The sequence below is a fragment of the Pistacia vera genome, unplaced genomic scaffold (assembly GCF_008641045.1).
Source record: "Pistacia vera cultivar Batoury unplaced genomic scaffold, PisVer_v2 Contig900, whole genome shotgun sequence".
Lineage (NCBI taxonomy): Eukaryota > Viridiplantae > Streptophyta > Magnoliopsida > Sapindales > Anacardiaceae > Pistacia > Pistacia vera.
In genome coordinates, this window is record NW_022196780.1 from 226,558 (window position 1) to 290,957 (window position 64,400).

The 64,400-nt window shown below is 36.7% G+C and overlaps 5 protein-coding genes and 1 pseudogene across 5 annotated transcripts; 3 read left to right on the forward strand and 3 right to left on the reverse strand.

Annotated features, from left to right (window-relative positions):
- The first annotated feature begins 11,802 nt into the window (after positions 1 to 11,802).
- On the forward strand, positions 11,803 to 16,678 carry LOC116119708 (probable methyltransferase PMT2). Its single transcript, XM_031405659.1, has 7 exons — positions 11,803 to 12,137; positions 12,690 to 13,344; positions 13,471 to 13,681; positions 13,842 to 14,136; positions 14,561 to 14,932; positions 15,334 to 15,411; positions 16,339 to 16,678. Exons 2-7 carry the CDS (start codon positions 12,697 to 12,699, stop codon positions 16,568 to 16,570), a joined length of 1,836 nt encoding a protein of 611 aa, XP_031261519.1. The 5' UTR covers positions 11,803 to 12,137; positions 12,690 to 12,696; the 3' UTR covers positions 16,571 to 16,678.
- Positions 16,679 to 25,952: 9,274 nt separating this feature from the next.
- Positions 25,953 to 27,642, forward strand: LOC116119721 (protein PHYTOCHROME KINASE SUBSTRATE 1-like). The gene has a single exon (XM_031405667.1). The coding sequence runs from the start codon at positions 26,046 to 26,048 to the stop codon at positions 27,531 to 27,533; it is 1,488 nt and encodes a 495-aa protein (XP_031261527.1). The 5' UTR covers positions 25,953 to 26,045; the 3' UTR covers positions 27,534 to 27,642.
- An 8,381-nt stretch (positions 27,643 to 36,023) lies between these two features.
- LOC116119720 (sphinganine C4-monooxygenase 1-like) lies at positions 36,024 to 38,398 on the reverse strand. Its single transcript, XM_031405666.1, has 2 exons — positions 37,922 to 38,398; positions 36,024 to 36,716 (listed from the first exon to the last, which is right to left on the reverse strand). The coding sequence occupies exons 1-2, from the start codon at positions 38,150 to 38,152 to the stop codon at positions 36,162 to 36,164; spliced, it is 786 nt and encodes a 261-aa protein (XP_031261526.1). The 5' UTR covers positions 38,153 to 38,398; the 3' UTR covers positions 36,024 to 36,161.
- A 1,121-nt stretch (positions 38,399 to 39,519) lies between these two features.
- Positions 39,520 to 42,307, reverse strand: LOC116119722 (origin of replication complex subunit 6-like). The gene is made up of 10 exons (XM_031405668.1): positions 42,087 to 42,307; positions 41,953 to 41,999; positions 41,763 to 41,867; positions 41,588 to 41,668; positions 41,246 to 41,357; positions 41,080 to 41,142; positions 40,907 to 40,994; positions 40,639 to 40,709; positions 39,907 to 40,000; positions 39,520 to 39,801 (listed from the first exon to the last, which is right to left on the reverse strand). The coding sequence occupies exons 1-10, from the start codon at positions 42,204 to 42,206 to the stop codon at positions 39,722 to 39,724; spliced, it is 861 nt and encodes a 286-aa protein (XP_031261528.1). The 5' UTR covers positions 42,207 to 42,307; the 3' UTR covers positions 39,520 to 39,721.
- Positions 42,308 to 44,897: 2,590 nt separating this feature from the next.
- LOC116119715 lies at positions 44,898 to 55,118 on the reverse strand (annotated as a pseudogene).
- A 4,892-nt stretch (positions 55,119 to 60,010) lies between these two features.
- On the forward strand, positions 60,011 to 60,625 carry LOC116119716 (rust resistance kinase Lr10-like). The gene has a single exon (XM_031405662.1). The coding sequence runs from the start codon at positions 60,011 to 60,013 to the stop codon at positions 60,623 to 60,625; it is 615 nt and encodes a 204-aa protein (XP_031261522.1).
- Positions 60,626 to 64,400: the final 3,775 nt, after the last annotated feature.

A 64,400-nucleotide genomic window follows, 5' to 3' on the forward strand; every position in this document is an offset into this window, starting at 1 on the left:
CCAAAGGTTCTGAATCCATGCATAACTAAATCCGATCGGTAGCGAATTGAGCGGAAGTCACATAGAGTGGTAGCACCCAGCCGTGCTCCGGTCAGATGAGGTCGTGACATTCCAATGAGTAAGAATGAGAAAGAAAAGAAATAGAAAGAACAGAGATGCGAAAAGCTAAGAAATAAGCTGTCCTATGAGTACTAGCTTGAGTATGAGTACTAGCTTGAGAAAGAGATGAGCAAACATGAGAAAAAATAAGAGAGAGATAAGAGCATAGAGTAGGTTATGCGATGGGGAACCCGTGAGTAATGGGTAGAGTATTCCCGCATGTACGCCGCATTGAGAGAGCGGCATGAGTATGAGATAGAGAAGTGGTGTAGCCTGTGAGAGTGCATGCGGATGAGGGCTATACCCGAGTACCCGAGAGAGAGATTATATACTCACATGGCCAAGGGTTCCGAATCCATGCATAACCAAGTCCGATCGGCTAGAATGAGAAGAAGTCACGTAGAGCGGGAGCGAGTCCCGGCCGTGCCTCCGGTAAGATGAGGCCGTGACTACTAAAGAGAGAGTTAACATAAAAGAGTTATGAGAAAGAGAAACAGAAATGAGAATGAGATAATAGAAAAAATTAAAGAATGAGAAAGCTTGAGAAAGAATGAGATAGAAAGAGAGAGAGAGTATGAGAAAGAATGCGAAAGTGTGAGTTAGTAAGAATAAAGAGTAGAAGAAAGAAACATGCAGTTCTTTTACATTACTTGCATGTACATCTCATATATGCATGTACCATGAGTTCTTCCATGGTTAGTGAGAGTATAACGAGAATGAGAAAGAGAACCATGACTTTCCTTCATGGTAAGTATGATGAGAATAAGAGAGAACCATGATTGTTCTTCATGGTAAATAAGAATAAGAGAAAAAGAACAGAGAGGAATAAAGAAATAAGAGCAGAGCAGAGTTAAAAGAGAAGAACAGTATTAGAAAGAAAAAGGAACAGTGAGAAATAGAAATAGAAGAACAGTAGAGTAAGGAGAGAACCAAAGAGTGAGTTGCGGGGACAGGTAGTAGAGGATTTACTTACTGAGCAATTGTTATGCTCACCCCGTTGTTCTTCTCTGTTTTGCAGGAAATAGGAGCAGCGGTCAGATGGACGTCGAGAAGCGAAGAGTATTGGCACCACTGTCCACCAGCTATGATATTTTGTATTAATTAGAAATTTTTTAATACATAGTATTTTATATTTGTAAAGAAGTATATTTTAATGAATAAAGAAAAATTTGAGCCCACTATCTTTCATATGATATACATATCTATATTTTACATAGTACGTATTATAAGAATAGTACTAAAGAGGAGTTGTTACAGCGATCACTACCAAGAAGCTCAAAGACTTTATTTTCAAAAATATAGTGTGCCGTTATGGGATTCCTCATACACTCATCTCTGATAATAGGAAACAGTTCGACAAAGAGGAATTCAAGCAGTTTTGCGATGAATTGAGGATCCATAAAAAGTTTACCTCAGTCGCAAGATCGCAAGCCAATGGTTAGGTTGAAGCTATCAACAAAACCATCAAGCACAATCTGAAGGCCAAGCTTGGCATTACCAAAGGTAATTGGGTCGATGACCTCCCAGAAGTTCTGTGGGCATATAGAACAACTCTGAGAACCTCTACTTTAGAAACACCCTTCTCGCTAGCATATGGTTGCGAGGCTATAATCCCAGTGGAAGTAGAGACTGGTTTGCTCTGGAGAGACCTATTCAATGAAATAGACAATGAAGCACTTCTACGTGCAAGTCTGGACCTAGTTGAAGAACACTGTGACAAGGCTTGGTTAAGGATAGCATTCTACTAGCAGCGTGCGAAAAAGTTCATCGACTCTAAGGTCAGAAGAAGAGACTTTCAGGTCGGCGACCTGGTTATGAAAGAAGTCATTCTCGGTATAAGGGAACTGAGTGCGGGGGTACTGGGACCTAACTGGGAAGGTCCATACCGCATCGCCAAGGTAATACAACCTAGAATGTATCACCTTAAGAGGCTTAACGGTTCCAAAGTATCGCGAGCTTGGAATGCTGAGCATCTTCACCCCTATTACAAGTAATTCTAAACTCGCTCTTAATTTTCCATTTTTTTTACTTATAAAGTTTTCCTTGTAACCTTTATGAATAAGATCGTTGTTCTTTGTCTTGAACAAATATGTCTTGTATGATCTTGTTCATTACAATGTTTTACAAGTTTCCTGTTCGGATATGTAACATTAATCTTGTGAAGTGCTCGAATTATAGAATTGCTATCACGAATGGCTAAAAATACTTCTTTTATATATATGTAATTTGAATAAGTGCAGTGGGTAGCCAAAAAAGAGATAAGTAATAAAATGAAAGAGTCAAAAGAAAAGTTGTGCAGAAGCAGAAGAAGCGATCACTGGTCTCCACCTCCAGGCTCTGCGGGCGCGACCTTTGTATGCCCTAGTTGGTCGTCGACCATCAGATCAGCTACTGGGTCCTCAGGGACGTAGTGTTAGGAAACGACCCGGTTGCGCAGCGGAAAACAAAATATTACAACCATGGATCATTCCTTAGAACCCAAAATCAGGGCATAGAAAATTACAGTTTATTTTATAAGAATCTGCAGAAAAATAAATCCAAAGGTTTAGATTCATACCAACGTTTGGAGGCTCCACCTATGTTGTCTCTGAACGTGTTTGCTACCGATCCAAGTATAGGATCGAACCAAGAAGTCCACACGAAGACAACCACGAAGAACCAAGGAGGGATTTGCTAGATTCTCCTTGGCCTTAAGAAATCAAGAAGAACAAAAAGAAAAAGGTTTGATTTTCAATCAAACAGTGAAAGTGGCGTGGGAGTGTTTCAATAGGCTGCTGTGTGTGTTTTTTTCTTTTTTTTCTTTCAAAAGGCAAATATGAATTAATTTCTAAATCACACAAACACTATTCCTTTTATAGGCAAACCAAGTTGCCCTATCCCCACATGGAATGGGCTTGGGCTCCAACCCAAACACCCCATGTTGCCAAACACTCCCAATTAGATATTTTAATTTAATTCATCATTATCTTAATTAAAATCAATTAATATTTAATTAACATTTAACAATAATGATGATTTAATTAAATATGTGCGAACACACATTTAACCGTAATTTCACTTATTTAATTTTTAACAAATTAAATAAAAGGCTACGACCTCAGCAAATTTAATTGCACTGTGAAATTACCAAAATACCCTTTCGCCTAAAAAGACGAAAACGCCCTTCTTTCTTCTTGGCTCTTAAATTATCTTCTATGTGTGTGACCCATAGGCTCCTCATCATACCGGTAGTGTATAGTATCGCGATTAACACCAATTAATCGTCTCACTAATACACAGACCAAGATTGGCCCCTAGCAAGGCATCATGGCCACCCGATAGATTCGGATTCAGCAAAGTAGCTACCTGTCAACGATATGGTTACCGTACAATACGATCCTTTCATCATACGTTATCTCGACGAGACGAAGGCATAGAAATAGTGTCAACCTTCGGTTACTCTCGATATTATATATTCAGTTTCTGGACCAATGACCCGTATTATAATCTGGATAGAGCAACAACTCAATCCCACTGTGGCCACAGTTTTAGTGTCATTGCCATATACTGAATTGCGCCGTGAGATAACTTCTCCCGTACCCGGGAGTGATGAATCCTTTGTCAATCCACCATAGTCTTGATACACTTCTTGATATAGCCAATCACCACCGTACTGACAGCTCTGAATAGAACTGCGTTAGGCTAGTGTCAAACTGTACCAGTCGGTGCACAAGGCACTCCGGTGACCTCAAGTCTAAGGATCACATGCACCACCATTCGTTAGAGGATTTGTTCCATAGACACTGGGGTTACCATCCATATGGAATCCTCTGGTGGGTCAGTCCAGTGAACTTGCTGCGGTATATCCGCCTACAACAAGCACCCATGTGTTGCACCAGGTTGTCACCAAACAACCTTGACAAGTGAGATCAGTCACTGCCTTCCGACAGGGTCGTTCAACACTATGATAGCCTTACCGTATTATCTGTGCCCTTACTTCAGAATAATACTAGGGCTACAGACGTTTCTAGAGTGGCCACCATATGTGCTCATAGGGTTCTCACTATCAAGATTTGAAACATTTGATACCCTCGTCACGGTTCTACCATTCTAAGGACATATATCAATACATATTGCAATAATAATGATTTACGTGATATAGAATAAAATGCCTTTTATTATTGATTAATGAACATTATCACAAAGAGTCAATTCTACAATAATTGATTGGCTCTAGGGCATCTACTCTAACACGTAGGCCTTAGACTGGTCATCCTTCGGAGGAGGCTCTTGTCCTTCTTCCTCATCGGTATCATCAGCGTGGGCCATGGAAGCAAGGATGTCCTAATATTCATTCTGGAGGTTAGAGAGGTCAATCCCCGGATTCCTTGGTCGCAAGCTATAGATGGCCTATATTGCCCAGTCAATGACCTTCCTCTCGAGTTCAAGATTTTGCCACTTTATCTTATCAGTTAATGAAGCGACCCGCCCTTAGGAAAGTTCGAGGTCCATTTCTAGAGCTCTTTTCTACTCTCAGAATTTTTTCACAGTCAAGCTCTCTCTTCCTCCGCTTTCATGGCTCACTTAGAGTTTATCTTCATCTCTTGCTCTTTCTCGCCACACTCTTTGGTGAGTCTGGCCATTGTCCTTTGGAGCTCTTTGTTCTCCTCGCCTCTTTTCTTGAGCTCAGCCTTTTGGAATTCCACCATGCGAAGGGCATAATTTCTCTTTATCAAGTACTGATTCATTTGGACGTGAAATGCTTTTGCCTTTGTGTCCAGAGCCGCGAAGTTCTGCTTTAGCTTGGCATTCTCTTCCATCAGCTCATGGAACCCTCCAACAGAGTCCAGATTGATCTTCTGTTGGGCAATATGCAAGGCGAGCAGGGATTGCATGAGAAAAGAAACAAGAGTTAACCTCCATTTTCCCGAAAAATCTTAAAAGGTAAGAAAATCAACTGATATTGGGAAGTCCTCGATGAGAACGAGCTGTTTTACCTAGCTTTGCAGCTGAAGCACTGTAGTCATCAGGTCCTAGGGTGGGAAGCCATGAACTCCTCAAAGGCCACAGCCAGTTGGCACTCTTACACCATCGGCTGCAGGTGTTCCGGGGGTTGCCCCATGGAACCCAACATAAGCGTGTCTACCCTTGGAGGACTTGACATCTGGTCGACCTGTTGTTTGCTTGCTCTCCTTCGGGTAACCACAGCCTCCCTTTTTCCTCTGCGCGAGCTCTAGAGGATCTCCGAAATGCCAAGCGTGCGCCTCGAGGGCACCCCCAAGTGGAAAGTCTGGTAAGGCTGCGATCCCCCAGGCTGCACCCCTAAGCCCTCTGGCTCGGACTCCGATTCTTTAGCTTGCAGTTGCTTTCTTTTCTTAGTTTTCTGACCCATGGTTTTCTACTTAGCAGTGCGAGCAGCCGCAGGCCGAGAAGCTTCCCCATGTCGCTATATGGGTGTTCGCACATAAATTTGTATCCCTCCTATGGGGATATCACTAGGAATCGCTTTGGCTGGCTCAGTCGGGGTGACCCGGAGAAATAAGAACCCCCTTGTCCTCGTCGTTGGCCTTGGAACCCTGGGTGGCATGGTCGATGTGCGCCATGAAAGCATGTTAGCAAAAAGGTCACCATAGATAGAAGAAAGAGGTTCTAAGTATGAGGATACTTACGGACTAAGGGTTCCAGAGATGCTTTTGGATTGAAAAAAATCGTACTTCCCTAGGTTGGCCGTAGTCATGAGCAGTCTCACATTGCGACTCTACTCTTGTCAATTACCGAATGCCACAATTCGGTTAAAATCTGTCAGAGCCGTCAATCTGGTTATCTTATTTCCTGCAATGAGACAAAAAAGTTCGTTAGAAACAAAAATTGAAGGAAAAGGAAAAGTTTGCAAATTGAAAGAAAGGAAAACCTACTTGACTCCCTAAATTGGTAGACACCATTATACTCAAAAAAGAAAAATTTGGTTTCATAAGCCCCGATGTTACTAGGGTAAACAAATATTTCTCCCTCGATTGTGGATCATTTCGAAAGGTAAAAAGAATATTTATCCTTGCTCTTCTTTAAATAGTACGTGCATGCAAGTTCCAGTGCTATTAGCTCGCCAAGGCCATTTTCGCCACATGCGATATACATAGCAACAACTATCATATACGCATTAAGCGTCAATTGCAATGGCGTAACCTCGAAGTGGTCGAGGATCGATCTAATGAAGGGGTGAAAAGGTATCAACGCCACACATTTAAAGATCGCCTCAGAAATCACAGCCATTACCTTTAGGGAATTCTGAGCTGTATATGTCCTATGCTGGTAAACATCCACATTAAGCACGTACTAGTCCACTGCTTTCTGTATCTCGTCCCATGTGGCCACTGACAAGGTCTCTTGCACGAGACCCGTTGGGGCTCCCGACGCCAGCGAGCTCATCCCTTCGGTTACTCTGGTTGCTGAGGCATCCATTGCTCTTAAAGTCTGAAAAAGGGGTGACACGCAGAGATAATGTAATGCCCCACTTGAGGTACGTAGTTAAGATTTGTTGTATGGCTTAAATGTTCTTTGATTCAGCTTTAATCGAGTTTGTATGTTGAGTGATTGAGTGTTTGCCTTGAAATTGATTAAGATTTGAGGAATTTTGGAGTTGCAGGCGTCGCCGGGGCGAAGAAGAAGCTTCGCCGCAGCGAAGAGGTGTTACAACCATGGTGTAGCTGCTATAAGTTTTCGCTGAGGCGAAGAAAGTTCTTCGCCACGACGAAGAGTTGGCTGAGTTTGATTTTTAAGTTTTAGACATTTTCTTCCCTAAGGGCAATTTGACCATTCTAACCCTAATTAGTAGGAAAAGTGGGGAGTAAAATGTAAGGAAATTTCATGGAGAATATGTTGGTATAGGGGTGTGATTGTAATGAATCAAAGGATATATATGAATTTTCCAAGGAAGAGTAAGGGCAAAATCAGAATGCTTGCCCATAAGTTGAGTTGAAAGGATTTAAGTCATTGCAAACCCTTCATTCTTCTTCTCCACCGCCATTCTCCTTTCCTACTTCCTCTCAATTCCTCTTTCATTAGTTCAAGGATTTTTAGAGGGCTTTTTGGAGTGATTGGGGTAGAAAATTAAGCTAAAGCATCCTAAGATAAGGATTCTTGCTTTGGATGTGAGATTTTGTGTGTATATTTGTATATTAAAGTTGTATGGTTTCATTGTTTAAAGGGTAGAGAAAAGTCAAGCAAGCAAGAGGAAAAGAAAGTACTAGTGAGAGTTCTCCATTACAAGGTAAGTAAATCCCCACCCAAGTTAAGGTTTGAGAACTTTTTGAGTAGAGATTTAATAGCAATTATGTATGTATGTTAAGTGCATGTTATATGCTATGAAATTGAGATTAATTACCCATGTTATGATTGAATACACTTCATTTGAGAGAAGTGTTGATATGTGTTGAGAAGATGTAGTTGAGATGAGGTTTGGAAGGTTTGAGTAAGCCTTTTTAGAAGTGTTATTCCTTGGCAGGATTGATAGCTGTGTGAGGGAGTTTTCTCCCATTTGGGATGGTTAGAGAAAGAAATAGAGCTATTGTTATAGTATAGTCTTTATATGCACTTGAGTTGTTTGATGAAATGCCTAAGAGAGGTTTGAGTATGAATAATAAGCCTAAATACTTGCAATATTGCATGTTGGCATCTCATAAGTGCATTAGTGGAGATGAACCATCTATATGCCTTTATTGTGCATTGAGGTGTGACTTAAGAAAGAGTAGAAAACTTTGTGAATGAACTACTCTAAGAGTAGAAAGAATAAGAAGTGCTAGGGGTAGGTGCTTTGTGATCTCTACCCGATAGTTATGAAAACGAGTAGGTGCTTTGTGACCTCCACCTGATAGTTATGAGAAACGGGTTGATGTTTTGTGACCTCCACCCGATAGTTATGAGAAACGAGTTGATGCTTTGTGATCTCCACTCGATAGTTATGAAAGATGGGTTGATGCTTTGTGATATTCACCCGAAAGTCACGAAGAGTGGGTTGGCGCTATGTGAACTCTACCCAGCCGTGCCTCCGGCAAGATGAGGCCATGACTTATAGCAGAGGTTAATAAAAAGAAAGCTGTGTGAAAGAGAAACAGAAACAGAAATAGTGTAAGGAAAGAATTAAGAGAAATAGTTACGGGGATAGATAAGTAGAGGACTTACTTACTGAGCATTATTTTGTGCTCACTCCGTTATTTTTCCTTTGTGGTTGCAGGATCTAGGTGATGTTGCAGTCGGTTGGACATCAGCAAGCGAGGAGAAATAGCCACACTGTCCCCTGTTTTGAATGGCATTTTGTAAATGATACTTTTTTGTACAAAGAATGTAGATACATAATACAAGACAAATTTTTGGGCCCATTTACTTTTATTACTCTAGTATACAGCAGTTATTAGAAATAACTCAGTCTCCGTACAGTGTTTCATATGATGACGTGGAAAAGAAAAAAAAAAAAAACCCAAATGTGCCTTCCTTAACCCCTAGAAAAATCCTAAAAACCCTTGGGAATGAATCCCCAAGGATTCGTGCCCTAAGTTCTCACTCTTTATAAAGGAAAAAGCCCTATTCTCACCACTGTTCAGAAATATGCACCATAAAGGATTGCCTGACAGTTCATACCCACCATTATCGCAAGAGTCAAGCAATTAGCAAAATAATAAAAGAAAACGAAGGAGAAATCCTCCTTATCCCTTGGCTACTGGGAATGAACTTCCTATCGTAACGGAGAGTGCGCATCAACTGGAAGAAGGGCGGACTGATTTCATGAGTTTTTTGTTTTTTCTCTGAAAATATGAGTTCTGTGACAAAACTTGAAGCGAGCCTGGGATTTTATATGGGGAAAACAACGATTGGTTTTCCTAGGCAAGCGACGCTTGGGCGGGATACATTTCTCGCCATTGATTGCGACCACGTGTTGTTAATCCACGAGAAGAAGTAATATCCACGCTTCGTGAATGCCAATCAATGCTTCCCTCAATTGGATCAACCAAGTGTCAGCGCGATTATCTCCACCACATTAAATGTGCCCTCATTCGCATTTAATGCTCTAAAAGGGAATGCCGTTTCAGCATGGCTTGCATTTAATACGCATGGTTGGCACTTATTGCGCAATAGACACGTCTGTCAAAATAAAGATTATTTTATTGACTAGACTAGCTGTCAAGCACAATAGATGACATCTGAAAAGGTCGTTTGAGTAAAACACTATTTGTCGTGTATAGGTTTCAAGACGATGTGATTCCTTGCTTTCAATAAAAATGTGCTAAGTATTCTCAGGTCGCAAGCTGCGGATGAGATTCAAAGCATGTCGGTATGGCACTGGGTAGGGTTTGACCCAAGTCGTTGAACCTGTGGGAGAAGGCCACCTCAGGTCGCTTGTGCTATTCTTAGAGGTATATGCTGCGACATCCTTACAGCTCGATCAGCTCGACCAAACGTCATTTGGAACAAGTCAAGTTGTGGCATAATCATGAAGTTTTCAAGATTCAATCTTTAAACCTTAAAAACTGAGGGGCTTTTGTTATGCCTAAAAAGTTAGGGTTGACGTGGACTCTCGTATGTAAGAGCCAATTAGAATTCAGAGAGGCTTTGTGCCGTCTAGACGTTGCCACGTCGCACAATGATGGAAAAGGTATGATTCTCGTTAGTGCAGCAGGTGAATGCTAGGTTGTGAGTGGCTAGGAATCGTCCACTTGCCCAAGCCCTACGCAATTTAAAGATATCTTTCGTGCAGATAACCAATGGGAAGCGGGTTAGGAATTGTACCCCCCTTTCCAGACTGTAGGTTCATGATTATTACATTGAATCCTCCCACTATAAATAGAGGGCTCCTCTCTCATTTACGGGATTGACTTATCTTTAGTCCTAAACAGCACACACACACACACACACACATACACACACACACACACACACACACACTCTCTCTCTCTCTCTCTCTCTCTCTCTCTAGATTGTAACTCAGCTCACTACATACGACCTGACTGTAACCATCTATTAATACAATTACAGTGGACGTAGAAATCGCTTTTGAGCATCCAATCCACTTTAAAAACTGTCTTTTATTTACTCTCTTGCTACATATTTCCATATCATGTGTAACTTCTAAGCCTGCTTAGCATTTTGCTCGTGTGAGTCATTGGTGTCAAAATCAAGCATTAACACTTTTAAAACCTCTCTCAATTTCTTCAATGCTTTCAACGGTTTCCCTCTTCTGGGTTCCTCTAAATTTCCTGACTTCTCCATCTTTCTCTTTTTTCTTGACCGTAAAGCATCAGCAGATTCAATACAAGACTCTTTAGACCTTGTATTTTGATAAGAAAAAACAACTTCTTTAAGAATTCCTTCATCCATGCAAGCCTTGCAGGCTGTTTTAAGTGAGTAATAAACTTTCCCCCTCCATGACTTTTGTTTTAATTTTTTTTTTTTTAATTTAAACTATGGACGGTGAACGCTTGTCCATTTAGTATGGATGCTCGTCCATTGAATATGGATGGGAGTCCATGATTTTTGTTTTCATTTTTTTTTAATTTAAACTATGGATGGACGTCCATTATAGGTGGATGCCCGTCCATAATAAATGGACTCACATCCTTATAATATGGATATGAGTCCATTGTTATTTTCGTATAGACGAGAATTCATTTAAAATGAACGGCTATCCAATATTATGGACGGCCGTTCATATTTAATGGACGACCGTTCATTCGCGGAATATTCGTTAATGTGTTACGTGGCTCGTCTAACTCAGTTGACACGTCGTTCGGTATAAAATTTCGGTATAAAACATCGATGTCTGTAGCATAATTGACGAAAAAAAATATCTACCTCCTGCCTATTACCAACAAAACAATGTGTGATTCGGTTTTAAGTTAAACCATACAAAAATTACTGAACAACATCCACATTTGTTTTTCTATTTCCTTCACTTTATTCCTCCACCCTTTTGTCGGTGGTTTTAGTTTTACTACTAATCATATTAATTAATAATAATTAAATCAGATTTACTATCATCCATTCATTAAAAGTTAAGAGATAACATCATTAACAACAGATTAATCTACTAAGTTTATGATAAGATATTAAAATTGTTCATTTTTTTGTCTAATGCAACCGTATTTGGCTGATTAATATAAATATAAATGCACTTAGAATTTAGAAACGATAAAATGAGTTAATGGATAATAATGTTAAGAGAGAAAAGACACCCAAAAAAAAAAAAAAAGGAAACATTCCAAAGATTTAGCATGCCAAATAAATTACTAATTACTTCCCAAAAACATGCCTATACGATACAGTTACAATTTTACAAACACTCTCCATGTTCTACAGTTATAGGGACCAAACTGAACACACTATAACTTTCATCTTACGTACTTCTCCAAACACATTAAACTCCATCACAACCGTCCGTTTCTCCCGATTATCGCGCTAGTAGTCACATGCCACATGGACGTGTGGCCCCACACCCAACTTTCGATGTTTCAACATCTCAAAGTTATTTATTTAATCTTTACCGAAGTGTGGGTCCCACACTTAGCGCATTACGCACTCCTCAGCTGTTTAGCAAATGCGGCACCGTATAAATACACTTATTTTAAGAATATAAAAAGTGGACAGAAAAAAGAAAACGACACCGATATTTTCAACCAGCGTTTCGTGTGTCTGCGTATAAAATAATATTATTGTTTATTATTATATTGTAAATTAAGAAAAAAAAAATTTCAAAAAGAAATGAAAATCTAAAGGAGAGAGAAATAGAAGAGAGACGGTGATCTATTTAGTAGTTGGTGATGGCCATTTCTCTGTAAAAAGAAGCGAAAGTCAGAAAGGCTCCATTCTGAGCAAGCGTTTATTTTAATTAATTTTATTTTTGATTTTATGATATTAGTTTTCTTGTTCTTGATGATGACAATGAATCTAGGTTTTTCAGATATTCATTGACACGATTCATTTCCATTTTGGATCCGTCAAGGGTATATTATCTTTCCTGGTGTATCATTGCTTAGTTGATCAGGGAAAGAGAAAGATCTTCAACGCCATTGGTACGTGATCTCGTATTTGCCGGATTTATTCTTATTCTTGTATTTTTTCAATTAAAATAATGTAGTGTTTGTTTGCTTTGAGATTTGGATCGAGCTTACATTAGCTGATAAAAAAAATTTCTTGTTTCTGAATTTGCTTTTTACTGTTCGTTTTTACTAAACTAGGCCACTGCTAGTGCTGTCGAGTGACTTTGTAATTGCAATTTATGTTTAGTTGGTTGGACTTTGTATAGCGAAGGAATATACGATGTAGAGAAAAAAGAAAGAAGTGCTGAAGCTCAAATCTACTGATCTGCTCCTCAGTTTTCATTTTCAATGTGTTTTTAACATTTTATTTAATGGATTTAATTGCTTTAAAGAACTCTAAGCTAGTTGTGTTTGTTATATGTGTATGAATCTTCAAGTAGTTTCTGCTCCTTATATTTGTATTAAACTTCGTTAAGATCACATAATTTGTTGCTTTTTATGTATGGATATGTACTTTTTCTTCTTTTTGTTTTAACGAAAAATAATTTTTTTCCATGCATAACTGCTTTTGGTGGAAATCGACAGGTCCATCATGGCATTGAAAACAAATTCGTCTGATGGCAGAACTAGGAGTTCCGTACAAATATTTATTGTGGCTGGGTTGTGTTGTTTCTTCTATATTTTGGGTGCGTGGCAAAGAAGTGGATTTGGGAAGGGAGATAGTATAGCTTTAGAAATTTCTAAGAGTGGGGCAGATTGCAATATTGTCCCAAATTTAAATTTTGAGACCCACCATGGTGGTGAAGTGGAGACCATTGATGAATCTGAATCCAAACCAAAAGTTTTTGAGCCATGTAGTTCGAAATACACTGATTATACACCCTGCCAAGATCAAAGGCGTGCAATGACTTTTCCCAGGGAAAGCATGAATTATAGAGAGAGACATTGTCCTCCTGAGAATGAAAAGTTACACTGTCTTATACCGGCACCTAAGGGATACGTGACACCATTTCCTTGGCCAAAAAGTCGTGACTATGTACCATATGCAAATGCTCCATATAAGAGTTTGACAGTTGAGAAGGCTATTCAGAATTGGATTCAATACGAGGGCAATGTCTTTAGGTTTCCCGGTGGAGGAACACAGTTCCCGCAAGGGGCTGATAAATATATTGATCAGCTTGCATCGGTGATACCAATTAAGAACGGGACAGTTAGAACCGCCCTGGACACTGGTTGTGGGGTATGCTAACTTCCTCAACATTTTTTCTCAATTTGTATTCCATCTATCTTTTGTAAAACCAGAATCAGGTTGCATTTGTATCTGTTTTGCTTAGATCTTCTACTTACAATGGGTATTTTTGTGTAGGTTGCAAGTTGGGGTGCATACCTTTGGAGTAGAAATGTTATTGCCATGTCATTTGCTCCAAGAGATTCACATGAAGCTCAGGTCCAATTTGCTCTTGAAAGGGGTGTGCCTGCTGTTATTGGTGTTCTTGGTACCATAAAGACTCCATATCCCTCAAGAGCCTTTGACATGGCTCATTGTTCTCGATGTTTGATTCCATGGGGAGGAAATGGTAAGTATCATTGTTAAATATAATTATTTTTGGCGTGCTTGGAGAGAGCAATTAGTCTTTGCCATTTAATTTAATTTTTGTTTTTTTGCATTCTATTATTGCTACAAGTTGTGATAGCAGCAATTGAAGGTGATTGGATCTTGGAATTTTCTATTTGCAGGTGGAAGATATATGATGGAAGTGGACCGTGTCCTTAGACCTGGTGGTTATTGGGTTCTTTCGGGTCCTCCAATCAATTGGAAGGTCAATTACAAAGCATGGCAGCGTTCCAAGGAGGATCTTCAGCAAGAACAAGAAAAGATTGAGGAGCTGGCTAAACTTCTTTGCTGGGAGAAGATATCAGAGAAAGGTGAAATTGCCATTTGGCAGAAAAAAGTAAATGGTGATTCATGTCGTGGTAGAGAAGATGATTCTCGAGTTACTTTTTGCAAATCTTCTGATGCAGATGATGTCTGGTATGGCGTTGCACTTAAAATTTCATATCATTAAAAAAGTTTGCTTGTTGACAGGGTTTATTTAAGATATATGCATTGATATAACTTAATGAAAACAGATTTTACCTGATTTTTAATAGTGTCAATTTTAAATGGCAACATGCGTGTATTGGAACAATATATTTTAAATTATAAAGTTAATTATTTTTGTAGTATAAATATGTAATCAGTTAAATGTGCAATTCAAATTTTGATGTAACTGGAATTAGTCTCAGTTAAGAATAAGATGGTTTTTTGAAAACTGAAACGAGGTTTATCTGGCAATGGTTTGGCACGGATTAACTTCAATTTGGCACATAGATAATTGTGTCCCATTCTAGGCTAAACAAATGATTTTTTGATAAATTTTTTATTTGATTTATCATCCTTTTATGGTGGTTTCTAGGTACAAGAAAATGGAGACTTGCATAACTCCATATCCTGATGTTGCTAGTGGAGAACTAAAGCCATTTCCAGAGAGGCTTTATGCCACTCCTCCTAGAATTGCTAGTGGATCTGTCCCTGGAGTTTCTGTTGAGTCATACCAAGAGGACAATGCCAAATGGAAGAAGCACATAAATTCTTATAAGAAAATCAACAGACTTATTGACTCTGGAAGGTATCGCAACATTATGGATATGAATGCTGGGTTTGGGGGATTCGCTGCAGCACTTCAATCTCCGAAACTGTGGGTTATGAATGTTGTGCCCACTATGGCTGAGAAAAATACGCTGGGTGTTATATATGAGCGAGGACTGATTGGCATCTATCATGACTGGTACGAATTTCTGAACTTTTGTTGACTCTTCTCTTATTGTGATGGGCAGCCTCTAGCATGGTTTTTTTGGCATTCAAATTATGGCTTTGCCAGAAGTATTAGTTCTTTTGTTTGAATATTTTTGCAATTTTTTGGAACGTAGAGCAAGTATTGTGAGATGTGAAACTTCTAGATTTTAAGAATCTCTTATATACTAACTTGTGAGTTCTGTAATTGTGTAATGAAAATTTTGCTAGTATACTTTAGTAACTTACCATAAAGTTATCCCTATATTGTTTTGGATTTTAAATCAACATTATGTGCGCATTGTGTGCTTGACCAGAGTCTGTTTCAATTATTCTGTTCATTTTTTTTTTTCCAACTTTTGATCTTTCGGTATTACCTTCCATCTCTTTGTTTAGGTGTGAAGCCTTCTCCACTTACCCAAGGACATATGACCTTGTTCATGCCAATGGGGTTTTCAGTCTGTACAAGGACAAGTAAGTATTCCTTCTTCAAATGTGGATGTGGTTCATTGTCATCGTTGATAGGCTCTATTAAATGTGTGTTTTCACCCTCGCATAAGTTTACTTCTTGCATGTGTGTTTGCCTGCTATTTTCATTGAGTTGTATGGGCTACAACTACAATACTGATAGGTGCTGCGTAATATAGAGGATTCATTCTTACTAATAGGTGCCTCATTGCTAATGAAGTGGATTTAAGGGACAGTAATGAGATTATTTTGAGTGCTTTCATGTATGGGTTACCATTAAGACTTCTGTTGTGCAACATTGAAAATTATAGTTCCCTGCTAAACCATTATAAGCCAACTGCTGGGCAGTTCAATTCCCCTATTTGTTGAACACAGACTGAACTCAGAAATACTTGTGGTCAATTGAACCTGGTCAAAGCTTGGGTCTTTATGAGCTTATGGATTCACTAATCATAATTTTGTGATCATGTTACAATCTAATATTTAGAATCTATGCATGTTCAGCCATGCATGAGTTATTCATTTTTGTCATATTAACTCAATGGTGAAGTGGCTTTATTCAACTTGTTGAGCTATTTTTTTGAAGCTATTCCAACAAATTCTTTCGAATTAAGTGACCAAGCTCTGAAACAAGCTTTAGCTTGTCTTGTTTGTCGGAAATCCTATATGTGTCTCAGTGAACTGAACCTGAGTATCTCTAGCTTTTTAGTGCTTTCTTGGAGTCAGAGTAAGCAGCTTAGACTCATTGGGAATGATCCTGCTGTATCTCAATGGTGTTACCCTCATTACTTTGTAGATGAGTGTCGTTTTTCTGTGCATACTTGACTTTTTTGTTTCTTTTTTCACGAGCTTGTCAACAGTAGACCTTGGCATTTGCTTTTTTAGGTTGGTCTGTATAATTTTAACTTTTAAATGCTAATTGAATGATCACAGATGTAATGTTGAGGACATTCTTCTGGAGATGGACCGGATTTTGCGACCAGAAGGTGCAGTCATAATCCGTGATGAAGTAGATGCGATAATCAAGGTGAAGAAGATTGTTGGAGGAATGAGGTGGGACACTAAAATGGTGGATCATGAAGATGGTCCTTTAGTTCCCGAAAAAATATTGGTTGCTGTCAAACAGTATTGGGTTGCTGGTGGAAATTCAACAGCCACAGAGTAAACGGCATATGCAAAAGGATAATATTGTGGAATGGTTCAAAGCCAGCAATGCTCGGTGTTTGCACGTTCTGACACGAATTGATTTTATTTCAGCCAAAGCATTTTTGCTGCACAACAAGTACTTAAGATATAGGAATGAGTATTAAACGGTGAATCTTTAAGTAATTATTGATTTGGCCCGTGTTCTTTTGTAGTAATTTATAAAACATACAGAGCTAAAAAATTGTGATAGTAAGGTTTATGTTATCATTCATTTTTGGTCAGTTTTATTTATTTATTTTTATTTTATTTTTAAATTAAATTAAATTTATTTTGTCTGAGCATGATTTGCAAATTCTCTCTTTTATTGGATTGTTGAAACCCTAAAATTCAATTTGAAGCTAGGCACGGATTCTGTGTTATTTATTTGTTAGATTTGTGGAAATCTATGCTGCACACTGCACATAACTATGGCCACTGGGTTTTCACTTTCTTTCCTGTGCCAACATCTTTGAGCCAAAAATCTGTGTTTAAGAATATCATCAGAGGTACGTTTTATGCATATAATTTCTGGTATAACCATTAAGGTAATAGTTTTGTGTGGAAAGTCTCAATTATAGTCTCGTCACTCTTTTTGTAGAGGAATGATGTCCTTAATATAGTTTTTAAGCAAATAATAAAGCATTTGAAATGAAAGAAAGTTGAAGGTAAGAAAAAGAAAGGAAAATGTGGAAGGATGATTGTGATACCGTAACTTTACCTGACAAGCATGGCCACCTGAAGTGTTTAAGGGAGAAGTTGGTCAGCGAAGTCACGGGTTATTATCATCTACCCCGATTAGGAAGTTTTAAACACACCCAAGGTTTTGAGAAAGCATTATGTACCTTTCTAGACTATCGTTTACCCTTTTTAAAATTACAATAGGGTGTACCGATACTTGCATTCACGGGAGGTTTTGAAGTCATTTTGGTTTGAGAACCTTTAGACATATGCATATAGGTATAATCAAGAATTTTGATTAAGAAGTCCCTTAAAATATTCATTTTTTTTTTCCGCTAACCTTGACTGAAAAGAAAATTTATTAGAAAAATTAAAAGAATTCTTCTAGACATGGGACATGAGAAACCTTAACCCTCATAAAATTTCTTACTAAAATAAAATTGAAGGTAATTTGTAGAAAACCCTTTGCTTTTCACAGATTGAATGACCCCTTGGTATCGAAAATACAACCGTAACCCACATTCCGTTAAATAATGTCATGAAAATCTATTATATATTGAAATGACCTTTTCACCCATGGTTCAACTTAAACCTTAAAAACAAAACCAGAGCTAGCTTGTAGCCACTAACATTGAGACCTCCAATGGCCTTATGGCATTGCTATAGACCTCCATGGTAGCTGCTGAAGACCTTAGGGGCCTCGTGTCAGCCACTAGAGACCTTACAACAATTGTGAAAGGTTATTGGAGGCCTTGCAGTTGTGAAAGGCCAGATTTTCGCCTCTTAACACTCCCTTGAGGCCTCTAGTAGTTGGCGATGCTATTGTAGGTTAGCTTGGCTTGACGGTGAAATGGAAGGAAGAAAGAGTGGAGAGAAAAAAAAAATAATAATAAAATAAAATGCAGGAAGGGAGAAAAAAATAAAAGGAAAAATGTTATATAAACTTAGGTTTTTTTTTTTTTTTTTTTTTAAATAATAAATCTGATAGGTAAAAAAATGCTCTTCTTAAAAAATAAACATAACACTATACCTGTCCATAAGATAAATTTAACCAAAAAAATGAATGAAATGGGGCTTAGGTTGCAAGTTCAATTTAACTAAAAAAATGAATGAAATGGGGCCTAGGTTGCAATTTCCCTTATCTCTCTTCTACCTCATTCTTTCCTGTCTCATCGATCTTCTTTTTCCTTAATCTTCCTTGCATACAAAATTATGAATACAAATAAAGTTTTGACTATATAAATGAGATCATTAGAGATAAAATGTGATAAGTGATCTAGGGTGCCGCATATGAAATACAACCCAAGTTACATTATTCAAGCGGCTATATATTCCGAACAGACGTATAGTCAAAATGTTTTCGATATATGCATAGTCATACAGTATATTTACAAAGTATGAATCTTGTAAAAATACAAAAAGAGATGGTCTTATCATTTGTGAGTATGAGATATTGGATATGGGTGAGATACCTATGATAGGACCCCGCCCGTTACGCAAAAGCAGTTAGTTACCTTGCTAACTGCACATGAAGAAAAAGAAAAAGAGAATTAGTTTTTCATCTCTGGTTTTGCAATTTGGAGGATTTAGATTGGGAATTTTTTGTGCAACGCTGTACTTCAAGTTGGGTCTACAAAATGTATTTATGCTGTGAATTTATATTGCAATTCATTACATTTTGTACAAATAATGTGATTGCAATTAGGGACAAGTGTATAAGATCTTGAGAATTGATTTTGATAATCTCTGTGATTACATTTTACTCATTTTCCAACAAAATACAAATAATTATTAGGCAAATAAGAAAAATCATTTAACAACCACAGATCAACTACAAATCCAGTATAATCTGAAGCCAAATACATTAAGATTACGACGTATTAGCAAGGTGAAAATAATTACCAGGAAAAGATCTTCATTAGTAGTCAGTACAAAAGGGTTTTTGAGCTTCTTCTAGGCGCTTTGATGAGAGTTGGAACTTGGAGTTGGAACGCTGATGAGAAGAGAATGGAAGAATGAGTGTTCTAAGGAATTAAGGATTTACGATTTTGGCATTTAGCCATTTAGGCTTAATTTTTTTTAATTTTTCACGAGTATCTGTGGGTATACCTAACCCCCTCCCCNCCCATCACTATTAAGGAAAAACTCCAATGCATTTTAACCTCCCACTGGTAGAAGTATACCCTTCTCTTTGGTGAACAAAGTTCCAACAAACAGTGATTTTACTAAAACCATGGTGATGGAAGCATATGTGACTTAATATACTTTAATTGAGGGTTTGTTATTTAAAGTCTCACTAGATTATTATTTTTATTAGAATGACATTGTTTGGCATGTTATTGAACATTCAACCTTAGCATGCATTCTAAACAAAATATTAAAATGTGCCGGTACATGGCCTAACTAAAACTGATTTCCTCGAGCCTAGAGGAATCGGTGGGTCAGCTAGGGGTCCTGTAATAAAATCTTGAGTCTTCAAGTATGATTGTCTCTTCCTTGATTCGTCTTCAAGTACATTACAAAAACATCATATTAAACTTACAGTGAGAATAATTATACAAAAGTTTTACATCAATAAATTTAGAAACCTCGATTAACATTCGAAGGGAATGAGATGAGAAGAGAATGTACATCGAGAAGAGGAGAAAGGCAGGACACGCAGGCCTTATTTAATAAATTACAACCATACATACCCAAAAATTTTAAAACATTCACCATAGGTCTAAGGCTCATGTACCGAGCACCATGCAATATACAAACAAGTACATGACATACATTTCAAAAATAATCAATTTTTGAATTGGGTGAGTTAATTATTAATTACCCCCTGACAATTTGCAGATCTATATTTGGTCTAAAAGTTTTGAAACTTTTCAATCTGGCCCCTGTGCACTCGGAAGTGCGCTCACTGAGGTGATGGGTTAGATCGCTGCAGCATGCGTTGATTAACGTAGCATTCACACTCCACGTGCGTTCACCGCGCTGATGGGTTATATCGTCGCAACGAGCACTGATTGCAAACAGCGTTTGTAGCGACAATGGCTTATATCGCTGCAGCGAGCGCTGATTTTGCAATCAACATGTACGCCAACAACGCACGCCGCGGTGATGGTTTATATCGCTGTGGCGAGCGTACACTGATCTGTAGCAACAGAACAGTTCAAACAAAATATGCAAAAATCAGCATACACTGATCTGTAGCAACAGAACAATTCAACCAAAAATATGCCAAACGGTTTTTTGCAATCAATCTAAACTACTGATTTCAACAAAAATCCATAACCTAGTATATTCCAAAATTGCAGATCATCAACAAATTAAATTAACCAATTAATTGATTCTTTAAAACATGCTTTCAAGGTAGATTTTGTGCAAATTCATCAAGGCAACATGTTATCAATCAAATACATGTAATCAACCATTCACAAAAAACTGTAAAATCTGGTACCCTTGGCTCTGATACCACTGTTAGGAAACGACCAAGTTATGGCAGCGAAAAACAAAAATTATTTACAACATGGATCGTTCCTTAGAACCAAGATCAGGACACAAATTTACAGTTTACACATTAAATAAGAATTTGCAGATTTTCAGTTTAGAGTTTAAGAAATCATACGTACGTTTGGAGGCTCTTCCAACTTGTCTCTGAACGTATTTCGCTACCGACCCAAGAGTAGGATCGAACCAATGTAGTCCACACGAAGATAACTCCAAGGAACTAGAAAGGGATTTGCTAGATCCTCTTTAGCCTTAATAACCAAGAAGAAATCAAGCAAACTTTGATTTCAATCAAAAATACAAACTGGCGTGAGAGAGAAAAGAAAGGGGCTGGAATTTTATTTCATTGATTTGAATGAATAATTTAGTTTAATTCCCAAAGTGTTGCCCTTATATAGTGCACACTTTGACCTATTCGTTTATGGAATAGCCTTGGGCTCTAACCCAAACACCCCTTGTATCCAAACAGCCCCATTTAGATGTTTTAATAATTATTATTGTTATTTCAATTAAATTCAATTAATATATATATTTCATATATTAACATTTAATAATAACAATAATTCATTTAAATATATGCGAACACATATTTAAATATAATTTCACTTATTTAATTTTATTAACAAATTAAATAAAGGCTACGACCTTAGCAAATTTAATTGCACTATAAAATTACCAAAATACCCTTTCGCCTAAAAAGACGAAAACGCCATTCTTGTAAACTGGTTCTCAAATTATCTTCTATGTGTGTGACCCGTAGGCTCCTCATCATACCGATAGTGTGTAGTATTGCGATCAACACCAATTAATCGTCTCACTACACACAGACCAAGATTGGCCCCTAGCAAGGCATCATGGCCACTCGATAGATTCGAATTCAGCGAAATAGCTACCTGTCAATAATATGGTTACCGTGCAATCTGATCCTTTCATCATCTGTTATCTCTACGAGACCGAGGCATAGAAATAATATCAACCTCGGTTACTCTCGATATGTATGTATTCAGTTACTGGACTAATGACCTGAATAATAATCTAAATAGAGCAACAACTCAATCCCACTGTGGCCACAGTTTTAGTGTCATTGTCATTTACTGAATTGTGCCGTGAGATAACTTCTCCCATACCCAGGAGTGATGAATCATCTGTCTATCCACCATAGTATTGATACTCTCCTTGATGCAGCCAATCACCATCGTATTGACAGCTCAGAATAGAACTGCGTTAGGCTAGTGTCAAACTACACCAATCGGTGCACAAGGCGCTCTAGTGATCTCAAGTCTAATGATCACATGCACCACCATTCGTTAGAGGATTTGTTCTATAGACACTGGGGTTACCATCCATATGGAATCCTCTGGTGGATCAGTCTAGTGAACTTGCCTACAGCAAGCACTCATGTGTTGCACCAGGTTGTCACCAAACAACCTTGACAAGTGAGATCAGTCACTACCTTTCGACAAGATCGTTCAACACTATGATAGTCTTACCATATTTTAACTGTGCCCTTACTTCAGAATAATACTAGGGCTACAGACGTTTCTAGAATGGCCACCATATGTGTTCATAGGGTTCTCACTATCAATATTTGAAACACTTAATATCCTCGTCACGGTTCTATCATTCTAAGGACATATATCAATACATACAATGATGATTTACACGATATAGAATAAAATGTCTTTTATTGATCAATGAGCATTATTACAAAGAGTCAATTCTACAATAATTGATTGGCTCTAGGGCACCTACTCTAACATGTCGTGGTGAGGGATTGATTGTTGGTTTTGATATGTTTATGGAACAAGAATCAAGTATTACCCTAGGGAAGTCATAATTGGATTGTTACTTAGAGGAGAAACTTTTGCCTAGAACTCTCGACTTTGATGTATTGGCTTGGTGGAAGTTAAATGGGCCTAAATATCCTATCTTGTAGAAGATTGTTGGAGATATCTTTGCTATTCTTGTCTCTATAGTTGCTTTTGAATGTGCATTTAGCACTGGTGGAAAGGTAGTAAGTCCACATCGCTATAGGCTTCATTCTGATACATTAGAGACATTGATGTGTTATCAGAATTGGTTATGGGCTGATATAAAAGGTAATCGAATCAAATTTTTATTCTTCAGCAATAAAAAATAAAAACACATCTTCAACATTAATAAAAATTTATTAAATTGTGTTAGTCTTTAATGTACATTTTTTATTCTTATGTTAGGCCAAGATTCTTATTCAATAATTTATGATGATAGTGATACAGAAGATGAGGTATAAATTAATTATAACAGTATGGTGAGTGATTTTTGTATTTTTGATGGTTTGTGGGTTTTTAAAAATGATAGAAAATTTTCTCAAGAATGTATTGAAAAAGGAAAAATAAAAAATAAAAAATCAAGGAGGTTTTTAATACGTTTTCCGAAAGTTTGGGGGCTTTGAAATCTATTATATCTTTCAGGGAGGTAAATGGAAAAAGGCCTTAAGCAAAAATTACAAAAAGGTGGTTGTCCAACTGAGAGGGGCTTTGCAGGCGTTAGTGAGCTCACTGAGAACCGACTGCTTATCCATCCACTGACGAGCGGGACGTATTTGCCGCTCTGTGAAACCAGTCTCACGCTGTGAGCTCCACTTTCCTAGCAGCCCAGGCCTTCGGCCAAGTCGTTTTGTTCAACTCTCAACTTGAGTCGAGCAGGCCAGTATACAAGTCAACAAGCCCGACCTGTAAAGTCCAGCCAATGTCCACCCACCTTGATATAGAAAGCCCAAGTTACCGAGTTCGGCTATAACAACCTTGGAGCAGCTCATTTATTAACTACAGTTTTCTCATGTGCTTTCTGGATATGGGAAAGGTTGTCCATTTGAAGTAACTTTGATAGAGCTCATTTTTTTCAGTGCAATGTATTAAAATATTATAGGATTGTCTTATTGAATAGTACGGATTGGAGTTACGTAAATGAAGATGAAGTGAGCCTGTTGGTGATGGTAGGGAATGGGGTAAACTTTATGTGTGGACTAAATTTGAGGAAGGCTGGTAGATTTATGGCATAGATTGTGATGGCGGGATTGTTATTCTTGAATGGTATCTGTCGGCTAGATAGTCCAGTACGGATACGAATGTATACGTGTTCCATTTCTAACCTTATATCCTCTGTTTTGATTAATATGAATTGAACCCCAGTTGGGTTTTATAAATTAAATTTATTAATTAATGTAGCATCTCTTACCGAACTAGCCAGGCAAAACATGTTACTGCAGTTTGGTTCTGGTCATTTCATGGCTAATATATCGCACTGATTGATGCTTAATCATTTTGAAAAATCAACTACAACTTGCTATGACACTATCACATGGTTAATGAAGAGATAGGTACCAACACAATGACTCAATACAGATTATGTTTAATATTAATGGTCTTTTCTTGAAGAAATTAACAAAATGAATTATTGATGGTATAAAACCATTGAAAGATACATTTGATCATATTGTTGAAAATTTGATAATCATCCTGTAGATTTTTTTGTTATTAACATGTCAATCTAACTGAAAATTTAAGCAACATGATATCATATCCACCATTAATATGGAAAACAAATAAATATTAATGTATCGATATCATACCTACTGTTAGACATTTTATTAGAATTCAATTAGGTCACACCACAAGTAACGGCCTACCCCTTTTAACATCTTGCATATTTGACAACTCTACTTATACAAACTATTTTCTCACTAAACCCACCACCCTACTTCCCTCTCAATTTACAAATTCCATTTCTTCTTTCTTAGCTACCTAATTTCAGCCATTGGTTACTTGAAGCTTCTTCATGTTATGTTTCTTTCATGTTAAGTTTCTTTCAGTTCAGTTGGGTAGCTTTAACAAATTCTTGCTGTCCCTAAAAGAAACTACCATGTATTCTCTACAGCTTAATGCTTCCAGATTTTNGCCCGACCTGTAAAGTCCAGCCAATGTCCACCCACCTTGATATAGAAAGCCCAAGTTACCGAGTTCGGCTACAATAACCTTGGAGCAGCTCATTTATTAACTACAGTTTTCTCATGTGCTTTCTGGACATGGGAAAGGTTGTCCATTTGAAGTAACTTTGATAGAGCTCATTTTTTTTCAGTGCAATGTATTAAAATATTATAGGATTGTCTTATTGAATAGTAAGGATTGGAGTTACGTAAATGAAGATGAAGGGAGCCTGTTGGTGATGGTAGGGAATGGGGTAAACTTTATGTGTGGACTAAATTTGAGGAAGGCTGGTAGATTTATGGCATAGATTGTGATGGCGGGATTGTTATTCTTGAATGGTATCTGTCGGCTAGATAGTCCAGTACGGATACGAATGTATACGTGTTCCATTTCTAACCTTATATCCTCTGTTTTGATTAATATGAATTGAACCCCAGTTGGGTTTTATAAATTAAATTTATTAATTAATGTAGCATCTCTTACCGAACTAGCCAGGCAAAACATGTTACTGCAGTTTGGTTCTGGTCATTTCATGGCTAATATATCGCACTGATTGATGCTTAATCATTTTGAAAAATCAACTACAACTTGCTATGACACTATCACATGGTTAATGAAGAGATAGGTACCAACACAATGACTCAATACAGATTATGTTTAATATTAATGGTCTTTTCTTGAAGAAATTAACAAAATGAATTGTTGATGGTATAAAACCATTGAAAGATACATTTGATCATATTGATGAAAATTTGATAATCATCCTGTCGATTTTTTTGTTATTAACATGTCAATCTAACTGAAAATTTAAGCAACATGATATCATATCCACCATTAATATGGAAAACAAATAAATATTAATGTATCGATATCATACCTACTGTTAGACATTTTATTAGAATTCAATTAGGTCACACCACAAGTAACGGCCTACCCCTTTTAACATCTTGCATATTTGACAACTCTACTAATACAAACTATTTTCTCACTAAACCCACCACCCTACTTCCCTCTCAATTTACAAATTCCATTTCTTCTTTCTTAGCTACCTAATTTCAGCCATTGGTTACTTGAAGCTTCTTCATGTTATGTTTCTTTCATGTTAAGTTTCTTTCAGTTCAGTTGGGTAGCTTTAACAAATTCTTGCTGTCCCTAAAAGAAACTACCATGTATTCTCTACAGCTTAATGCTTCCAGATTTTGGTAAATTTCCCGCTGCTGGGTCATTTTCATTTTTTCTTTTTGTAGTTTAGTGCTTTCAGCAACCTGCTTTTTGTTTTTGTGCAACCAAATTTCCAAAAAAAAAAACTCCATGGCTATGATTACCATAACATCAAACTGTAAGACAAGCCTCTCACAAACACTGCCCTATGGAAGTAACAATAACAAGCTTCGCGAGGCTTCATTTTCTTCATACCTGAACAGCGCCGAAGAGACTTTTGTACGTAAACTTGCAGCGTCAAGTCCTATAATGGGTGGCCAAGACGACAATCTTTGCTCAGAAAGAAAGGGACAAAAAGATGGAGAGATTGGAGTATTTAGTGCTGAGAAATACTTTAACGGAGCAATGGATGACAGTCCGAGAATTGTCAAAGTTGGTGCAAGAAACTACCCTTACGTGAAAGATCAAGAACGAACTGATCCAACTCTAGTGAAACCAAGAATTCAGGCAGCTGGAACTCCAAGCGTTCGTTCTGAATCAAGTTGGAACAGCCAAACTGCTTTACTGCAGAGTGTTCTGAAGCATAATAATCCTAATCCTAATCCTAACCCATCTATGAAGAACACAAAAAAGCTACAAGGGAATAGGTTTTTCGCTGGTCTCAGATGTAAATGTTATTGTTCTGATAAAGATTCAGTTGATATCAATGAACATGGTGGTGAAACCAATTTCAAAAGAAGTGCTGACAACGGTACAGTTCAATCCAAAACAATAAACACTACAGAACCGATGAGCAAACCTGCAGTAAAAGAAAACTGCTTTAGTTTTCCGAGTATGAGTTCTGAGACCATTAAAATACATTCTCAAGAAATTGAAGAAGAAAAGCCAAGGAAGTCAATTGAGGTGTTTGGTTGCCCTATGGTTGAAAAGAGAAACAAGTCTTTAAGCGTCGAGAGAAGGGAGACGATGTTATGCTGGGAGGATGCAAGTCCAAGAAGAGAGGAAATTGAATTTTCAGCAACAAGTCATGGTGATAACTACTTCGAAACCGAGAGTGATGCAAGTTCAGACTTGTTTGAAATAGAGAGCCTCACAGGGAAAGGCAAAGGCAACCCTTTTCTTGCAAGGCAAGGATCAGATGCCACATCTGGTTGTGTCACTCCAACAGCTTATGCACCCAGTGAGGCGAGCATCGAATGGAGTGTAGTCACTGCCAGTGCTGCAGATTTCTCAGTCATGTCAGATTGCGAAGAGGTAAGAGCCGCAGTAACTGCAACAAGTCCTGTGAAAACGTTTTCAAATATTGCTAAAACTAGGAGTATTACAGCTGAGTTACCAAAGGTTAGACGTCCAAGTATTTTGTTGGGTTGTAAGAATGAGAAGGCTGTTAGAGTTGCAGGAGATGCACATTTGACTAGTCCAAATCAGAAGGCAAATAATAATTATGAGCCAAGAATTCGTCGAACGTCTGATTCATTTGCATCAGCTGTGGCTGTGACGAGGTTTCAAGCTGAGACTAAAATTACAGATTTTGATTCCAGACAAAGGCAACATGCTCTTGCCGCAGCTGCCAACCGCACCCACTCACTTTCCAGATCCATCTCACCATGTGCTTCTCATCTTTTGTACATTCAGTGATTAGAGTCGGCTCCAGTTGGTTTCAGTTAAGGTTTTTTGACCATGTATGATCAAAATAGATGTGAGTTGTACCGTTTCTTGCAATTCCAGGGTTACTTATTATCATTTGTACTAGTATTTTAATAAACATTTCATAGTTTCCAAAAACTACCTTTCCATTTCCCCAGCAATAAACTCTATTCTCATCAAAATCCTTATGCCTTTTTCTTTTTTATTGTTAGATTTTAAATATTAGGTTGTGTTTGGTACGGCATCCTCGAATAGAGAGTTTTTGTGAAATTTTTGTTAGTTTGTTTGATTAGAAAATTTCAATACTTTAGTGGATCGTGTATTTATGAACTTAACCAATTAAAATCTGCTTTAAACCTACAAATCCTTGATTATTAAGAACTGATAAACTTATCTCATTAATCGGGCAAATTTGTTTACCCTTTTTGTGGCATTTTAGGGGGGCTACAAGGCTAGCTTTTGGTCTCGTATCTTTAGCAATATATGTCTTGAGGAACATAAGAAACGTTTTTCGTACCCTAGAAAGTGCTGGATTCGTTATCGTTTTCGTTTTCGTTGTTGAGCTTTTCTAAATATTCAGTTTATGTGAGGACCAGATGTAAGAGATATGAAAGAGCTAAAGCTTTTACTAGCGCCTTTCGGTCTCAGCACAATAGTAGAGCAACGAAAGTGACGAAAATAGAAAGAAGTAGGAATTCTCGATGTGAAAACACAAAAACAAAGGATTATTATAGGGCACTCGGACTCGAACCGAGACGCTCAAGCAGCGTGTCTACTTATATCATCATTCATCACCATGGCGGCTTGCTACAAATCATAATAATTAGCCTATAAATATCAAGTGCTTAAACCCTGGATATAAATTTTTTCAGAGAAGAAAAGTTATATTTGATGGTGATTACATTACAGGTCATGTATTAGAATTAAATTTGCCTCCGATGCATTAAGTTATGGTTGGATAAAGGAACCTTTCAATCGCAATATGTATTAGCAACAAACCTTCAAGTAAAGAATGTTGATTACAGTGACATTCACTGGACATTATCAAACCAGTGTCCACATGGAGAATGTAGGCTGCTTCAATCAATTAATTCTGTAACTACCTAATGAATATGCTGGTCCATGTTTTCATTACTCATATAATTTATTCGAGAAAAATTTAAAGCATCTCTAGAAGAAAGATACAGATAGATGTGTGTTGGGTAACAAAACGAAAAAACCCATTATCAGAATGTTCATGAAAAGCTGAAAGCATAGGATTGCTTGATAAGATTAGTGAAAAAAGCAATTAAACTCAAATTGTAATATGAATTGTAGTAAGGTCGGACATTGTATTAGTTGCAATAAGGGTGTTTATTTCTGTTTATAGTTTTAATAGATTGTAGTGCAGAGCAACCTCTCGTTTAACATGTGTCCATTCCAGAACTTTAATGAGTGGACCGAACCATTAATGAGAATGGTTTTTCAAATACAAATTTCTCTTCCTACCATTTGTTTAATGGGCTAGGGACAGCCATGTGAATAATAGGAGAAAGAAGTGAAGGTAGATGTATCATAATTGCAGCAAAAAGGGATACTTTGAAAATCTCCGACAAAGGGCATAGAATTCTGGTAAATTTATTGTTGGAAGAAACTTTTTTGTGGTTAGAAGTAGAAGATCGATCAAATAATGGCAGTGATGGAGATGTTATAAGCCTAGAGATAAGGGTTGGACCACGTGGAACACAGAATGTTTAATGCTAACCAATTGGGTTGTAACTGGTGAGAGAAATAAAAATTGCTTTTGATGGGACATTGGACATGGGGTGAAGATGAACCATCAAACAATCGATAAAGCTTGAAAAAAGGCATATACATAGAAAAGGACCAGCGATTATATTCATAACCCTAAAAAGTCTGGAATATTTTGGCTCCTGATTAACGATTAACAGGGAAATCATGGTCCCTCTTTAAAATCGCAATAGTAACAGTAAATCCAGGGTTGTCAGACGAGTGGAGTAGCTTATGAGCTAGCTTGACTCAACTCGTCTGATGCTCGTTTATGGCTCGGCTTGAGCTCGCCATATAAAACGAGCCGAGTTCAATCAGGGGGAGGCTCGGCTCTAGGCTTGCGAGCATGAGTTGGCTCGCATAAGGAGGGTTATTTTTGTGAGTTTTATAAATTATGGGGGACTAAAGGGTTATATTCAAGTTTGAAAATTAAAAAAACATGACATTTAACCCCCCCTAAGTAATTAGTTGTAAAACAAAACCAAATCCCTAAACCCCCAAATCAATTTCCCCAAATCCACAAACACTAACGCTAAACCCCCAAATTGATAAATCCCTCCACCATGTAATCTCGCCATTTTCTTCCCTATTCTTGCCATCAGAAGCGGCGCAAACACCGATGCCGATCGATTGACGACATCCACGCTTCAACTTTCAGTTTTTCATGCTAACGCCAGACGAAATTTAGCCGTGAAACCATTTCTCTCCAACTCTAGTGCTTCAGTCGACGGGTTCTGCAAAAAAAGTGAGAAATTACTTCAATTCAGACTTAAATGGAGTACTACGGCTACATGACAGCCTACTAAAGTTTCCAGAACCCATTCTTGATAATTTTGCTTATTCAAAATGATTGCTAATTTTTTATTCCTTTTGATTGTGCCATTGGATAGTGATTGCTAGTTTAATTCTTCTGTGTATTTGGTTTGCTATAATATAAAGAGAGGTATAAAATTTTCTGACTTTGGCTACTGCCTTGTGCCTTCTATTTGTTGATAATTTTCTAGGTTGAGTCGAGTGTTGTTATTGTTGTGGTTTGATAATTTGAGGTTTATGCCACTATTTGTACTCCTGCAAGAGTACAATGTATTCTAATAAGCTTGATATTTTTGCTGATGTTTTTGAAACCTCAACCTTTGCATCTATAACAGATTGTTGCAACATGTAGGAGCTTCTTTGATTGTTTATTTCTTTGACTTATCATATATTGCATCTATCAGTATAATTCTTATTATATATGTTTCATATGGTTTGTTGATGATATGAGTTGAGCAGTTAATTGCACTTATATTAACGGTTGTTTTCATTTTTCAAATATAGGTATGGAAATGGAAGGCAGTTCCAAACTCCTCGACATTGGATGATGATACAATTACAGTAAGAGTGGTAGATCATTGTACCATGTATGCAAGCATGACTCGATCCACGGAACAAAGTGTTAGTAGCCCAGAAAATGTAGAGGAGAATGACAATCCACTTCACAGGAGAAAGAGAGCCAAGACATCAGCGGTGTGGACATAATTTAAGGAGATGGTTCTCCCTGATGGTACAAAGAAGGTGAGTGCATCCACTATAAAACCTATTAGATTAGATGCCCTAGAGCCAATCAATTATTGTAGAATTGACTCTTTGTAATAATGTTCATTGATCAATAAAAGACATTTTATTCTATATCAATCATCATTGTATGTATTGATATATGTCCTTAGAATGGTAGAACCGTGACGAGGGTATCAAGTGTTTCAAATCTTGATAGTGAGAACCCTATGAGCACATAAGGTGGTCATTCTAGAAACGTATGTAGGCCTAGTATTATTCTGAAGTAAGGGCATAGATAATACGGTAAGGCTATCATAGTGTTGAACGACCCTGTCGAAAGGCAGTGACTAATCTCACTTGTCAAGGTTGTTTGGTGACAACCTGGTGCAACACATGGATGCTTGCTGTAGGCAAGTTCACTAGACTGGCCCACTAGAGGATTCCATGTGGATGGTAACCCCAATGTCTATGGGACAAATCCTCTAACGAATGGTGGTGCATATGATTCTTAGACTTTAGATCACCAGAGCGCCTTGTGCACCGATTAGTATAGTTTGACACTAGCCTAACGCAGTTCTATTCAGAGCTGTCAATATGGTAGTGATTGGCTGCATCAAGGAGTGTATCAAGACTATGGTAGATTAACAGAGAATTCATCACTCCTGGGTACGGGAGAAGTTATCTTACGGCACAATTCAGTGAATGACAATTACATTAAAACTGTGGCCATAGTGGGATTTAGTTGTTGCTCGATCCAGTTTATAATTCAGGTCATTGGTCCAGTAACTGAATACATAATATCGAGAGTAACTGAGGTTGATACTATTTCTATTCCTTGGTCTTGTCGAGATAACGTATGATGAAAGGATTGGATTGTACGGTAACCATATCGTTGACAGGTAGTTTCTTCGCTAAATCTGAATCCATCAGGTGGTCATGATGCCTCACCAGGGCCCAATCTTGGTCTTTGTGTAGTGAGACGATTAATTGGTATTGATCGCGATACTACACACTGCCGGTATGATAAGGAGCCTATGGGTCACACACATAGAAGATAATTTAAGAACCTATTTAAAAGAAGGGCGTTTTCATCATTTTAGGCGAAAAGGGTATTTTAGTAATTTCACAGTGCAATTAAATTTGCTGAGGTGGTAGCATTTATTTAATTTGTTAATAAAATTAAATAAGGGAAATTATATTTAAATATGTGTTCGCATATATTTAAATGAATTATTGTTATTGTTAAATGTTAATATATGAAATATATATTAATTGAGTTTAATTGAAATAACAATAATGATAAAATATCTAATTGGGGCTGTTTGGATATATGGGCTATTTGGGTTGGTGCCCAAGCCTATTCCATGATGGAATAGGCCAAAGTGTGCACTATATAAGTGCAACACTTTTTGAGAAATAATAATTAATTCATTCAATCATTTCAAGAGAAATTCTAGCCCCTTTTCCAATTTCCACGCCACTTCATCTTTGATTGAATCAAAGTTTCATTTGTTTTTGTTCTTGGTTCTTAAGGTTAAAGAGGATCTAGCAAATCCCTCCTTTACTTCGTTGGGGATTATCTTCGTATGGACTACCGCTGGTTCGATCCTATTCTTGGGTCGGTAGCGAAACCCATTTCGAGACAAGTTGGAGGAGCCTCCAAACGTGGGTATGGTTTCTTAACCTTGAGCTGATTTTTCTGCAGATTCTAATATGTTGTATAAACCGTAAATTTGTGCCCTAATCTTGGTTCAAATGAACGATTTATGATGTTTATGTTTTTTTGTTTCCGCTGCCATAACTTGATCGTTTCCTAACAAAACCAAGTTGAAAATTAATGCCACTAGAAGCACTACCCAGTTTAATAGACATTTGAAGAGGTGTGCGAGGAGAATAGCTTCTGTAAGGGAACAATAAATTAATTTCCCCTTTGCCGATGTTGAGGCTGCAACTGTTATCCTGCCTGCTCTACGAGACAAGTTCGATATGCTAAAGATGAGGAAACTTATTGCCCATTGGGTGTTGATGCATGAGCTTCCATTTACGGTGATGGAGGAAGAGGGATTGAACAACATGATGAAGTATGAGATTCTTGAATGGAGTCCGATTTTGCGTAATACATGCAAAAATGATTGTGTGAATGTGTATGAAAATGAGAAGCAGAAGTTGAAGACGCTATTGAAAGGTGTTAGGAAGACTAGTCTGACTACAGATCTATGGAATTTAGACAATCAAAAGATGAAGTACATGGTGTTGACTGGGCATTGGATTGATGATAATTGGAAACTGAATAGACGGGTCCTCAACTTGTTCATTTCCCTCCCCGTAGTGGTGTCGCCATTTTTTATGCCATTTACAAGTGCTTGATGGATTGAGGAATTGAAAATAAGGTCCACACGATCTCAGTGGACAATGCTATAAGCAATAATGTTGCAATTAAAATCCTCAAGGAAAATTTCCAAGCTACGGGGAAGCTCATTTGTGGGAGCAAGTTGTTTCATGTAAGATGCTATGCACACATCTTAAACCTGGTTATTTAAAATGATCTTTATCAAATTAGATATATCATTGATGACATCCATGATAGTGTGTCATATATCAATGCCTCGGAGAGTAGGCTTAAGGTTTTCTCGGAGATTGTTCAATAGTTGCGACTGCCGTTTCGCAAGCTTATTCTTCATTGCAAAACACAGTGAAATTCAACATATGAAATGTTGACAACAATAATTAAGTTCAGACGTGTTTTTCAAAGATTGAAGGAAAGAGATTTAAGTTATCATTATTGTCCCGAAGAGGATGATTGGGACAAAGTAAAGAAAGTATGTGATATTTTGAAGGTTTTTAGTGGTGTGACCAATCTCATCTCAGTGAGTGATTATCCTACAACAAATTTGTTTCTAAAACAAGTTTGTCTAATCAAAATCATGTTGGATAGAAAGAGAGAAGATGAAGATTATTTTATTAGGAGCATGGTTAGGAAAATAAAAGAGAAGTTTGACAAATATTGGAGGCAATGTAATCTACTGATGGATGTGGCTGCTGTATTGGACCTTAGATTGAAGATGAAGGTGATTCAGTGGTCGTTCCCTAAGATGTATCCTAACCTTGAAGCGCGGGCAAATACTGTTATTGTTCGGGATGCCTTGTATGAGGTATATGGGGAGTATGTTGATGCTAGTAAAGCATCGACTTCTGCTCGCGCTTTTACATCAGCATGGGATGGACTTCAGGCCGTTGGCAAGGGGTCGGGGCCAACGGCAGACAGAGTGGAGGATGGGATGATTTTACTAACTTTCGGGACGTGGTAGAGACTGTAGAGCCAAGTAAATCTGAGTTAGACTATTATTTGGGAGAGAGATGCCATAAATGTGTGGAAAATCTTGGTGCGTTTGATGCTTTGTAGTGGTAGAGGGCAAATTCAACAAAGTACCCAATTTTGTCTACCATAGCTCGTGAGGTATTAGCTATCCATATCACTACGGTTGCTGCTAAATCTTCTTTTAGTGCCGGGAGTAGGGTAATTGACACGTATTGTTCGTTATTGCCTCCCGACACGATGGAGATGCTCTTATATGGATGTGATTGGTGTCGTTCTTTGAATTGGGTGAAGAAAGGGTGCAAAGTAAGTTATATTGAATATAGCTTTGGTTCAATTCAATAATTACAGTATCTTTATTCTAGCTAAACTTTAATTTTTCCTCCTTTTTCATTTTAGGAAGAGTAGCAACCGTTATAGATCAAGCTTCCTATCCCGTAAGTTCCTGGGATTCAGTATATGGTTTGGCTATAGTAGCAGGCATGCGCTGGTCCAAGTTGCATCATTTTGGTTTGGTTTCATTATTATACATAGATTAAAATGTGAGAGTTACCTAAACCACATGGAAGCATGCAAGATCTCTTATTCTTGTAATTTTATTTCAGTTTTATAACAAATTAATTAATTAGAATATTGACATAAAAAGAATCTTACTGAATTGAATTTGTTTGCTGCCGTAGGAAACTGGTGTTTTCGGTAGAAGACAATCCATCTACAGCCACCTATTTTTTTTATTACTGGACAGTGGACAGCTAACTTTTGATGACTTGGCCACCTATTTTTGATGTATAGTTAGTTAGTTACTAGCTTACTCCTAGCATGTAAAGTTATTAGTTGTAGCCTCCAAATCCCATGTTATTTTTGTTTTGCTCAAACATTAATTAGGTAAAGTGAAATTTAGTTCACTTAACTTAATCTTTCATACAAAACCAGCATGATTAATATGATTGAGGAGATGCAATAGCTATTTTTTTTTAATGTATACTGTCATTTACAGTAGATGTGTTTGCATAATTGTGTAATTAAACAGGTTGATGAGCCAAAAAAAAATCATGCAAGGCTGAAATTGGGGTTGGTCAAACCAAGGTTGACCAAGCCTAATCGAGCTGCTCAAACTTGAACTTCCTAAGACAAGTTTGATCACCATTTCCCGGGCTCGATTGGCTCAAGCTCAATCCTATAATAATCGAGCGAAGCTCGATTATCCAAAAACTCGACTCGGCTTGGCTCGATTACAGCCCTAGGTAAATCTACTTTAAAAAGAAATGGCAAGTCTTTCTTCATTTTAATATAATTTATCAAATGTTGTTAGGCACCGTATCAAAATGTATCAATACAAGTAGACACATCTTAGTCAAGTAATGATTTATATTTGTACATTTCTGGAACTTGAGAATTATGCCTAATCCACAGGTGTGGATCACCATTTCAAACAAGGAATGGAAAATAGCAGGCATTAACAATTACAACAAAGATAAAACATGAACGGTCCAATGACAGTCCCATAACTCAGAGCAAAGTCATTAAGTACTTCTCTAATGACATTATTTCCCCAATTACACTTCCAAACAGGAAGGCCTATTATATTTCCTGTCCATTGGTTTGATACAAAAACATGAAACAGGCTCTAGGTGATGGTTGAATGAGGCGGCAACAGTCCACCACAAACTCAAGAACCAAGGTCACAGAAGCTGTAGAATAATTGCCATTATTGGTGCATCTGACTTAATATCTATAAACATTTTCCTAATTGCTCATAAATGAAAAAAAAATTCATGGCAGACTATATCTATTTAACACCTAAATTGGCCACCCTACTCAAGATAGATTTAGTTTGATTGGTATATCAACTTCATTACTAACTCATATAAACAAAAATTATGAGAATAAAACACAACATTATATGTATATACAAAATAACATAACAGCATGGCTCATCAGTTCGCAAAAAGAATCAAATACTGGTTGTACACAACTGATTGTCCTAAACATAATAATCAGTTCTCTTTGTGATCTTTGATAGGTCGTGCTTCAAAGCCCCCGTCTGCTCTCTTCTCAAGTGAATAGGGCATATAGGTCCCAAGAATTCTATCCCACATTACAAAGAATGGTTGTGCAAAGTTGTATTTGCTACCATAAAGCTGATGGTGCACATCATGATATGCAGTATTGTTTCTGAAGAAGAATTGGAAGAGGTTTCCAGGAAGCCATAATCCACAGTGGTCATCCACTGTTTTGATTGTAGCAAAGGAGAAGAAAAAGATGGAGGCTCGAGGAGACATACCAGAGAGAAGAAAAGATAAAGCTCCTCCAATTGTGTCATTAAGAAGCCCCTCAATTGGGTGATTATAGAGAGCTCCAAATGCATAGGGGACAACAAGTCGGTGATGTAGAGAATGGATATGTCGATACAAAAATTTATTGTGGTGCATGTATCTGTGCATAAAATATTGCCACGTATCCATAACCAACATCGCTGTTATGAATTGTCTAGCTAAAGAAGATAGAGAAGACTGTTTATTGGCAGAAGCCGAGGCATCGCTTCCTGTTACCTATGCAGGACAAGATTCCACCACAAATTAGTAATATATATCTAGTTTCTGCATATTTATTATCAAGCAAACAAAACAGAGAGACGATGAAGGTGAGCAACAAAACAGAGAGAATAATATGACACAGCTGGCAGCAGTCTATGATGCTGAACAAAAACAATCAGGATATGACCTGAGTAATACCAGCCAAGTAATTAATTTATCACCAATCAGACACTTAGGATTCAAGAAAATTCATCATACGATAGAGCAAACAACTCCTGAAGAGGAAATTTGAACTAAAGGCTTTTTGTATAAAGATACACAGCTTAACTCACTGACTCCATGATACAACAAATTAAGGACCAGAATTCCTCTGCTAATGTCAACTCATAAATTCAATGCAGTCAATTACCAACGTGGTTTCCATAATTGTTCTACCCATATCTTTGAGATTCTTATCTAATTAATAACTTTATTATGCCATATATATCTTAAAATGGTATATCAAATACTACATAAATTGATTAAAGCACTTAACGCGTATACACAACAACAAACACCTTCCTTATATTGACCATATGCACAGCATACAATCACAAAACTGTAAAGACAATAAATATACTCGCACTCATCTGCATATGTTAAATCTACAATTTAACACAAAATTCAACATGCTAATTCGCCACCAATCAAGCATGTTCTGCATATCATGAGATGCTAAAGTTCCAACGTCAGAGCATTCCTTCAAAAATCTATCAAGCAGATTCTTATTATCAAGTTATTTATCCTCCTAGCAAAATAAAAATAAAAATAAATAAATAATATCATAGTACCTGAGCACGATGAATCTACAGTGAAGCTGGGAATGAAATTGGAAGACAAAAGTTACAGTTTTTTTTTTTTTTTATAAATCATAGATGCACCAATTAATTCCGTTAACACTTGAAAGAGAAAAATAAAAAATAAAAAAATAAAGAGTAAAATCAGATAAACACAAAAAACTGCAAAGCGTATGATCGATCATCTTATGCTTCAAAAGTCAACTCAACTCCAAACAACTTAGTGAATTACAAAATATAAAACACAAAAGTAAAATTGAAAATAAAGAAAAAAAAACTAAAGCAAACCCATGTCCATAAATCGAGCACAGAATCAACAAACATCATAAAAAAGATTCCAATTGACCTACAGAAACATATATAAGAAAAAAAAAAAAGACTAACCGAAAACAAGAGAATAGCAACAATGGCCTGAATAAATTGCTGAAGAAGAACGCCTTTGACAACATCTAACTTAGATACCAAATTCTTCTGATCTTCATCTTGTCTAGGGTGCAGCCTATAATTTTGAAGCTTATCAAATGAACCAACCACCACATACAGCCCTGAATATAGCCAATAAACTATAATCGGAACAAAGGTGCCTAAAAGCTCGTCGGAAACCCCAAACTCCATTCTTCTTTTACAAATTCAACAAATAGGACACAAGTCAATGTGCCCTAATGTTGTGTTCTACAAACAAATACCAACAAGTTTCGATTTTTCTTACGAGATCAAGAAAACCCTAACCTATATTCAATTATTTAATAACTAAATATATAGGCGATTCAACGCCCCTTCCTTTCTTTTTATATAAATGACTTTTGTTTAATTAAGCTAAGACTAAAGAGAGATTAGTTAATGCGAAATTACGAATTAGGTTAGAGAAGATTCGATAACAGTCCTCGTAATCAAAGTATTCTGTGGATAGGCACCAATGAATATCATTGAGGATATTGTTACACGTGTGCGAGTACATGGTAGATATTTTTATACAGTCTTGACGTGGCGATTTCTGGTCGTACTTTGTGTTCTATGTGGTGTATGGGTCAAATACGTCTCCTGAGTGCCGGCCCCAAGTTGAATGGTGGCCTGCGAAGTTAAAAATTAATGGCTGGTTTATTATTTTTATCCATTCTTATCCTAAAAACTAAAAAATATGTATTTATTTTAATATTTTTAAAATTCAATTCTTCCTTATTCAACTTAAAACATTAATTATTACATTTCTAATAACTCAATTCAACTTTACTGTTTTTAAAATATTATTTTAAAAAACATTATAGTAAACCAAACAAAGCCTGAAACTCCTTAATTTCCTAATTTTTTTTAAATAATAAATATTTATTTATTATTTTGAAATCATCAACATTTACCCTTGTAACAAGTAAAATCCAGAATTAATATTAAACAAACGATGAATGCTTTAATACAAAGCAAAATGTCATAATTAATCAATAAAAAATATATAACATAAACTCTCATAAATAATGTATTGTCCATAGAATGATTTTAACATTTTTTACTTCTGAATTACTTTTTTACTAATGACCAAGAGTGTTCGAACTACACATCTCAATTAATTATTAAAGATCCTAAAATTAAAAACCAAATAAACCCTTCAATGACCACTCATAATAATAACTGAAGTAAATCGAATTTAAAAATCAAAACCTCTTAAATAATATAATAAAAAATTCACATTATGCCAACCAATCACCTAGAGATGATTAACCTTTTGAATTACTTTGTTATAAGAAATGTTAAACTGTAAGTAATACACCTAAAATATATAAGTCACTCTATTTAACAAATGAACACACTTTTATTCTCTCAAATCAAAATAAATGTCAACAAAAATATTTATCGACAGCCAAGAGTCTATTGAACAAATCTTTATTTTTTTTTTCCTTTCATTATGAAGAAAAGGAGATCCTATAATAATATATATGCAAAACTGCAGCTTTACAGTCACTTGATATGAAGGAATAATTAGAATAATCCTTCAATGCTCAGAAATTCCAATTCATGATCTATTGAGCACATGCTGCAAGCACCAATAACAAAAATATACCACCAGCCCGAAGCAGTTATATTGTTAGTTGTAGCATAATCAATAACTGCACTTTATGTTCATTTCCTGTCTTCCCATGTGAGCTTCCAGCATGGACAATCCAAAAGATTCACCAAAAGGATGCCAGTATCTTACAATGCCTCCAACTCCTGAATCTCGGCAACTTTCTTCTGAAAGTTGAGGCTGGTTTGCGTTGTTCGCTTGCATGGTACTAAAAATTGCAATCAGTAAATTAGTAACGTTTCTCTCAAATTATGTAACAATAGTGCATAATGAAAATAGAAAAGTAAAAAAATAAAAGGAAATGCCAACCAACCTTTTGCCTTGTTTTTGTTTGATGACAAGACACGGGATTTCCACTCCTCATAAGCAACTTTCTCCTTTCCTTTTTGCCGTTTGTAACTTGAAACCTGCAGAAGAATCGTGCCAATAACATTTTAGGAAAACCAATCACAAACTGATAGAGGAAAAAATAGGTAACGAAGGATGGGAACTATGTTTTGTTTCTGCCTTGTTAAAATAGGGGTTGACAAGATATTAATGTGTGCATATAACTTGTAGCAAGTAGTTGATAATCTATATACAACCACATCCTATTGTGGGGCACTGGTCCCAATTCATATGGCTATAACTTGCTAACAAACAATTTGGTCCATTAAAGAGGAGATTTTGTACTACTTTTGATTCAAAAGCTATGTCATTTGGTGCTACTTTTGATTCATGCTAACAGTTCTGCAGTATCATACTGGGTGTATACGTATTACAACATATATTATGCTCCAGGTCAGCCAAACAAACAAATCAGAAGAAAGCCAGTAAACAGCTTGAAATATTTATTAATGATCCTCACAGAATTCAGAAGATAAGAGACATTGCACTCTTCTGAAATGGATCATATTTTGTTTTGCTAAATTAATATCAAAAGTCAACAAATGTCAAATGTCTGAGGGGACTCAACTGGCATTTATCCCTACAGACTTGATCTAAACATTTCTTTTAACCAATGTGAAAAGGGAATAAAACACAGCAAGAGATGCAGCTACACTACCTCAGCTCCATCATCAGATAGATATCCTCCATCTTCAATCTTCCTTTTTCCCGGTAAGACATCAAGCAATTCTGCACAAATAAGGCAAAATTAGAGGAAAAAACAAATGCCAAAACTGATTTTAGAAAAAAAGAATGCCAAAAATATTGGTCAAAACTAACTGAATTCAAGTTACACAGAAAAACTAGTGCCAAAGTTAGAAAAACTTCAGACTCACATACATGGCACATCCATAAAGATTCCAATGCAAAGACAAATAAAGTGTTACCTCGATTCCCTTTTATTTCTCTAGGATCTTTCTTTTCCTTTGCGACTCCAAAAACATCATGACATAGATCTTTCATTGTGGTAGCAACCTATAAACAGTCCCATATAATTTCAAAATGATACCAACATGACCCACTACAAAGAAGAATTATCCACTATGGGGGATTTCCTTACACTTGTAAATTCAGCTTCAGATGTGCCACAAACCTCAATCAACTTAAGCTTGTCTACCTTCAGCTGTTACGTTAGACATTCAAACACTAAATAAGTTAAAACAGACAAGTATACCAAATAAAATTTCTCAAACCATCATTCCTTTGCAATATTTATTCTTGGTTACCTTCTGTTTTTTTATACATAAGTAGAATGCAACAGCGGTAAATACAGGGCGAGTGAAGTCTGCAGTTTCCCGCCTGGAAGCTGGCAACGAAGCAAGAAACCGTTCCTTGTACCTGACATCAACACCATTCATTCAATCACCAATCAATAAATTCATTCACAGCACTGCATTAACTAAAGATAGGACAAGTCTTTGACTTCTGGGACTCCCTTCTAAGGGGCATTTTTACAAACAAGTAGCAAATATCATCTGTGTGCACAATCAATCTGTAGCAAACAGAATATACAAAATTTATGAACTTCAAAACAAAGCTACAATAAAGCAACAGGAAAAGGAACTTACAGCGACAAGCCCTTTCGTACAAATGGAATGAGCCTAACACACCCAAACTGAATCCCCAATTCTCTTATATCCAACTTATTCCTACACCAAACCATAACATATTCTTATCAGTAACACAATCCACATCAAATTAAAATCAACATAAGAAACCAAAAAAATAAAACAGATCACCCACTTGAAACCAATGCTGTTCTGTAGCAAATTAAAGGATCGGGTATAAGCCTTCTCAGACATTCCACTCATCTTAATCGCTGTCTGTCGGTTAAATATAACGCCAAACCTGTATACACCAAGTCCTAATTAATATCACAAACAAAGGAGCATTTTATTGGTCGTCTGGATCAATCAAACGTTAACGTTTATACCTCGTGGCGGCGATTTCCAGACACATTATAGCCTTACAGATCTCTCCCTAAAAAGGATAACAGAATTTGTTTAAACAAAATTTCAACTTCTGCTTAAAATTTTGATGAATAAATCAGAGTTCTATAGTGCTTACGACTCCGATAACTGAGGAATCGAACTGAGCGTCGCAAAGCCGGCGAAACTCAGCGGCTTTTCGGATCAATTGCTTGGAATCTGAGAGGCCTAGCCTTTGAGCGATATCGGAGAGATCCATCTCGTGTGATTGGGTCTGGAATTGTTTTGTTTTAGTTTGTTGATTAAGAGTTTAGTGGTTTTGGAATTAAAGAAATAAGTGATGGAGTTGGCGGGATTCATTTTGAACTTGTGGCGCGCACAAAATGAGTTGTGTTTCCCGGCCATATATAGTTTTGGCGCCTAGCCAGTCTCTAAATTTTGAGGTCCATTTTTAAAGGATCGTTTAATTCACAAATTTGGTATAAATCTTCTTTCTTAAAATTTAAATAAATTCAAGTTGGAAGATCCATTTTTAAAGGGTCGTTTTATATATATTTTATATTGAGATTATTTTATTTATCCTATAAAATTGCTTAGTATGATACATATTGTTGATGTTTGATTTTGATACCAATGATTTCGTACATGTAAAGTATTACGAAATTACATGTGAGCTGATTATAGTGAATGGATGAGGTACTATTTACACAATGGCATACAAAGACGTAAAAAACAAAGGAAATAGTCAATTTTTTATAGTGGTTCAAATATTTAAAACGAATCTTATATCCAAGATTATAAAAGGTTGCGAACTACGAGCTGGTATTACAAGTGTTTGGTGTTCTAAGTGTTCTTAGAGAATATCAAGCTATTGTCTTTCTAGTAGTATGTCGTTATTTTTTTTTTTTTTTAATTCAATAGTATCTGATCCTGTTTTTGTGAAGGAGAGCTGCTTATTTATATTTATTGTGTTCAAGGTAATGATTACACTTTTACAAGTAACCTAGTGCCGTGCAGACCTCTCCTACCATCCAATTCGTTGAAAACTCAAAGAACATCTTTAAATTAAATGGAGCTTTGACAGATTTGTGAACCAAATTCATTCATAGACAATTGTTTGAGTTAAGTTGTTAACAACTATATTAATTTTGCCTTTGGAGACATCATAAACTCTGAACGGTAAAAAGTTTTCTTGAATTTTGATTGATGCTTGATGACGTCAGTATATATCAACCCTTATTTTAGGCATAACACATATTAATTGGACAGTTGTTGAAAACAGCTATATACTTCCATAATTATCAAAATTCCTTTAAAAAAAACCTATTAATAAATATCAAACATCCTTTTAAAAAATGGGATATTTATGAAAATTCCTCTATATTTGCCATGTTTGTCAGTTAGTATTGAAAATAAAAGAATATTACACATGACATAACTCCTTCTCAGCTAATTTTGGTTGTTAACTTTAACCATTCGTTAAGCATTTTTTATATTCATTAAATATATAAAGGGTATTTTTTACTTTTCAAAATACTATTCATTAACCCCTAAATATGTTTTTTCTTTTCTCCGTTCTCTCTTTTCTTCTCTCTTCTTTCGCTTACATTATTCTCTTTCCTCCTCCCCATTCATTCCGCCAAGGTGCTACCGTTTGGTGGCTCGATTCGGCCAAGCGATGGCCGAATCGTGGTTGCCCAATCTGGCTAGCCACAAAGCCAGATTGCGCTGCCACGACCTGGTTACTGTTGCTCCAGATCATGGCACCCTGATTTGGCCACTGTTTTGCCAGATTTCGACCGGCATTTAACACCCCACCAAAATTTCAGTGTACTCTTTTATTATTATTTTTTTCAGTTTCAAATTAAATAAATTAGATTTGTTAATACTTTATAGAATTTATTGGGATTATATTGCTTGGATTGTTGGTAATGAAGTTTGTTTGGATTGAAAGAAAATCTAAAGAAGTTAATTAAAGTTTCCGTAGAAGTGTGTACTTTGTAGGGGTCAAGATGAAAAGCGTGGGGGGATGAAACAGAAAATTTTGTAAATTTTATTTCATATTGGTAAATTTTATTAGTTCTGGGCAATTTATTGTATATGGGTCAAAAATGTCATTTTAATAGTTAAAACATATTTTTTAACAATTATTAACCAAAGGGGGGTTATGAGTAATAATTTTGTTTTCAATATTACCGTTAAAACGACAAATATAGAGGTTTTAAAAAGAGAAAGGCTAGCTTTACACTGAGAAATACAAAGAGCTTGACAAATATAGAGGTTTTAGAAAGAGAAAGGCTAGCTTTACACGGAGAAATACAAAGAGCTTTACACTGAGAAATACAAAGATAAATCTTACGTTTAATCTTTATAATTGTCTCTCTCTCTCTCTCGTTTCCTTCTTCTTTTAAGGGTATAATTTATCTTTATATGACCCTCTTTGTATTTTTCTTTCTAAAGCTAGTATTTCTCCTTTGGAAATATCCCTTTTAAAAAACAATAATGTTTTACGAAAAAACTTATCAAAATTTTTATACAAAATGATATAATAAAAAATAAATAAAAGAATAAATACAAAAAATCAAACTTATCATATTTACACTTTCATTTATTTAACAATATTATGATAAAGACATCTAATACTTTTCAATAACCATGGATTCATCTCATATAAGATGATCTGGCAATGGTAAATAATATAAACCCATATTACATTATTCATTATAAAATCTACTTAAAAATAAAAATAAAAATTAATATTCTTCACCGTATTACAACTCATATATTAATTTAAAAATATATATACGAATCCATTAAACCATAAAATAATAGGAAAAGTGCTTAAAATAAATAATCATATTCACCATAAAATATATATATGGTGAAGACAATTAATAGTTGTAGTCAAATGAAGAACACAAAATATAAATACAACAGAGGAATAATTTGCTTATACCAAGGAGCCGACTCGTTCATATGCTTCCATAACTTTTGGATCTTCCTCATCCTCATAGCCAATTTGTAATATTCTTGGTCCATTTACAGACCGAAAGGCTCTGCGGCTCGCCTTCTGAAAAAAAAAAAAAAAAGACATGAGACTTGTCATCAAGAAAAGATTTCTCCAAGAAGGTCAATACAACAGAAAGCAGACTGGAAAGAACAACATAATTCTATTCAGGAAAAAATTATACTTCTCCCTGGACTCAACACGAGAGAGTCCTCTTGGGAACACAGCTTCAGTGGCCCACATAAGTAAGCACTAAGCACTACATCCAAAGTAATTATCCACTTTCAAATTTATTTGTTCGATTTGATGATATCGACACCCTAAGTCACCATGGAGAAAGAAAAATGAGGTAAATCACACCTCCTGATATTAAAAATTAACTAAACTAAAAAACATAACCTAAGCCCAGAAAATCTTGACGGTATAACCAATAACATAGCATGTTTCATCATCCTACATCTAAATAAAAGACTAAAAGATTTAAACAACCAATTATCTGTCATATGATTGATTATCCTTGATCACAATGAAGAAGGAAATAAATAAAAAATAAAATAAGAGGTGGACCACACCTCTTGATATCAAATAATAACTAAACAGCTACTAAACAAAAGCTAACCCCAGAAATTTTGAAGGTAAAACAAATGACATAGCATGTTTGGTCCATATATTTCTTTTCCTACTTTTAGCTATATGATCTAATGAACGGACAAAAAAGTTTTCTAAAAAAGAAGGCAAAAGAAGATGAAAATAAATAAAAAAAGAAGTCACTGAACAACCTGCAATGTGAGAAGGTAAATAGATTCCAGTGCTTGACCACGAATTTCAGGATCATCAACTGGTTCTCGCTCAATCCTTAGGGCACTTCCAAGTTCAAGTGGCATTTTTTATATGTATTCTTTGCTATATATCTGGCCAGAAGCAGCCAGATCTCATAAGTTATTGTGTTACATAGAAACAAGAAACAAGGTTGTAAAACATCCAAAATTGCAGAATATTGGCAGAAACAATAAACAACCTTCAAACTAAGAACACAGGAACACAATGATACAATTTTCAGATCAAATCAAAGAATGAAAGTATCTTCTAAGATCACTAATGCAGCTGTAGACTAGCAGCTACATTCTCTGTAAAGTGATAATTGGAATAATACCACCAGATAGCATAATATGTAAGCAGAACATAACCTAACAGCCAGTGAGGTTATGTGAAGCAAATATTTGCCACCAAAAAAATTGAAGAAAGGGCTTTATAATTTTAACTGCAAGATCAAGAAAATACTAAAGACATTACTTTGTTGCCAGCAACTGGAAGTAGTAGAGCTGGCCAAAGAAATTCAGAAATCAGAAGCAGAGTCTGCAACTGATGCTCAGCTTCAAAACAGCAATTCCAAATTGTTCCAGAAACCTGCAAGCAAAAGATCATCACCAAAAAGTCAAGCCAGATCAGCAACAGGCTAATCACAATTAATTTGGTTGAATCTATCTTGAGCTTTACTACTCAAGCTTAACTAATGTAAGCCTTAAACTAGATGATTTGTTGAGCCAGGAATCTTCACAAGACATCAAGTAATCAGCCAATCCAGCAATCACCAAAAGTTTACATATCTCTTTTCCTCGTGCACTATGCTTTTTAACTTCTGTTACTATAGTCCTTTCTTTCATTAAATTTCTCATCATGAAACACTCTCACAACTGAATGCCAACATCAAGTTAAGTATGGCTAATGCATTGAAAAGCTTCTCAGAGCCATTCTTATAGAAAATGCTACAGAGGGCAGAAAGTCAGACATTGTCCTAGTAAGGGCCAATAGTTATCAAATTTCACAGCAGCCAAAGAGATTATAAACCCCTACATCACTATGGATGATCTAAAGAACAATGGCTTTGTTCAACAAATTTTATATATTGGCTAAGCATCATAACAAGACACAGCCTAAATCACAGAACCTAGAGTTAAAAGAGGAACAAGTAGAGACCTACAATTTGTGAACTTCACTTGCTAGGTCTATTTTCTTCCATTATTAAGTTGCTCATCCAATTAAAAAACATATACATAAGTGAAAATTTTACTAATTAAGAGTCCTCTGGAAGAAATTTAATACTTTGCAATAATCTTTCATTCATACCCCTATCTTCTGCAATGGACTAGTTGAATCGAACTGTCTAATAATCTGCTTCAGCAGTCCTCGATTTTGGTCCAATAAAATCTTCCTCCCTGCTTCTTTCTTTGAAATATTTACCAGTATGGAACCAACATGTTCAAATGGATCATCTGGTTCATAAGAGGAACATAAAATGTTAGACCAAATTGTTAGAAGTAAAAGATTAATAGAGTTGTAAGTGCAGAGTAAAAACACACACACACACAAAAAAAAATGGCCTCAAAGGACTAAGAATTTAGAAATTCTTAAAAGAATGAACTCATGCTTTTGTAAATTTCGAGAAATAACCTCAAAACGAGGTGGCTATTGATACAACACGTGAAGTGCTGGTATATAATAAGAGGCGTGGGAAGAAGCACTAGGAGATCAACCGTGATAAAGGAAGCAACTAAAGTGTGAAGAGAAGAAAAAGGTGGAGTGGACACGTGGCGAAAGATGAGTGGTGGAGGGTTGAATTCTGTTAAGGAAGGAAACGAATAAAAGGGAGCAACAGAGGATGAAAAGGGAATCAAGAAAGAATTTAGTGAAGGGGAGGTAGTTGGCCCTCAAAGTCCAACATATTAGTTTCCATTGTTTTGTTAATTGAATTCTTGTTGATCTGATGTTGAGATATAGTCCATAGTTGAGTGTAATTCTGAACTTCTCAATGTAATATATACTTTGTGATTCTGGATGTTTACATGATGTTTACATTGAACTGTTGAATACATCTGGTGTTAGTATTTTGTGTGTGATTGAGTAAGAAATCTGGGTAGGTTCGCAACAAATTGGTATCAGAGCAGGCGTGTGGGTAATGATTGCAACGAGAATGGAATCTAGATTAGAAAATATGGAAAGAGAAGTGACGAAATTGCGGGTTGATATGGGAACGATTCGTGAATGCATGGTCAAGATACAAAGCTAGATGAGAAGAAAAGATGAAGAAGAAGCTGGACGAGGTGAACAAACATCATCCAAGAACGTGAGAAATCAGGATGGGGAAAACCAAAATAGAGCCAGTGGATCAGGAAGTTCGGGACAAAACCAGAGTGAGGTAGGAGGACGTAAAGTAGAGTTACCCATTTTTGTAGGAGAGGATCTGTACGGGTGGATTTTTAGAATTGAGAGGTACTTCAGTTTGAATGGAATTCTTGATGAGGGGAAACTCACAGCTGCAGCAGTGTGTATGGAAGGGGAAGCCATTAACTAGTATCAATGGATGGAGGTCAGAGCACCTGTTAATTCGTGGCCATCGTTCAAACTCGCCTTAATTTAGAGATTCAGTGGATCTCAAGAGAGTAATCCTTACGAGACTCTCATGGCCATGAAACAAACCAACACAGTTGCAGAGTATAGACACAGGTTTGAAGTTGTGGCTGCGTTGTTGGTGGAGGAGAAGGAAGAAATATTGAACGCTGCGTTTTTTAATGGACTTAAGGCAGAGATTCGGGCCGAATTAAGGCTGATCCAACCCAACTCACTTCTTCAGACCATAGAGAGAGCCCATAGAGTGGAGGAACGTAACTGGGCTTTAGAGGAGGCAAAGAATGGTCCAGCAAGAGCTAACAGGTGGAATGGGCCTGGTTATAACGTTGGGTTAGGTAACCTTGGATCTAGAAGCTTTAACCCAATTGCAACCCGACCCGCAAATTCACTCGAATTCCCAAATTCGACTGAATCCCTAAAATCAAATTCACATTCAAATTCGGGGCGACAAAATGCAGAAGGAGCTGCCGTGGGTTCATCGATGAGTTCTTCTCCCCGCGAATACACATTGACCACCTTTCGATCATTCGACAAAGCTCCTCCATCGCGGCGAGATTTCCCTTTTCGAAAAATGACGGAGGCTGAGATCCAGTGAAAAAGAGAAAAAGGGTTGTGTTTCAAGTGTGATGGAAAGTATTTCTTTGGCCATAAGTGTGGTGAAAAGCAGTTTCAAGTCATCCTCGTTGATGAAGAAGAGGAAGATCTGGATCCAGGTGAAATGGAAGTTAGTGAAGCAGCGACGGAAGAACAAACCCAAGGTAATGCTGAACTTTCTCTTAGCTCTGTGGTTGGGATAAATGGTCCAAAAACGATGAAGTTGAAGGGAAGTATTAAAGGTCAAGAGGTTATCATTTTGATTAATAGTAGGGCTTCCCACAATTTCATTAGCAGAGAGATTGTAGAGAAGTTGGGTATTGTTGTAGAACGAACACAAGCGTTTGGGGTGTGAGTTGGAGATGGGTATAAGGTACGAAGTGAGGGAGAGTGTAAGGCAGTGTGTTTGTAAGTCCAGAGGGTGCAAATAATTCAAGATTTCTTCCCTTTTGACATGAGTAGTGCAGATGTAGTCCTAGGTATGGCTTGGTTGGAAACATTAGGGGAGACTACGATGGATTGGAGGAAGCAGGTAATGAAATTTAAGTTGGGTGAGGAAACGGTGACACTTATAGGGGACCCAGCACTTAGTAAAACAATGGTCTCCTTGAAAGCCATGATCAAAACATTGAAGTGAAGGAACTGGATACATGGTTGAATTTGGGCAGTTGCAAAAACAGTCAGATGAGGAAGCCAATGTCAGTAGTAGGTTGTTTCCAGTGTTAAAAAAATTCCAGTCTGTATTTGAGCCACTGCCGGGATTGCCCCCTCGTAAACCCTAGGATCATGCAATTCGATTAACCCCAGATGCCCAACCCCCAAACCTTAGGCCTTATAGATATCCGTATTACCAGAAAAACGAGATTGAGAAGATCATTGGGGAGATGTTAGCTTCAGGGATTATTAAGCCTAGTATCAGCCCTTTTTCCAGTCTGGTTCTGTTGGTTAAGAAGAAGGATGATGGGTGGAGGTTTTGTGTAGATTATAGCGCACTCAACAAACTGACAGTTCCCGACAGGTTTTCCATTCCAGCCATTGATGAGTTATTTGACGAACTTGGGGGAGCCGAGGTATTCTCCAAGCTAGATTTGAAGTCAGGCTACCACCAAATCAGAGTACGATCTGAGGATATCCACAAGACGGCTTTCCGAACTCATGAAGGACATTACAAATTCCTAGTTATGCCATTCGGATTGACCAACGCCCCATCCACATTCCAAGCTTTGATGAACGAGGTATTTAGGCCTTACCTTCGGAAGTTTATCCTGGTTTTTTTTTATGATATTTTTGTGTACAACAAATCAATGGACGACCACATGCAACACCTCAATCTCACATTTCAGAAACTGCTGGAACATCAATTAGTGGCCAACCCAAAAAAAAGTTTCTTCGGGCAACCCCAATTAGAATATTTGGGCCATTTAATTTCAGCAAACGGGTTGGTTGTGGATCCCTCTAAAATTGAGAGTATTGTCGAATAGCCCTGCCCGAGAGATGTTAAAACACTCAGAGGGTTCCTAGGACTGACCGGGTACTGCAAAAGATTCGTTGAAGGGTATGGTAAGATCGCACTCCCCCTGACTAATATGTTGAAAAAAGATCCATTCATGTGGGGTGAGAAACCTCAGGATGCATTTGAGGCCTTGAAATCTGCCCTGACCAGTGTACATGTGTTAATGATGCCCAATTTCTCTAAACAGTTTGTCATTGAAACTGATGCGTCGGGGTGTGGTTTGGCAGCTGTCTTAATGCAGGAAGGGAGGCCTCTTGCTTTTCTCAGTAAAGGACTGTCAGCAAATTCAAAACTCAAGTCGGTTTATGAAAGAGAATTGATGGCCATTGTGATGGTAGTATAGAAATGGAGACATTATTTGCTAGGTCGACGCTTTATCATCATAACTGACCAGAAAAACCTCCATTTTCTTACTGAATAGAGGTTGCTGAATGAAGACCAGCAGAAATGGGTGTTAAAATTGGTTAGGTTACAATTTGAAATACAGTATCGACCAGGGCCAGAGAACAAGGCTGCTGATGCATTATCCCGAAAGCCTGAGAATGTTGAGAATAACGCCATTTCAATGGGCTTTTTCGGCGGGTTAGATGAACTGGAAGATGCCATCCAAGAGGATGACAAGTTGCGGCAGCTCACCCAGCAGCTCATGGTTGACCCTCATTGCCACCCTCCTTTCAAATTAATGGGCAGACACCTCATGTATCAAAACAGGTTAGTCGTACCGAAACAAGGCCCTCATATTCAAAAACTCTTGCATGAATTTCACTCATCCTCGATTGGAGGTCACTCTGGATTTTTCAAAACTTACAAGCGCTTGATGAATGTGTTTTATTGGGATGGAATGAAGAGGGACATCCAAACTTATGTGAACTCCTGTAGTGTGTGTCAACAAAATAAATATGAAGCATTGAGGCCAGCCAGATTATTGCAGCCTCTTCCTATTCCAGTTCAGGTTTGGGAAGACATTTCCATGGATTTTATAGTGAGACTTCCAAAAGTGCACAATGTGGATACTATCTTGGTGGTAGTCAACAGACTCACTAAATATAGCCATTTTCTCACACTCAAGCACCCTTATACAGCAAAGGAGGTGGCAGCAGCATTCATTAAAGATGTAGTAAAGCTCTACGGGTTTCCATGGACGATTGTGTCGGATCGCAATCGAGTGTTCATGAGCCATTTTTGGGGAGAATTGTTCAAGCAGGCTGGAACTAAGCTTCATATGAGCTCGGCTTATCATCCGCAGACGGATGGACAAACAAAGGTTGTTAACAGGTGTTTGGAAACTTACCTACGCTGTTTTGTGGGAAATCAGCCTCGGCAGTGGCCTCACTGGATTCCGTGGGCTGAATTCTAGTTCAACACCACATACAGCAGCTCCACGGGTATGAGTCCTTTCAAAGCTTTATACGGAAGAGACCCTCCAGCCTTGCTGAAATACACAGACCACAGTTCTCCGGTGGATGAAGTCAATCAGCAAATTCAGACCCGCAACGGTATTTTACTTGAACTTAAGAAGAATTTGCACAAAGATTAAAACCGCATGAAAAGTTCTGCCAATGAAAAGAGAAGGGATGTCCAGTTTGAAGTGGGAGAATCTACGTACCTTAAGCTACAGCCCTATCGTCTGAAATCCCTAGCTTCCCGCTGCAATGAAAAGCTTAGTCCCAGGTTTTATGGCCCTTTCTGAGTCCTTGAGAAAATTGGATCAGCAGCTTACAGGTTAGAACTACCAGATACTGCCCGTATCCATAATGTGTTTCATGTGTCCCAACTCAAGAAAACCAATTTTCCATCACCACACATTCAGCCTCTTCCAGATTCATTGAATGAGGACCTGGTCTTAGTAGTCGAACCAGAGGAGGTGCTTAACCTCCGCAGGTTACTCAATGGTCAAAGGGAAGTTCTAGTTAAGTGGAAGGGGTTACCCCATCATGAGAATACTTGGGAAGAGTATGACGCCCTGAATTTGCAATTCCCTTCATTCCACCTTGAGGACAAGGTGGCTCTTCTTTAGGAGGGTATTGATACAACACGTAAAGTGCTGGTATATAATAAGAGGTGTGGGAAGAAGCACCAGGAGATCAACCGTGATAAAGGAAGCAACTAAAGTGTGAAGAGTGTGAAGAGAAGAAAAAGGTGGAGTGGACAGGTGGCGAAAGATGAGTGGTGGAGGGTTGAATTCTGTTAAGGAAGGAAATGAATAAAAAGGAACAGCAGAGGATGAAAAGGGAATCGAGAAAGAATTTAGTGAAGGGGAGGTAGCTGGCCCTCGAAGTCCAGTGTATTAGTTTCCATTGTTTTGTTAATTGAATTCTTGTTGATCTGATGTTAAGATATAGTCCATAGTTGAGTGTAATTCTGAACTTCTCAATGCAATATATACTTTGTGATTCTGGATGTTTACATGATGTTTACATTGAACTATTGAATACATCTAGTGTTAGTATTTTGTGTGTGATTGAGTAAGAAATCTGGGTAGGTTCGCAACAGCTATCAACCGCCAGCTATTGGGACTTTTACCTGATGAAGCCTATAATTTTATCAAAAATCTCACAAAAAAATTCTGAACAGTCCACAAAATTAGAAGGCTAAGACCACCATTCAAATCCAGTCCCATAACCACCTAAATATCTCTAATTTAACAACCATGTAAAGAATAAACAAATAAGGTGTCATTCAACAACTGGGATACATTTAGGACTCAATCGAGTTATAAGAAACACTAAATTTTTTATGAAAATAACCTTATCTATTTTGAGGCTACAAAACAGGATAAAATTCAGTATAACAGGAAAGAAGAAAAACCTACCACCACTTTCACTGGAGGACCTACAGAAAGATCGTACAAGCTTCAAAAGATACAATCCTTGAATCTGCTCATTGTCAGTCAGTCTAATAACCAGGCAAATTCGCACTGTCAATAATTAATGTTAGGCATAAAATACATAATCATTATTCACTATCCTTAGGCATATATGAGATTGTGATTACTTAAAAGATAATGCTCTTTTAAATTGGAAAAAATACAAAAGCATCAGTGATAAACTGACACTTGAATAAAATGAAGGAAAGTACCTGAAGCAACGAAGAGATGCCATCATCCAACTGTGTGAGATTCACTAAAAGCATAACCAGCAATTGTGTAATACTTGAGTCTGGCTTATATAACAAATCCATAACCGTTTTAGTCATACCCATTTGAAACATCTTCGCAGCTAATTGAGAATTCTGGGATAGATTTACAAGTGCTTCAGCTGCAGGTTCTGAAACCTCCTGAAACATTAACAAATAATTAATCCAAAATCCTACCCAAGGTAGAATGATAACACAACACAATGCTATGCATCATATTCATGAAACCAAACTCCCAAAACTAAGTTGATCTATGTCAGCCATAATTCTGTTCCTTATTCAAGCAGTTCTTTATATGCCAAAACTGCCACAGACCTAAAATTTTCTATATCCAGTAAATGTTATGCCAGCAATACCTGTTTTCCTTTTGCTCTTATTTTGTTTGGCAAGCTGCTGTAAGTTTTTCATTAGATCTTTAATATTTTTCCCATGAAATTCACCATTTACCCAAGTTCAACAACAAACATTCTAAATTGATAAAAACGGAGGAGTCTTACTATATGAAAAAAATCTCAATTAAAAAGTTACATATTTGGATAGTCATGATAAATTTGGATACTCCATTTCCTGCTTCTAACCTTTTGTCACCAAAAGACTCAAATAGAATCCACCAGAATTTCAAATTCTAGTACTGTAAATACAAATAACACTATCAATTTCTTCAAATGAGCTAAGTATTCCACCAAAATCAACAGAATTTCAAATAAATATAAATGAAACAATGATTTCAAAAGTTTAGAGCTTGTTGATGAGAATGAGATTTAGAAGCATCATCCTGTAAAACAAATTTAAAGTAACATTAATTATCACAAAGAGAATACCTTATTTTCACTCAACAGCCGAGACAGTGGTGGCAACGCTATCTTGGCAAAATTGGAAAGGGACTGCAGGCCATCGTCAGACCCGGTTAATCCCCGAACAATATCAACAGCTGCCTTCTTCAACAAATTTATTTGCATAAAACAACGCATTCATTACAAAATTTACAAACAAAAAGCAAGAAACAAATATTGATATCGAATAATCAGTAAGCTAATTTCCTAAAAGATCAATAAGATAAGTTCTTTCTCTTTCTACTACTGACTCAACCCAGCCGTATGAATCTCAATATAAAAGAGAATCCAACTCATGAATTTAACCAATTAGCAACCACAAAAGCAAACATAAGGCAGAATTAATTCAATTAAAAAGAGAGAATTAACAAATTAATATAAGAATCACCAAAAATTTTAAAAAGTGAATCAAAGAACCTTATTTATATAGGGAGCATTTTACACATGAATTCCATTAATTAGATACCAGAACGCAAATTCTACCCTAGCCAATGCAAAAAAAAATTCAAGAAAAAACCTCATAAGAAACTAGAGCTACATCAGTTTATATAATTTTTTTTTTCACAACTACCTTACTGCAGCTTCTCAGAAACCAAACAGAGTGTTAGAGGAGTGAAAGAAACTTACTGGAGGAGATGGAGAAGATAGAAAATCCAGCAACTCTTCCAACTCGGTGGCCATTGCTGCTCCTTCGCCGCTCTGTGCAAATTTTACATGCATTTATAGATCGTCAAAACGACTGCGTGTTGGTTGCCACGTCCAATCAGCTAAACGCAGCGTTTCAATTATTATGTCCTTACACAATTTCGATAAATGAAGTAATGAAAGAGGTGAACTAAATCCAAATTTAAAAGTAAAATATTCCCTCATACTTAAGAAAAAAAAAAAAAAAAAACTAAAATATTCAATTATTCACTTATAAATTTTCTTTAATATTACTCATTTTATATACATGCCAAAAAAACTCATACAAAATTATGCATAATACAATTATACTATATAATGTTTTAAAACTCGGCCTGATTCGACCGGTTGAACCGGTTTGACCGGGACCCGGCCACTAAGCCGGGTCGGATGGACATAAAACCTAGAAATTAAATTCACCCGGTATGACCTACGATTGGACCGGGGTTATTGTAGCAACCTGCCAGTCCAACCGGTTTTAGGAAGAAACCAGGTCAACTCTAAGCACCTTCTAAAATGCGAATTTTTTAACAGTTTTCCCCAAGTTTTTCATTCTGTCAAGTCCTAACCCATATTTGCACTCTTGCATTTGTCTATTTCTTCATTTCTTTGACGATTTGTTCGTTTCATCTATTAAATTTTTCATTTCCACTTCAGCGACAACTTTGTTTCATCTTCATTTCATCTCATCTTTGACATCATTTCTAGTCATCGTCGGAGGTACCAACTATCATTTCATCTTTTTTCGATTGATTAATTATGAGGAGAAGCATGGATGAGTCCAGAAGGAGGGTAATTGAAGTAACTTCCAGGAGTGATTCTCTCTCTAATAGAAGAATGATTGTTCAAGTCAAACAAACAACACACATCAAAATAAAAAACACAAGAACAAGAAAAATAGCAAATAGCCGATAAGAAAACATGAAAAAGAAGAAGAAAAAGACAGACTTGGGCAATGAAAAGAGAGAGGAGGACGGGGAGGTAGATGCAAACTGGAGGGAGGTGGAAGTGGTGTTACTGTGAGAGAGTCTTATCGTCTCTCTGGTCTCTCTCTCTTTGTTTCTTTTTTATTTGGGGTGTTGTGGACTATGGAGTCTTGTCGTCTCTTTGGTCTCTCTCTCTCTTTGTTTCTTTTTTATTTGGGGTGTAGTGGAAGTGTGTTGTGAAAGCCTTCTTTTTACTTTTTTTTTTTTATTTGTGATTTTTCTGGAATTTTCTTTTGGATGACATCATGCTGACATCACCAATTGAACCGGTCGACCCGGGACCCAGCCACTTTACCGGGTTTCACCCTGGGTCGGTTTTTAAAACATTGATACTATATAATGATAATTTAGTAAATGATATATCAATACCACACGGAACAACACATCCTTTAAGGTAAAAAATTTCGAACATTTTTAGAAAAGAGTAACATTACACTAAACTTTAATTAATTAACATTAAGTATTCGAAAATTTGTTCACACAAGTCATTAGTAAGAAATGCCTCCAAGGACTTAATCTTGTGGTTTAAACACATGTGTCTTTCAAGTCAGTAATAATCTAGAAAATCAACTATCACTTTGGCACAATAGACTAGGACATCTGCATGCTGAATCCTTACATAAGATCCTATCTTCTATGCATAAAAATCTTGCTGGTCATATGTCACAGTTACCTTTTTGTGATGTTTGTAAATTAGGTAAACTTCATAGGAATAACTTCCCAATTTCTCACTCTAAAGCCACTCATCCTCTTGAAATTGTTCATAGTGATGTTTGGGGTCCATCTCCAGTCATTTCCTTAGAAGGATATAGATATTATGTCCATTTTATAGATGATTATAGTCATTTCACTTGGTTATTTCCCTTAAGAACAAAAGCTGAAGTTTATTTTGTGTTTGTCAAATTTCATCACTTGGTCGAAAGGCAATTTAATTGCAAGCTCAAATGCTTGCAATCAGACCAAGGTGGGGAATATAAGGGTCTCATTTCTTATCTAACCACTGCCGGGATTCAATTTCAGCATTCGTGTGCATATGTTCATCAACAAAATGGGCAAAGTGAGAGAAAACATAGACACATTGCTGAAACTGGTCTTACCCTATTAGCTCATGCATCCATGCCCTTGCATTATTGGTGGCTTGCATTTGATACAACAGTGTTCCTTATAAACAGAATGCCTACTTTTGTATTGAACTCTCTTTCACCATATGAAGTCTTGTTTGCATCAAAACCACTATATTCTTCTCTTAAAACCTTTGGATGTGCTTGCTTTCTTTATCTTAGAGATTTTAATAAACATATACTTAGTTTTCATTCTTCCAAATGTGTGTTTGTTGGTTATAGTCTTATTCACAAAGGATATAAGTGTGTCAATGAGATAATAAGGAAGGTAATGGCAATATTATTTTATTTAAAGAAGACACATTAGAAGATAGAGATGGTTTATAGGGATTGGAGTCAGTGGCCTCTAACTTACAATTGCTATTAGAAGACGGTATTGCAGTCATAATACAACTGTTATTAATAGAACTAGCCTTATTTTCTTCATGTAAAGTAGATCCTAAGGATGTTTTTGCAACAGCAGTAACATAAGTTTGAGGAACAGAAACAGACTGACTACTAGACATAACAGCAGATGATATCAGGGAAGGAGAAGTGTGTGATGATAGGTTAGAAGTTATTTGCAACTGATACAGCCCAACCTTAAGTCCTCCCTGCAACAGAACTGTTCTGGAAGCTTTGTTCTTTACAGTGCAATAATCACAATCAAACTCAACAACAACATTATTATCTTTGGTAAGTTTTGAGATACTAAGAAAATTCTTTGTAATCCTAGGCACACAAAGCACATTCTTTAAGTAAACACATTTAGATTTCAATGAACTAGGAAGCAAAGCAAAACCAACATGAGAAATGTTTAGAGACTCACCGTTGCCTACTTGTAGTTGATCATTACCATCATAGTTGCGGCTGGCTGTTAACTGATTTGGATATGATGCAACATGATCAGTTGCACCAGAATCCATATACCAGGTTGGATCAGGAGGTGAGTTGGAAGTGATGATGGTAGGATGAAATGAGTTCATGTTAGGGAAGGGTGTAGCTGAGTGAGCAGCAAAAAAGGCTTGGTTTGGGGGTTGCATTTGTGGATTGGGAGCCCTGAAGCTTGGCTATTGAGTTGAGTAAGAAGCTTGCTTTTGTTGATCAGACTGATATTGTTGAGACTGGTGATTGTGGCTTCCATTTTGTTGTAGATGATGGCCATAAAAGTTATTGCTAGGATCAAACATGTTGCCAGATGAATTAGTACTGAAGCTACCAGGACCAGCACCAAAACCATTAAATTGCTGTGGTGGATTGAAGTGAGCTGAGGCACCACTAGTATAAATGGTATTAAACTGTGGTGAAGAACCATTATAGTTGGAGTTGTAATGATGATAGCATTGAATGGCTGTGTGTCCCATTTTGCTGTAAACTTGACAAATTGGTTTGCCTCTCCCATTGTTTCTGCCCCTACCTCTACCATTTCCAACATAGCCAAAGGGTCTATAGGCAGGTAAATTGGAAAGCTGACTTATAACCTCAGATAAGAGGTGAGAAGAGTTCTGATTCATTGACAAACCTCCAACAGTTAATTGATAATTCTGTGAAGGTACAGATAGAGCATTCTGCAATGAAACCATATGATTGATTGATCCAAAATGTCCAGTTCCAGGACTTCTAGAAGAATCTTCAATAGAGTTTAAAGGTACTGATGCTGAGTTGGGACAAGGAAGCTGAGACTTAGTTAAGTTGGGACTAAGTGATGCCACGTTGACTGAGTAATTTGGAAATCAGGAGAATTAAATTTCTCAAGTCTCAATTCATATTTTTGCAGCAGGAATTGAGCCTCTTGTAAAGTAATTGAATCAAACTTGGACTCAATCCTAGAAGTCAGATTGACAACAACTACATCAAACTCTGGACCTAATCCATCTAAAACATACTGTAACACTGCTTCATCTGAAACAATCTAACCACTAGACGATAAACTCTCAGCAATCCCTTTCATTTTCTTCACATACTCACTAACACTCAAATTGCCTTTTTGTGTAGTTTGGAGTAGGTTTTTCAAATTCAGAGCTCTGGCTTTAGAATCAGCCAAGAACTCGTTTTCAAGTGTAAACCAGATATCAGTTGCAAACTTGCATTTTGACACTTGACTGAACATGCATTCAGAAATTGATGCTAGGAGCCATGTTACAAGAAACTTATCTGTCTTTTTCCAGATTATGTATTCCGGATTAATCTTTTCTTTTCTTTTCCTAGGGTTTCCTTAATCTCACTTGAGCTCAACTCTTTCAATTCATCATCATAGACAATAAGAGGTTCAGGACATGTAATCAAACTTGTTAGATGTTCTTCAAGATTGTAAGCACCTACTGTAGAGAGAACTTGAGACCTCCAGAACTGATAATTGTCTCGATAATTGTCTCTAGTCAGTTTTGGAGTGATGACTTAAAGACTGGAACTGAAAATCGAAGAATGAACACTGGTTGAGCCGTTAAGCATCTTCTCTGTACTTTTGTTTGACAGATTGTTACCAGGAACTCTAGCCATTGACGTTAGTCTTTTGGCTCTGATAACATGAAAACCTCAAAGAAGAATAGAGAATAGAAGAGAGAAAAGGATTTCTATTGATATTTCGTTGAAGAAAAACAATTACAATTAGCTCATGTTTTATACTCTCATAAGCTGAAGCAAAGATGAGTGAATTGATAACTAATAGCAGCGTTACAAACAATGTAAACCTCAAGAGCAAAACGAAACCGTATACAAGAAAGGCAAGGGACAAATTGCAAGGAGATCCTTAACTCTTCATTTTATGACAAACAGATCTAAATGTGCTCTTGTGTATGAATATATGCCAAATGGATCTCTTGATAAGCATATATTTTCCAAGACAGGCAAATATCTATCATTTAGTTGGGACAAACTATTTGAAATTGCTCTTGCAACTGCTCGTGGGATTGAGTATCTCCATGGAGGATGTGATGTGTATATTCTTCATTTCGACATTAAGCCACACAATATCTTGCTAGACCAAAATTTAATCCCAAAATTCTCTGACTTTGGACTTGCAAAATTTTATCCAAAGGAAAATGATTTTGTGTCTATTAGTGCTACAAGGGGAACAATAGGATACATAGCTCCTGAATTGATTTCAAGGAATTTTGGAACAGTTTCTTGGAAGTCAGATATATATAGCTTTGGAATGTTGCTGTTGGAAATGGTTGGAGGAAGAAAAAATTCTGATATGAAGGCAGCTCGTTCAAGCAAAGCATACTTCCTCTCATGGGTATATGACCAAATCAATATTAGTGGAGATTTAGAGCTCCTAGATTTGACTGAAAATGAAATCATGATTGCAAGAAAACTTTGTTTAATTGGGTTATGGTGCATACAAGTGAAGCCTTCAAATAGTCCCTCAATTACAAAGGTTATTGAAATGTTAGAAGGGAGAACCGATGACTTGTAAATGCCTCCTAAGCCTTTCTTTTCTTCTTCTGAGCATGTCTGTATAAGAGAGATTCAATCAAACTCTTCAACTGAGTTGCTATTATTTGAATCAATGGAAGGATGCTCATACAACAATAGTGGTGTGTAATTAGTTCTTGCAATGAAATGTGTAAAAGTAAAATAAAAGCTACATTTGTTTGTAATATGGTCATGTTCGTAATTACTTTTCTTGTATTAGTTTCCATGTGCCAAATTTGGTTGTACTATGAAATGATCAAAATGTTTTGGCTGACTACCATAGTCTTTGATAACGAATAATTTAGTAGAAATTATATTATACACCCGTTGATTAATGTCTGGTCAGGTTATCTAGACTACTAGTGATATTTCATTGATCACTCCCAAACTTATCAAATTTATACTAACAAACTTCTTTTCTTCTTCTGAGCATGTCTATATAAGAGAGACTCAATCAGACTCTTCAACTGAGTTGCTATTATCTGAATCAATGGAAGGATGTTCATACAACAATAGTGATGCATAATTAGTTCTTGCAATGAAATGTGTAAAAGTAAAATAAAAGCTACAGTTGTTTGTAATATGATCATGTTCGTAATTACTTTTCTTGTTTAGTTTCTATGTGCCAAATTTGGTTGTACTATGAAATGATCAAAATGTTTTGGTTAACTATCCATAGTCTTTGATAACGAATAATTTATTAGAAATTATATTATACACTCGTTGATTAATCTCTGGTTAGGTTATCTAGACTACTAGTGATATTTCATTGATCTCTCTCAAACTTATCAAATTTATACTAACAAACTAAAAACATGTAAAAAATATTTTTTTAACTAAACAAACTTGAAGCTAGGATTGGCCTCACGAAGCCATACAAGGCCATTCTAGGCCTCGTTGCAGTCACCGAGGTTAGATTTGGCCTCATCACAGCCACGAGAGGTGAGATTCAATTTAATAGAAACGGTGGCACTGAGATTCAAGAGATAAAGACGAGGGAGGAGGAAGAAGGAAGAAGGAAAAGAAAGAAAAAATACCTTCTGATTTTCAAAACAAATTAAATGCCAATAATACTTGTTGGAAAAGATGGAAATGTCAACAATATGTTACTATTACTTAAATTTTATTGACAAAAACTAATGAAATGGGTGCAAAGGTCAAATTTCCCATACCAACGGCAGCGGGTCACTTCTGCAAACATACGGGGTTGACAAACCAACAATGGGTTGGTCGAGTGGTAAAGGCTTAGAGCCAAGGGGTTTACTCCCTTTGTGGTCTCAGGTTCGAATCACAAGAACAGTTGCTAATATTGTTGGCCATGGACCGTAGAACTTGCCTTATTTTAGAAGCCTTGTTTGGGGTCGGGGGACTACTCAAGGTGTGCATAAGCTAGCATGAACACCCTTCATAATAATAATAATAATAATTAAAAAAAAAAAAAACATACGGGGTCGACAAATAAACACCAATAAAGCAATGATTCCAAAAGAACCGATTAATGAAAGTTTACATTCTAATGATTTAATTACCTAAAAGTAGAGGAGATAAAATTGTAAAGTTTATTAACTATAATTGTAAAGTTTATTAACTATATTGTATATACTGTACATATATAGTTATTCTTGTAGTTAGTTGTGAGTTAGTTGTATGAGTTAGTTGGGTTGATGGTTGAATAGTTAACTACATTAGTTAACTTCTATAGCTGTTGCTATAGTACAAAAGGTGCGAACCCTAGTTATAATATTTGACACTTACAAATTAATAAACAAAAGCCTTTTTCCCCAAATTCTCTGTCCAGTTCATTAGTTTACATGGTATCAGAGCATTTTGTCAAAAAATCCGCTTTTTACTCAGATAACCAATCAAATTGAGCTTCAATAACTACTTTCCGACGAGTCCACGTCTGAATCGTCACTGAAATTTTGAAGTTGTCTTCAAATTTAGACTTTTTGAGCTTTATCTTCCACCATGGCCAGCTCAGTTGAAGAATTTGTTACAGGTCCAATCGATTCTAATTCTCCAATGTATATTCATCCTTCAGATACTCCAAGAGCCATGTTAGTGTCTGAGCAACTAATTGGGATTGAAAATTATGGGATTTGGAGTCGAGCGATGACAATTTCTCTTTGCGCGAAGAACAAATTAGGTTTCATCGATGGAACTTGCAAGAAACATCTTATCAATTCTACTCTAATTATACATTAGGAAATGAGCAATTCTCTTGTTCTTGCTTGGACATTCAACACAGTTTTGAAGTAGATATTCAACGGTATCATCTATTCCACAAATGCTCATCAAATTTGGCAAGACTTACAGGAGCAATATCACAAAGTTAATGGGACTAGAATGTATGGTATACACCGTGAGATTGCCAATCTTACACAAGGAATGAATACGGTAGCAATTTATTACAATAAGTTCAAATCTCTTTGGGACGAGCTTAATTCTTTGGCCAATCTACCATCACCGGATAGTGCTTCTGCTAAGGCATATCTAGATCACTTGAATCAGCAAAAGTTGATACAATTTTTAATGGGGCTTAATGACTCTTATTCCATGGTAAGAAGTCAAATTCTGCTTATGTCGCCACTGCCCTTTATCAAACAAGCCTACTTAGTTATTAATCAGGATGAAAGCCAAAAGATGTTGTCTGACATTAACATCAATTCTGAAGTCACTACTGCCCTTTATGCGCCAAATAATTCAAGAACTTAGAGTCAAAATCCAAAGTATAAAGGGAAAAAGCCTTACGTTGTGTTAGTAAACGGTCTCATATACGTAGCGGAAACAACGAAAAATATAATATAAGGATCGTTTACATGAGCCAAGATCAAGGGTATAATTTTACAATTTATATTAAAGTAAAATTTGCATAAAAGGTTATTCATGAGTTTAGAACCATACGCACGTTTGGAGGCTCCACCACATTTGTCTTTGAACGTTTTGCTACCAACCCAAGCGTAGGATCGAACCCACATAGTCCATACGAAGACAATCACAAAAGAGCCAAAGAGAGATTTGCTAGATCCTCTTTGGCTTTAAGATTAAGAAGAAATGAAATGAAATTGAATTGATTTTAGGCAAAAAGTGTTTCTGCCATGGGAGAGAATGAGAAGGGTTGCTGTGTGTTTTATTTTAAAGAGAAATCAATTTTTTCAATTAACACACACTTTTCTTTTTTATAGTAAATCAAGTTGCCATATTCCCACATGGAATAGACTTGGACTCCAACCCAAGCACCCCATGTTACCAAACACGCCCAATTTGATATTTTATTTTCCACCATTATCTCAATTAAAATCAATTAATATTTATTAACATTTAACAATAACGATAATATATATTTAAATATGTGTGAACACATATTTAAACTTAATTTCACTTATTTAATTTTTCTAACAAATTAAATAAAGGCTACGACCTCAGCAAATTTAATTGCACTGTGAAATTACCAAAATACCCTTTCACCTAAAAAGACGAAAACGCCCTTCTTTCTTCTTGGCTCTTAAATTATATTCTATGTGTGTGACCCATAGGCCCCTCATCATACCAGCAGTGTATAGTATCATGATTAACACCAATTAATCGTCTCACTAATACACAGACCAAGATTGGCCCCTAGCAAGGCATCATGGCCACCCGATAGATTCGGATTCAGCAAAATAGCTACCTGTCAATGATATGGTTACCGTGCAATTCGATCCTTTCATCATACGTTATCTAGATGAGACGAAGGCATAGAAATAGTGTCAACCTTCGGTTACTCTTGATATTAT

Coding starts and splice junctions, on each gene's coding strand:
- LOC116119720 (XM_031405666.1), bottom strand. CDS start 38,152: ATGGAGTTTGGGGTTTCCGACGAGCTTTTAGGCACCTTTGTTCCGATT. Junction 36,717..37,921: donor TTGCTATTCTCTTGTTTTCG/GTTAGTCTTTTT, acceptor TGTCCTGCATAG/GTAACAGGAAGCGATGCCTC.
- LOC116119716 (XM_031405662.1), top strand. CDS start 60,011: ATGCCAAATGGATCTCTTGATAAGCATATATTTTCCAAGACAGGCAAA.
- LOC116119721 (XM_031405667.1), top strand. CDS start 26,046: ATGGCTATGATTACCATAACATCAAACTGTAAGACAAGCCTCTCACAA.
- LOC116119708 (XM_031405659.1), top strand. CDS start 12,697: ATGGCATTGAAAACAAATTCGTCTGATGGCAGAACTAGGAGTTCCGTA. Junction 13,345..13,470: donor CCCTGGACACTGGTTGTGGG/GTATGCTAACTT, acceptor ATTTTTGTGTAG/GTTGCAAGTTGGGGTGCATA. Junction 13,682..13,841: donor GATTCCATGGGGAGGAAATG/GTAAGTATCATT, acceptor TTCTATTTGCAG/GTGGAAGATATATGATGGAA.
- LOC116119722 (XM_031405668.1), bottom strand. CDS start 42,206: ATGGATCTCTCCGATATCGCTCAAAGGCTAGGCCTCTCAGATTCCAAG. Junction 42,000..42,086: donor ATTCCTCAGTTATCGGAGTC/GTAAGCACTATA, acceptor TATCCTTTTTAG/GGAGAGATCTGTAAGGCTAT. Junction 40,995..41,079: donor CTGAAGCTGAATTTACAAGT/GTAAGGAAATCC, acceptor GACTGTTTATAG/GTTGCTACCACAATGAAAGA.